Source organism: Spermophilus citellus (genome assembly GCF_964194105.1).
Source record: "Spermophilus citellus genome assembly, chromosome: 8".
Taxonomy (NCBI): Eukaryota; Metazoa; Chordata; class Mammalia; order Rodentia; family Sciuridae; genus Spermophilus; species Spermophilus citellus.
Window position 1 is genome coordinate 63,308,562 of NC_138189.1, and position 72,089 is coordinate 63,380,650.

The 72,089-nt window shown below is 35.5% G+C and overlaps 1 protein-coding gene across 1 annotated transcript; it reads right to left on the bottom strand.

The window, feature by feature from the left end:
• Nucleotides 1-16,248: 16,248 nt before the first annotated feature.
• On the bottom strand, nt 16,249-17,910 carry GK2 (glycerol kinase 2; the record flags this gene model as incomplete). The annotated part of the gene is made up of 1 exon (XM_081304782.1): nt 16,249-17,910. One exon carries the CDS (start codon nt 17,908-17,910, stop codon nt 16,249-16,251), a length of 1,662 nt encoding a protein of 553 aa, XP_081160908.1.
• Nucleotides 17,911-72,089: the final 54,179 nt, after the last annotated feature.

Below are 72,089 nucleotides of genomic sequence, written 5' to 3' on the forward strand. Positions count from 1 at the left end.
GTAATGGTTGTTGTAAGGATTAAGAGAGATAGCATATATTAAATCCTTAATACTTTTGTAGTTCATAGTAGATGCTTAACCTTCCTCTAATTCCCCTTGTCCATACAATCAAGTTTCTATCCGCAGGATCATAGGATAGATTGACCAGATTAAATTACAACTCTCAGTACATAATCACTCAGCATCCTATTCAGAAAACAGCCTGAACCACATACTTATTTTTAAATGATATCCTTTCAAAAAATTTTATTGAAGTTATTTTTATTTTCCAATATATCAGTGCATTTCTGTGGAAATGTGAATTTTTCTGTGTTTATTCTTTTATTATTTGGCATCTTTGTGAAGATGTTTTCTATGGATTACAACTTCAGCTATGTATTATTATACATGGCAAACCAGAAACTCCAGTTCAAAATATCCATTCAGTATGACAATATCCTGCAACATCACAAGCCATTCATTCACGCATGCAATCATTCATCCAATACATTCCCCCAAATATTTATTGCCTACTATATTGTGTGTACATTGACTCAAGCATATGCCTAAATACTCCAGGTAAATGTCATTTTCCAGAAATTGAAGGAAGTTCCTGTGTCTAGAGCATAGAGATTGAGGAGACTCTAGGTGGCAGGGCCACACCACATTGAAACACTAAGGTCATGTTAGAGGTTTTGGAATTTATCTCAAGAATAGGGAAATAGGTGAAATATGATTAAATTTATATGTTAATTGCAAGTCACCAGGTTCTAAAGTATACAGTGGCCTGGAGAGGATTATATTTAGAATGGTATTAAAGTAAATATCTGGGAGAAACACTAGTAGCTCAGGCTAAGATTTCAGCAGCAGCAGAGCTGGAGAAATGTGAATGGATTGCACAATACTTATGATCTAAAAGTAGCTGTGACTCATGATAACATGGATATAGTGTAAAGGGTGAAGAATTTTATGGTACCGGAGATATGTCAGAGGGGATTTTAAGGTTTCTGGATTCCAGAACTAGCTAGAGATACCATGCACTGTGATAGAATAAAAAACAAAGGAAACGCAAAGCACTGCAAGGGTTTCACTATTCTATTCACTCATTACGTTAGTCAATAGAGCTATTGATTTGTTTTTATCTCTTTCTTTGTATTCCTCCAGTACCCCAAATTTGTAATACTTTACTGTTTTCATCAGTTTTTGGCCAGATTTTTGCCTTTTATAAAAGTAGTGTGTTATAGTTTGGATATGAGGTACCCCCAAAAAGCTCATGTGTGAAACAATGTCAGAAGGTTTAGAGGAGATATGATTGGATTATGAGACCTTAACCAATCAGGGAATTAATCCCCTGCTGGGATTAACTGGGTGGTAACTGACGTTGGGTGTGGCTAGAGGAGGTGGGTGATTAGGGGCATTCCTTTGGGGTATGTATTTTGTATCTGGAAGTACAGATCCATCCCTCTCTCTCTCTCCCCTCTACCTGCACTTTATTTATTTATTTATTTATTTTTTTTTTGAGAGAGAGAGAGAGAGAGAGAAAGAGAGAGAATGAGAATGAATCTTTTTTGTAGATGGACACAACACAATGCCTTCATTTTTAGGTGGTGCTGAGGATCGAACCTTGGTCTCGCCTGTGCTAGAAGATCACTCTATAGCTGAGCCACAATCCCAGCCCCTCTCCCTGCACTTTCTAATCATCATGTGAACTGCTTGCCTCCACCACACTTTTTCACTGTATGTTCAGCCTCACCTTTAGTGCCAAAGAATGGAGTTGGCTGTCCATGGACTGAGACCTCTGAAACAGTGAGCCCCCAAATAAATTTTCCTCCTCTAAAATTGTTTTTGTCAGGTCTTTTAGTCACAGCAATAAAACAGCTGATTAAAATAGTGCATGTCATGGCTTTCCCAAAAAGGAAAAGAAAGAGAACTTAAAAAAAATTAAAAATCTCCCATTGTTCTATCAATTTTAATAAAATGATCATAACAAATTATTGTTTAGGTGGACAGACAAATATTTTAAATCACTTGATATTTTAGTCTCCATGATCATATATTTTTTCAGTCTTTTTGAAAAGAATTTAAAGTACAAATTCAATATAAACAGAAGATGCAATTATAAAAGTTAGAAAAAATTTTCCAATTAAGCCTATGTCTTATTGGATTCAGGCTATTATAACAAAGTAACATAGACTAGGTGACTTATAAACAACAGAAATTTATTTCTCACAGTTCTTGTGACAACATGGTCAAATTATAAGGGCTGCTTTCCAGGTTTCAGATTACAATCTTTCTCTTGTATCCTCACATGACAGAAAGAGAGCGGGAAAGCTCTTGGGGATCCCTTTTATAGGATGCTGACTCCATCATGACAGCCCCACCCTCTTTACCTGATTACCTCCCAAAGCTCCCACCTCTTAATACCACCACATTAGGGTTAGTGGTCCAACATATAAGTGGGGCCACTAACACTCAGTCTATTGCAACTACTCTTGTCTATCAAGGTAAAAATGAACTATACTGTTTTTTTTCAGAGCTTATTTATTACTCAATTTCATTGTTCACAGCATATATTAATACCCCTTACATTCTGAGACCTTTCCATGAATTGCCATAAGATCCATGAAGATGTTTTGTAGTTTAGGTAATAATTTTATAAGTTTATAATTTATACTTTTGAGTTTTAAATTACAGACAAGACCCCTGCTGATATTTCATTGTTCAGTAGCTCAAACTTTATTAGGTAATATTGACTTTTCCAAATAGGATATTTTCATCTTCATTGTTCTTTACTGTAATCATAAAGTATGATATTAAGTAAGTGTGCTACATCATGATTAAAGGAAATTCATACAAAACTAAGTACAGATGGAACATACTAATCATATAATGAACTTTCTTTTGTGTTATGGCTGGCTATTGTTTGAGTAATTCCATTGCCTTGTTGACATTAAATCAAGAAAGACTGTTTACTAACATAAAATTTGGCACATTCAGAACTCTGGGTTTAGAGTTTTTACTCTAACACAGGACTTGAAATATTGAACACTTGCCCACAGGTATCAGTTCTAAAACATGATGAAGAGCACAGTATAATGAAAAAGCTAAGTGATATTTAAGACCCACTGTTGATATGCTGAGCAGTATTAATATTATTTTTTTAAATTTTCAAATTAAAACAGTATTTGGAGCCTTTTTCAAATTGTAGATATTATTTCTGTTGAAAAAAATAATATAAAAACTTTCACAATGAGGAAAATATGTTTACTCATGCATCATGTTTCACTTTGGTTTTAATTGAACACCTAGTTTTTGCCAAACTATACTAGAAATGAAATGGAAAATAAAATAAAAATGGAATATAAAAAAGGAAAGAAAGAGCTCTTATCTTAAAGAAACTTGTGGTTTAGTAGACAAAAAAAAGACAAACATATAATTAAGGTGTTATTTTAAGAAGTGTAAGACATTTTATGGGAAACTTGAATAGGTCCAGCCTGGGAAGGAGGTTCCATTAGCAGGAGTCTTTTCAGTTGCATGTAATAGAATTCCACCTCTAACCAGAAGTTAACTCTGAATTAATTTGGCCACATAACTGAGCAATTGCTCTACATTTACTTGTAATGGACTGCTGCCATCTAGAACTAGACATTGTTGAGCAATAGAAATAATGTCCTCTCTTTTAGTAGACTAGATGCTTGATGTCAAACTTCTTACCTCGGTCTTCTTGCACTTAATGGGTGACAGGGAGGCCAGGGAACAGAAATCCTTCCAATGATCCTGAGCCAAAGGGGGTTCTGCTTGATGGAACATTGGCTTGGTTGGTTGGAATGTATCATCACAGGAAGTATCACAAGGAAGCAGGTTTCAAATTTGGCTATAGGTTAGAATTATTTCCATAATTTTTAAAAGATGCCAATAGATTGAGACAGATTTTCTCGTCACAGGGATGGCCTGGATGTGTAAAAATACTATCTAGATCTGCAAAGGAAAAGAAACCTTGTGGTCATTCTAGTCCCAGTTTCCATAGAGGAAACCTTGCCCATAAAAGAAAGGATGTAGGTGAAACTGTGTCAAAAGAACCATGAGCAAAGCGAACAGCACTCTCGCTGTGAACAGCACTCTCTTTGTTTTTGCTCTAAGCCAGTGACTTCCATGTGAAGGCTGGAATTTCTCCACAGTGATCACAGATGAGAGAAAGGGAGATGGCCTCAAGGGGTAATATATATTGTTTTCTTACCTTTTGTTTTATCCCCAATAAAAGGTTATTTTCTTACCATCAATTTTATCCCCAGTAGCCTGGGGAAATAGCCATAACATTTTTATATTTGCTTGCTTATGCCATGAATTGTACATTTTTAAAAGGTAAAATATTTTTATGTCAAGCAGACACAAAATGTGGTACACACTGGACACTCAGCGAATGACAATCAGATTAATGAATCTAGTGACATACACCACTATTTCAAGTTTGCTGTCTTATAAGCATTTGAGTTTAGTGAAAAACCTGTAGAGTTTTCTACTTTAGAAACTAGAAGTACTTATGGAAAATATACTTCTATAAGTATTTCTGCTTTAAGAAGTCTCAACTCAGAAGCAAGCTATAATTCAAGATTGATCCAGAAGATCTTGTGGAATTAAACCAATAAAGTTCATGTCTATGCTTATCATTAAGAAAGAACCTTCAGTTTGACAGATATTTTATTACATTTTTTAAAATTGATCCTCTGATCACACACTAGGGAAGAATAAATATAACTACAATTTTTCATATAGTTCATATGTTATATTTTTTTTTTCAATTATATCAAGTAAAATATAGGAGATATAAAAATATAGGAGATATAAATTACTGAAAACATTAACAAAAATAATATTTTCTAAAATACCAGCATATCAGGAAAGTTTAAAATGCCACATGAGTTGGATATTTGGTTGAGTTTTGTTTTCTGCTACCTTGTATTCATCTTTAAAATAACCATGTTGGGGACGGGGGTTGTGGCTCAGCAGAGCACTTGCCTAGCATGTGTGAGGCACTGGGTTTGATCCTTAGCACCACATAAAAATAATAAATAAAATAAAAGTATTATGTCTATCTACAACTAAAAAAAATAGTACCATTTTGGTAGCAGATCTAATAGCAAATGTACTTTTTCCTGCTCACTCTTCCACATTCTCTCTAGCAATAAAGGTTCTGGATCCAGGCAAGAGCAATTCTTTTGAGTACACATAAAGCAATTGCTTGTAATGCAGTTTACTTGTCCAAAGAGTTCTTGGCTCTGTGGTATTGACAATAACATAAATGTGTTTGGATGTCCCAAACCCAGTCAGATATGACTGGAAAGACAATGAAAGGAACAGATGGATATCTTTACAGAGCAACAATTCCAGAGCCACTCTTGGGGTCATGCCCGTTTTTTTTTTTTTTTTTTTTTTTTTTTCCTAGGAGATATAACAAAGGGAACAAACCAGGAACAGGGAGAAGGGCCTAAAGCTCTCTCTGTGGTGAAAAAAAATTTCTTTAAGTTCCTAAAAATTTTGGAAACCAAAATGCATATGATTTTAGGCTTATTATGCAAAGAATACTGAAATTTGGAACTATTGCTTTATATATAATATATCACATTTAAAGACAAACAAATTATTTTTGAGAGTATATTTCAGCACACAAAATGCAAGTTCTTCATTATTAGGATAAGTTTTCCTAGAGAGGAGGGCAAGAATAACTGAATTAGCAAGATAACCTCTATGTGTTAAGACTTCTTTGGGGGTATTCTAATAAGAATCTTGCCATGGATCAATTTATTTCTTTGTTCTCTGATTGTTCATAATTGGATATCCTTTCATTTCAATGTAATTAAATGAGTATGCTGATACAACATGGGAGTGGGGAAACAATTTGACTTAAGACTAGATTACTGGGTTTGCAAGATTTTAGGGTTGCAGATTTTTATTAGGAAACATTTTACTTATTTATATACTTATTTTATTTGTCCTTTTTAGCCATACATGAAATGCTCTGATCCCTATTATTTGGGGTTTTAGGACACTTTTATAAGAACAACAATAACTAGAAGGAATATATAGATTTGGAGGTCACTTCTAAATTCTATGTGACATGACAGTTGCAATCTATGGTGTGGTATTGGATATTACTTATACCAGCTCTCAGTAGTTAATAACTAAAGAAAACCAAAAACTTTTTTTTTACTGTGGTTAAACATGTATAACATAAAATATACCATTTTAACCATTTTAAAGTGGACAATTAAGAGGCATTTAGTACATTCACGTTATTGTGCAACCATCATTATTACCCTTCTCTGGAACTTTTCATCATCCTAAACTGAAACTCCATACCCATTAAATAATAACTCCCCGTTGCTTCCTTTCCCTATCCCTGATAGTACTGTCTTACTTTCTGTTATTAGTGCAACTGTTCTAAGCACCTCCTGTAAGTAGCATCACAGAATATCCATCCTTTTGTGTATGACTGATTCCACTTAGCAATTGTTTTCAAGGCTCACCTAGGATGTAGCATGTGTTGGTCAGCTTTTTACCTTGATGTGACCAAAATACCTAACAAAATCAATGTAGAGGAGAAAAAGTTTATTTTAGGCTCATGGTTTCAGTCCATAGTTGGCCAACTCTATTGATCTTGGGCCCAAAGTGGGGCAGAACATTATAGAGGGAAGGGTGTGACAAAGGAGTGCTATTCCACTCATGGCACCTGAGAAACAGAGGAAGGGGGAAGGGGTTGCAAGAAGAAGAACCCTTCTAAGACCCACCCCCAGTGACACACCCCCTTCAGCCATGCCCAAGGTGACTACAGTCACCACTCAGTCCATTCAAACTCAGATGGACTAAGTAGGTTAAGGCTCTCATATTCTTATCATTTACCTCTGAATAGTCCTACATTAAGCTTTTGGGGGATACCTCATAACCAAATCATAGCATATACCAGAATTCCATCCCTTTTTGAGACTGAAGAATATTCCATTGCATGTAAATACCACACTTTGTGTATCCAAATTGGGTTTGCTATCGCCTTTGGTTATTGTGAATAATGCTTCGATCAACATTGGTATATATGTACCTAAGCCCATGATTACAATTTTTTGGGGGGTGTAGCTAGAAGTAGGATTTATGGCTCATGTATTAATTCTGTGTTTAATTTTTGAGAAATTACTATACTCTTCTATAGCATTGACACCATTTTATTTTCCCACAAGAATACAAGGCTTTCAATTTTTCCACAGTCTCACCAACACTTATTTTCTGTTTTCCTTGTGTATTTGTTCTGTGTTTTAAAATAGTAATTTTAATGATATCTTTTCATTTGCCTAATGTATTGTGTTGTTGAGCATCTTTTCATGTGCTTATTGGCCATTTGAATATCTTCTTCAGAGAAATGTCTACCAAAGTCCTTAGCTCATTTTATAATTTGTTTTTTGTTGTTGTTTTGTTTTGTTTTGCTTTTGTTACTGAGTGGTAAGATTTTTTAAAAATTCTGGATATTCATCCATTATCAGATACATTACTTGTAAACATTTTAATCCCATTTTGTGCATGGCTTTTTCACCCTCTTGACAGTGACTTTAATGCACCAAAAGTTTTTAATTTTTATAAAGTACAGTTGATCTGTTTATTTCTTTTGTTGCCTGTGGCTTTGTGTTGTTTCTAAGATATTTGGCCATAATGTTGCAATATTGGAATAATACTGTATGGTTAATAAATAAATATGTAAATGTGGTTTGGTGATAGCCAAATCATGTGTTTTTACAGCCTAGAAGTAAGTTAATTATATGAGTTCCTCCTTCCACTTTTTTTTCAGTTATTAATTTTCTTAATCACACAAAGGACGAAATAAGACTATCATCCAGGTTGACAAAAATGCCCTAGCCTATAGGGCTATGCTTATAATACACATGATTAAATCCATAGTGGTCTATGGCAGTTTCTTATCTTTCTTTAAATTCTCTTCTGAGATTCAGTTTTAAAAGGACAGAAACCAGAGATTCATCCAGTTTTTCTTCTATCTATTCAGGAGTTTTATTAGAGGTCCAGGATTGCTGGGATGTGTGGAGGAGATTGGATGGTTGATGATGATGGTTCATAAAGTGAATATAGAAGAGGTGGAAGGCTGACTATATAACTGATCTAAATGCCACACTAATTAGCCTATTTTGGGAAATGGTGAGATCAGCACAAGCTTTAAAGCAGTAAATTTAAATGATTAGATTTCTGTTTAGAGAGTAGAACCATGAGGACCTTGTTGGTAGCAGGGGTGCACTGTGAGCCCCTTAGCAGGCCACAATGTCGCAAGCCTGCTTCGTGTCCCTCCTCTAAGGCAGCACAATGAGTTCAGTGGATTTTGCTTTAGCAATAGTCCGATCTCCCAGACACCAAGCCAGGAGGATGACATTTCTTTTCCTTCCTCCCCAAGAACACCAGAGCATCTCTGGAACACAGAGAGCTGAAATTTCAGGAATAAACTTCCTTGGAGAAGACAAAAGGAAAACAGCCGAAAATCATTCATGAGCAGCTGATGAATAAGGGCTTGGCAGACCCTGAGGACGCTAGCTCCCTGGACGCTCAGGTTGTTGCCTTTGCCACCCAGATCTACAGTTATTAAGAAAGTGCCTGGCAACATAAGAAGGATAGACTCCTCAGACACTGCAGATGAGGAACATTTAGAGGAAGAAGACATCCATAAGAATAATTGGAAGGGCTTTGAGAGAACCAGTAGCTTTTTTTGTTTGTTTTGTTTTTTAATATTTATTTTCTAGTTGTAGTTGGACACAATACCTTTATTTCACTCATTTATTTTTTATGTGGTGCAGAGGATCAAACCCAGGGTCCCACGCCTACAAGACGAGTGCTCTACCGCTGAGCCATAACCCCAGCCTGAGAACCAGTCGCTTTTGATAACGCCCTACTCTTTCTGAACAGCTCTGGTTACTGAAATACCTCTAAGGCCTGAGAACTTATACCCTTCTCTGTGGCCCAGATTCTAAATCTTTAAGGTAAGGAACCTGGTATATGATTTCTAATGTCTAGCTAAAATTCTTATCCGCCCAAATCTTAAGTTATCTTAATATAACAGTTGGAAAATAAAAAGTCAATTCCTCCAGTCCTCCAATGACAGTTATTAATTGCATTGTAAAAACAAGATGCCGTCAAATGCTATAGGAAATATTTTGTAAAAGTTTTTGCACACTTTATTCATGTTTATTTTATTTGTAGGCACTACATGATTTCCATAATGCACTCGACTGATATTAGAAGGGAAACTGTAAGGAAGTCACAGAAACAAACAAGACAAGACCATACATACAAGAAGAAAAGTCTTGGACAGATTAGAGTTGAAGGGTAGAGGCTGTGAAGGGATGAATGAAAGAGAGATAAAAGACAGTCCAAATACTCATCGAGGCAAACATTTGGTACATAATTTTTTTTATACAACTGTAATGAATGTCATTCTTCTCTATGGAACAACATGCCAGTTCTTTAACACATCGCTGCTTGGTGCCCAGTGGGCAGCAAGCGCCCAATTGCCAGTGCCACTTTTTAGTGCATGTTCATCTGCAGGATATTAAACAGATTGCCATCCTTTTGATGTTTGTGAATACGAGTAGTAAATACCATATGATGTGACTCAATGGATTTGGTTCAGGAAAAAGAAAAAGAGGAATAATAAGACAGTAAAAGGAGGAGGAGGGTAATGAAGAAGAGAAAGGAAATTAGCATCTCTTCTTGAGTGGAGGTGAGTAGTAAACTCTGTATCTAGAAAAAATGGTGCATCTAGCAATTCACCCCTAAATTTCTGACATATCTTCTAAGGAAATGACTCCCTAAAGAATTTGCAAACATTATTTTTTTAGAAAATAGAAAATCATTAGAGAATAGAGAATGATTTCATTGTAGTTCAGAATCTTTCAGAATGTGCTCAGATTAATTGGCCATAAAAATTGTGTATGTGAGAGTGCCCCAAATTATTCATAGGCCAAGATATTATTCTTAGTTTCACAAGAAATCTGATAAACTTTTTACTTTCACTTTCTTCATGTAACATAAAAGGATAACAGTATTGTTTGAGATAAACTCTAAGAAAGGTACCATTACCTGGGTAAAGACAAAGGAAAATTAATATCTCAAATATATTTTAAAAATCTTTCTCCAGCATGTATTTCTGACATATATTGACAAATTTAAAGTTTTTACTCACCTTTTTTTTTTTTTTGAACTAAATGTCTTCTCCAGCTCTACCAAATTCTAAAGCCTCTTCTGATACTATGAAAGTAGTCTTAGAGTTTTAAGGACTTTCTTTTTTTTTTTTTTTTTTGAGAATACTAAATTCTATGAAAGTAATAATATACCCCAGTTGAATCAGCTACCTGATTCTAAAGCTATACCTTTTTTTTTGCACTAGAAACGTGATTTGCTTGTTCATTTTTCTCAATGTTCTTAGTTATGAAACTGAGCTAATCATAGATATCTATGGCCTATTTGAAACAGAGTTGGGAACAAGTGATCAGTTGATTAAGTGAAATACACTGGACACCAGACAAACCTTATCTTATAACCTGAGAGAGAGACATACTGACCAATCAAAGCTTCCCTCCTGGTTTCTGCTCATCCCCTGCCTTGACACTTTGCTGAGGCCATAGTGAGGTGAAAACGGGGAAGTATATTTAAGCAGATTGCCCACTTCAATCCAGAAAAAGCTAGACAAAGTACAGTTATCCTTATTTGCAGTCATTAGAACACTTTTGTCCTGGTTTTTACTCAACATTCTTTTGAAGTAACTAATTTTGGCTTTGTAAATGTTTTTTAAGCTTGGATTTTCTATGACATTTGAAAAAATGCATTCTGATATCTGAGTATATGATGTGTGTATTGTTTGCAATGAACTGAACTTCAAATCATTTAATATAAGATGATTAATAGATTTACTGGTCCCTACTTTTTCCCTGAAAGGGTTGAAGCCTTCTTTTCTAAAATAAATCACTTTGTTGAGGGTTGCTATGATAATGAACTGTAATGTATGCTAAACACATAGAGGGCAAGGATCACATGCATTTCTTCAAGGCTTAAATAAATTGGGCTATCAAAGTTGTTGGTGGAAACTATGGGGAATATTTAAATATTATTTATTAAGTTTATTCATTTTGCTTTGATTGAAACAATCAGAGTAGACTATAGAGCCATCATTTTAGTGGGAAGTTAAAGTAGGTGACTGACTGAGATGATATTGTATTTACTCTAGACTTTGCTGAAAGATTACACTAAGGGGAACTTATTAGTTCATATGATATTTTAAAAAGGCACAAAAGCAAATTTTCCATATCTAATAGTCATAGAGTTGGTGCATAATGTTTCCCATAAAATGGGAGTTGTTTAAAGTAACATTTAGACTCATACATTGAGCCTGTTAGTGAAACAACAGCTTCCCTGGGAGACTATGGCATTTATATTAATATGATAATATAAGCACCAGAAATCAAGCACAAACAGATAATAATTCAGGAATCTGAGCAGGGCAGGATGGGAAGATGCTTATCTCTGCAGGTCTAGCGTATATGACTGCCACTCCTAGAACTAAGCTGGGAATTATGTAGTTGTTTAATATCAATCACTTCAGCATGATACCTTTAATTAGATTCAATAGTACATCTAGTCTCTCTTTGAATGCCTCTAACATTCCTTTCTCTTCTTGCCATTCTAAGATTCTCAGTCTCTCTTTCTCTTTCTTTCTCTCTCTCTCCCCTCCTCTTTCTTACCCACCTCTCTTCCCCACACAGCCACAACTTACTTGCTTGAATTCACAAATTTTATTTCATCCTTGGAAAAGAGAATCAGAATTAGATGCTTTTAATTCTCTTGGTTAGTGTTCCAACTCATTTTCTCTCGCTCACACATATGCCTGACATTAAATGATGAATTGTTGTTTCATAACATGCATGCAATGAGACCCCATCATCATAATTTAACCATGTAGTTCTGCTTAGTGGCAATAGAGAAATTATTAATTAGCTAATTTTATAATAGAATATACAGAAGTTACTTTATTGCCTTGGGGCAAAGTACTGTAATTTACCAATATCATCTGAGTTAAATTATGAAGATGAGACTTACAAAGGCAAAGATTTGAAAAAAAGGAAAGCTGATAATCACAGAAGTGTATCTGTTGGAGAACAGGATTCTTAGTTTGAGGACAATAGCCTGATTTTCTTATATTTGTTTGTGACTCTTCATAAGGTCATTTGTAATAAGTCCCAGACTGAGAATTATGACCAGATAAATGAAATGGGAAATTAATTTGTTTTAAATGATACTAGACATTATCATGAACTTCTCCAGCCTAATCACACAAATGAGTTCAAATACAGCCCGGAGACCTGCTAGAGATAGGAACTGGCACACCCCATGCTAAATGATTGTAGAATCAGTGAGGAATCAAATGCACAATAGAGAACAACAGTAATTAACCTACTCCAGCAAACTTTGCTTGTATTCATTCAAAGTTTGAAGATAATTTTTGAAAAACATTTTTGATTACTTTTGAGATATGTGTTCATCCATGTCTTCATCATAATATATTCATCACCCCCTGATTTTCTTTGTGCCCCTTTATAATCATGTCTTCTGTCCCTTCCTGCCCATTCCTCAATGCCTCTCCCTCAGTTTCCAAGCAATCACTAATCTATTTTCTGTCATTGTTAAATAGTTTACATTTTCTAGATTTTACATGAACAGGATCACATATTATGTATATATTCTTTTTTGTCTGGCTTATTTTATTCAGATTAATTATTTTGAAATTCATCTATGTTATAGTGAATATCAGTAGTTCATTTCTTTTTGTTGCTGAATAGTGTTCCATTGACTAGATATATCGTAGTTTGTTGAGCTGTTGATGGAATTCTGACTTGGGTCCAGTTTTTGGCTGTTAGAGCTATGAACATGTCTTTGTACTGATATACTTCACATTCCTCTTGGGTAAATACCCAAGATAATATGAAAAGATACACATTAATTTTTGTAAGAAACTGTCAAACAGTTTAACTATTTTCCAAAATGTAACATTTTACATTTCCACATAAAGAGATACAGTTCTATATCCTTACCAACATTAGATGTGGTCAGTCTTTAATTTTAGACATTCTGGTTAGTAGTTATCTCTCCTACAGTTTTTCTTTTCTAATTTGTTGATATTGTGAAGTAAATGGGTTGGCTTTTCTAATTATATTGATTTACTGTTCTCTCTTTTTTATATTGTCATTGATCATAATATTCCTTTGAATATAGTTAATTCTGCTAAATTTTTGTTTTGAAAATTTGTATCTATTTACAAAGACAATGGCCTGAAGTTATTTTTTTTCTTGTAAAGTCATTTTTTAAAAAATTTATTCCTGGTGCTAGAATCAGAATAATACTGGAAACCTGGCCTCACAGAATGAGTTTGAAAATATTCTGTCCTTTCAGCTTTCTGGAAGAGTTTATATAGAATGTGTTTTATTTCTGCCTTACTTGTTTGGAAGAAGCTACTGTTAAAGCTACTTGGGTTTGGGTTTTTCTTTGTGGAGAGGACTTCAACTAGAAATTCAAACTCTTTAAAAGAGGGCCATTCAAGACCCCCACCCCCTTGAGTTTTGGCAGTTTGTGTTTTTCAGGGAATTTGTTTATTTTATCTAAGTTGTCAATGTTATAGTCATAAAGTTTTCCTAATATCCCTATAATTCTAATTTTAACATTCTTTGGACATGCTGTGATGTCTGTCATTCCTATTTCTGACATTGTTAATTTTGTCTTTGTTTTCTGATCAGTTTAGCTAAAAGTTTCATCAGATGCTTTGATATCTAGAAGAATGAGCTTTTTGAGTTTTACTACTATTTCTATTGGATATCTCAGTGATTACTGCTCTCATCTTTCCTACTTACTTCTACTTATTTGGAGTTTAGTCTATTATTATATTTCTAGTTTCTCAAGATAGAAGTGGAGGTCATTGATTTAGGAGCTTTCCTTTTTTCTAATATAGGCCTTTGGGTCTATAAAATTTTTCTTAACTACTGTTTTAACAATACCTCACAAATCTTGGTATGTTTCCATTTTCATTCAGTTTCAAATAATTTGTTTTCCCTTTTTTTTCCTCTTTAACTCATTATTTTTGTTTTTTGGTTTCCAAATATTTGGGAATTTTCCAGAATTTTTTTTTTATTTATAATTCCAGTGTGCTCAGAGAACATACTTTATAGAAAAACCTTTTTAAATTTTTTGAGAGTTGGTTTATCTCTTGAATATAGTTTATGGTGGTCATTTTTTTAATATGGACCTGAAAAGAGGATGTATTATATTGTTAAGTGACATCTTCTATGAATGTCAATTAAGTGAAGTTGTATGATATATTGTTCAAATCTTCTATAATAAATTCTTCTCTACTTGTTCTATCAAATGTTGAGAAAGAGATGTTGAGATCTCTTGTGGTAATTATAATTCTACCTTTTCTTTCAGTTCTACCAGATTTTGCTTTATGTGCCTTGAAGCACCACCATTAAGTGCATATGTATCTATCTATTGCTTTTGATAAAATTATTGCAAAATGGCTTATTAATATTCTTTGCTTAAAATTAGTTTTTTCTATTACTATAGACACTCCAGATTTCTTTAGATTAATTTTAGTATGGCGTATCATTTTTTCTATTTTACTTTTAACCAGTTTTTATTTTTTTCCCTGTACCTATTTCAGTGTGTTTCTAGGTGACAGCATATTTGGGTCTTTTTTTTTTTTAATTTGATAATCTTGCTTTTTAACTGGGGTAATTAGATCATTTAAATTTAATGTGCTTCCTGGTATTATTAAATACATTTTTCTGCTATTATTTTCTATTTTCCTATTGATTCTTGTTCCTTTTCATCTGTTTTATACCTACTTTAGGATTAATTGAAAACTTTTATATTTTTAATGTTTATGTATCTAACTGGCTTGTTAATTATAACTTTCTATTTTATTTTAGGATTTATAGTATGCATCTTTAGTTTCCAGTGTAATTTCAAGTGATATTATTACCAATTTCCATATAGTACATGAATCTCAAAAATTACACTTCCATTTTTCCTCTTCCAACTTTCTTGCTATTATTGTTTCCTTTTACAAATGCATAAGTCCCATATAATATTATTTGAAGTCATTTTTTCCTGCTTGAAAATAATGTTTATTGCAGTGATCCACAGTCATTTCATTTTCTAGCATATAGCTAAGACAATTTAAATAAAAAGTAAGGTATAAGAAATATTGTTGAAATATTATACATTTTGTATCAACATAACTATATACTTTTGTAATTTAAAAATTTAATTTTGTGCTGGAATTGAAACATATTTAATATTTTATTACTACCTTTTTAAGAAAATGCTCTTTCCTGTTAACTAATATGTTTTGTATTTTTTGCTGAAAAATGCACATAGCTATTGAACCTAAAATATTTATGTCTGTACTACTCTAGTTAGGATATTCCTGATATAAAATACTGGCTAAAATGTACTCTTAATTTATAATTGGGCTACCCTATAATGTTTAGACATGAGTATTACGCAATCAAGTAAAATACATGAAAAGGAAAGATGAAAAGAAAAAAATTATCTTTCTTCCTAGAGGATCTGTACAGTAATTCCATGTAATTAGTGAGACCATGTAAAATGTCTGACAAATTTCAATTTGGTAAATATTTTTCAGGAAAATATTTAAACTATGAGAATAACAAATTCACTGTAAAAATGTAGCAAAATTTTCTATTAAACATTCAGTGAAGATGTTGTAGTCTCCCTAACAGGTAGAAAAGAGAATTTGGGGGGTGGGTATTAAGAACAATAATATTTAAGCTTCTCCATTTTAGCAGATTAGTTATAGTTCTCAATCAGGTGTGGTTAGCACAGATAACTAAATCCTGGTCCATAAATGATAGAGTATATTTGATGATAGATTCTATGGATAGAATACAAATATGCTATATTTTACAGAGTGGGGCAGGATGTTAAATCAAATTTAAATACTGATGTTAAAAAAAAATACACACCAGATGTTTCTACAGTGTTTTTCTACTGTGATTTCTTTATTTGAAGCCACAGGTCTACACAGGGTTCTCATAGGTCATGTAGCAAGTGATTTATAAATAAAATCAGAGAAATAAAGTCATCACTTTAAGAGACAGAACTGCTGGATTCTTTCATTATGTAAAAAGCTCACATCTTGAGAATCCACGGTTGGAATTATTATGGAATACCTGAGATGTATCTTGCCCCAATTAACATTATCATGCTACTCACTACAAAAAATCCCAAAGGCAGACTAGAGAAGATAGCAGTATCACCATTTTCAGAAGACTGAGCTGTAACCCAACCCATTGACTTCATCACAGCTTTCTTCCATGTAGCATAACGAATATCGCTTTCTGTAGCCTGTATCTGTGGTTCAAACCTTTCCATCGTAATTGCGGACAAATTCTCAGGTTCAAGACTCCAAACGCCTATTCCTTCTGCAGCTCCTGCTGCCATGGCAGCTCCCAAAGCAGTTGTTTCAGGCATGGAAGATTTTACTACTGGAATATGCAGAATATCTGCTTGTAGTTGCATAAGAATATTGTTGGTGGTCATTGCTCCATCAACCTGCAAATGAGTGAGTGGAATTCCACAATCACGATTCATGGCATCCAAAATCTCTCGGGTTTGGAAACAAACAGCTTCTAATGCTGCGAAAGCGATATGATATTTGTTGGTAAAATGAGTGAGACCACAGATTATCCCTCTTGCACTGGGCTCCCAATAAGGTGCATATAACCCTGAAAAGGCTGGGACGAAGTAGCAGCCATAAGAAGTACCTGCTTCTTTAGCAAGTTTTTCAACTTCTTCTGAGGTTTCTATAATTCCAAGATTGTCTCTTAGCCAACGAATAACAGCACCAGCTATAGCCACAGAACCTTCCAATGCATAACATACTGGCTTGTCCCTGCCTAGTTTGTAAGCCACAGTTGTCAGAAGGCCATGTTCAGAAAATACACATTTACGACCTGTATTACATAATAAGAAACAGCCTGTTCCATATGTGTTTTTGGCTTGTCCTTCCTGGAAGCACATCTGTCCTACCAATGCAGCAGACTGGTCCCCCAAACACCCAGATATTGGCACACCTTCCAAGGCTCCACTTTTCATTAGGCCATAGATCTCAGAAGAACTCCAGACATTTGGAAGAATGCTCATTGGAATTTCAAAAAAGTCACAGAGCTCTTTATCCCATTCTAAAGAATGGATGTTGAAAAGCATTGTCCTACTTGCATTTGTCACATCTGTACAATGGACACCTCCATTAACTCCTCCTGTCATGCTCCAGATAAGCCATGAATCAATGGTACCAAAAAGAGCTCTACCTTCTTCAACAGCTTTTTGAACGTTTCTCACATTGTCAAGCATCCAGCGCAGTTTCACTGCACTGAAGTAAGTGCTAAGTGGAAGGCCAGTCTTAGACTTGACAAAGTTATTATTTCCCGGAATTTTTTTACTGAGATTCTCAACGGTAGACTGGGTTCTGAGATCAAGCCACACCACAGCATTGTAGAGAGGCTCTCCAGTTAACTTGTCCCAGATTACAGTGGTTTCCCTCTGATTGCTGACTCCGATCGCTTTTATGTTGGCGATATCAACGTTCACTTCATCAAGTTTCTCACACGTTCTCTCTATACACTCATAGACGGACTGAAGAATTTCCTTAGGGTCTTGTTCCACCCATCCTTCTCTGGGGAACTCTTGGGTCAATTCCACTTGATGATGACTAAGTAGTTCTGCTGTTTTTGAATTAAAAACCAGAAAGCGAGTGGAGTTGGTACCCTGGACCACTGCCCCCACCAACGGCCCCACAGCTCCTTTCTTTGGGGCTGCCATGACACCAGTCAGTCGCCTCTGGCAGCTCGGGTACCGTTTCCCAGGAGAGGGCGGCACTGGGGGAGGGGCGCGCAGCCAGCCAGGCACACGCTGCGCAGGCGTGGCTGCCCCTGGGGACCTTTGCCCCCTAACTGGCGCTGCCCCCTCTTGCCCCGCCCCTGCGTCCCAAGCCTCGCCTCCAGCATCTTCTGCGTCATTGGAGCGTTTGAAGTTTAAACAAGTTACACGTCTATGCGTGTAATTAAGGATACCGGTGCTTTCCCTCTTTCGTGTGCCTCTGTATTTCTCTTGTTTCTTTTCTTCCTGTGAGATAACCTTCAACATTTCTTTCAGTGCAGGTGTGCTGGAGATGCATTCTTCCAACTTTTGAACCTCTAGAAAGCATTAGTCTTAATATTGAAAGCTGTTACTAACGTGTATTTTTCTCTGCCTTTCCGTTTTTCTTCAGTCATTTTAATCAATTTTATCATGATGTACCTTTGTGTAGTTTTGTTTTGTTGTTTTCCTGCTCTTGGTGTTCATTGAGCCACTTGAATCTGTAGGTTTACAGGTTTCATCCAATCTGGGAAATTTTGACCATTATTTCTTCAAATATGTTTTATTCTCTCTTCACTCGCCTAAGAACGCAGATGACACATATTGGAGTTATCCTACAAGCTCACGGAAGCTCTACCCATTATAATTATCTTTTCTATGTGCTTGATTTTAGAGAGTTTCTAATTATTAGATCTTCAAGTTCACTAATCTTTTCTTTTCCAACGTCCAATCTGCTGTTAATTCATCTGGTGTATTTTTCACTTCACACCATCATAGTTTTCATTACTAGAAGGTCAATTTGTGTTTTGTAAATATGTACTTAAATTTTGAACACATGAAATATAGTTAGAGTAACTTTTTAATTTCATTTTCTGCTAATTCTAAAATCTGTGTCAGTTCCAGTTCAATTATCTCTTCATTATGACTTCTTTGCATGCCTGCCATTGTAAATGTCAAACACTGTAATTTCACCTGGCTGGATGCTGGATACTTTTATATTCCTATAAATCTTCTTTGAGAACTTTGTTCTCAGATGTAGATAAGTTATAGGGAAACAGTTTGATTCTTTGGGTCTTTTAAGATTTGTTAGGTAGAACAAAGACCATACTCAGTGTAGATCTAAATAAGATTTTCCTTCTTACTCTATCCAGTGCTGATAAAAAATAAGGCTCTGGTGACTGGTAGGAATAGTCACTCTGCTCAATCCTGGGTCAAAACTGGATGCTGTTTTCTCTGATCTTTTTATGTGCAGTTCAGCCTCAAGAAGTTCTTCACTGGGTTGGGGATATAGCTCAATTGGTAGAGTGCTTGCCTAGCATGCACAAGGTCCTGGATTCAATCCCCAACACCCCCCCACACACACACACACACAAAATGCATTGATCAAAACTTAAATGAAAACTTAAGATCCTCTGAAGAGCTCCAGAATCTGTTTCTGTGTAACACTTCTCTTTCTAGTATATATACTGCATAGCCTAACTTCCTTAGTTTCTTTGGATGCTTAGCTCCGTCTCCTTACCATAGAATTTCCACTGGGCTCCACCTGGGTCCTAGGGCCCTGTGATATGGCCTCAAAACTTCAAGGCAGTAATCTACTAGAACTCCTACCATTTGTTTCTTACCTCTTAGAAATCATTATGAGCCATTGTTATATATTTTGTGAATTATGTGAACTGTTAATATATTTTGTCCATTTTTTTCTAATTGTTTCAGATCAAAATTTAAATCCAATCTCTTTTAGTCTGTCTTTGCCAAAGTGAAAGGCCCCTAAATGTAAACTTGAAGTTTTAGATTAATCGTAAAGGGTGAATCATTAAAATTTATTGAATATCTACTCAATGAATAGTTTTTTGTTGTTGTTGTTGTTTTTTTTGGTACTGGGATTGAACCCAGGGGCACCTAACCATTGAGCCACATCTCCAGCCCTTTTTATGTTTTTTTTTTTTGAAACAGGGTCTTGCTAAGTTGTTTAGAGCCTTGCTAGATTGCTAAAACTGGCTTTGTACTTGTGATTCTTCTGCCTCAGCCTCCAGAGCCTCTGGATTACAGACATGTGCCACCATGCCCAGCTTAAATAGTAGTTTTCTACATTAGGGCATACACTACATTTCTGAATTAGCTCAAGGATGAGGCTCTTTTATTCCTAGTGAAATCAAACAGAAAATAACAACATTAAATGTACTATTGTTATTTCACTATTTTAGCTGGATCATAATTCTCATTAAATAGAATAAAGCCAGAGAAAGAGAACAGATCTAATTTATATAGTGGAAGGTAGAAATCGTCAGAAGCAGGTACATATTTTCCTGGTCATGTTTTTTTCAGTTTTAAAATTCTGAGATTTTCTCAGTAAAAGTTTAGAGGCAACATTTACCACTCTGTGGGACCATACTACACCTGAATTTGCATGGAAAAGATTATATTTAAATTGTTTTAAACATTTTTCTCCCCCAAGTATTTGGCAGTAGTAAATATTTATGTGTGTAGATTAACTTACAGAATGAAATTATTGGACCAAATGTTTCTTGTCTATATCCCTTTTTCCTGTCATACCAGTATACACAAACACATTTTCCCAATGCCCTTAATTTTTGAGTCTGGGAATAATTTATCTGAGCAATTTTTCTTTAATGCAAGTACTTTATAAAGTCATCAGTTTTGTTTATAAAGAGCTGATTTACATACTAGTTATACTGATAACAAATTGTAGTAATCAAATAATCAGGTAAGTGTTTCAATTCAGTTAGAAAGTTACCTAATTGATTTAGTCTCTTAGAGCAGTTGTTAACTATTTGATGAATTAACCAAAGCTGACAAACCCAAAGCAGACAGAAAATGCTTTAAACAAACAAATGAACAAAAAGCTAAGGAGCTTAAACATAAGTACTTTTTCTTTACATTAAAAAAAAACAGCTTTTGATAGTCTATATTAGCTTCTCTCTATTCTAATTTAAGCACCTCTGAAATATTTGTTGGCATTGCCTTATTTGTGATGGCATTCAGCTTTATAAAGAAGTAATTTCATTCATTATATTTCATCCAAATGCAAATGTGTTAAAGGTGAACATACTGTTTAGAATAGCATCATTCAAAAATTAGGATGTTTTCTTTAAACAATCTTTTAATATGAAATTAAAAAAAGAATTGTTAACATAATTGACTTTGTATATTTTTTGTTAACCTCTAAGGCTACTCTTCTAGAGAATAGTAGGTTTCATTGTAGCATATTCATACATTCAAATGACATAATATCTGGCTAATTGCAACTACTACCTAATGTAAAAATTTTTAAGGAAGTCTATGGTGCAAAGTTTAAAATTTATTCATTCAGTCAGTAATTTGACAAATATGTTTTGAGAGGTTGCTATAGACAATAATATAGTGGTGCATAAACCACTCTTCTTGATCTTATTACAATGTTTCGGAACAGTACCTGTTAAATTTACTTGTCTCTATTGACATATCTTCCCATGTATGTCATGTTTTAGAAAGCCATTTATTTATTTTTATCTGTTATTTCCACTGACTTTTAAGTTCAAGGAGGGCAGATATTTGGGCTATTTTATTCATTCTACATTCAGTCTGATCTAAATCAAGGAACTTAGAAAATGTTTGTTGGATGAATTAATGAACTTCACTATTTCTGATCCTTACTTTATTAAATAATTATAATAAAATTAAGATAATTTTAATTTTGCTTGCTGAATGGACTATTGGTTATTGACTTTATAATTTAATGTATTAAGATGGATTGATGAATAAATAAGGGGTGGGTAGATGGAAATCTGCAATAAGGTTAATATATTTAAATGCTAATTGTGTGATCTGTATGGTAGATACAGTGGTATTGAAGGATAAATTTATTTTAAATTTCCCCTAAGTTTTCAAATTTTCTTAATAAAATCTGGGTGTGTCAGTCAGCTTTCCATCACTATAATGAATAACTGAAATAATTACCTCATAAAGAGAAAATATGCATTTTGGCTCTGTTTTGGTGACTCCAGTCCATGAATAGGTGGACCATTTGGGCTCTGGTAGGTATACTGGATGGCAATGGTAGAGAGTGCATGGCAGAACAAACTGCTCCTTTTATGGCCAGAAAGCAGAAGAGGTCAGGATCCCACAGTTGCCTTGAAGTTCATTCTCCCAGTGATGTAAGGACCTCCTGCTAGACCCTGTTTCCTCAAGGTTACACCACCTCCTTGGGGACCAGGTCTTTTAACACATGGACATTTGGGGGGAATTTAACATCAATACTATAGCAGTTTCAAGCTGCAAAACACAGTTAATAGAAATCTATTTTATATAGGTTCCTTTGTTTGGATAGACAATTGAAAGACATAAAAACATTACTGCCAAGTTTACATTGATTTGAGAGTTTCTTTAGTAGAAATATCTAGTTATTATTGTTTTACTAAAAAAATCATTAATCACAAATCATTTTTATGAAGATATTTACACTTTTATTGTAGGCATTTTCTTCTGCTTTTTATAAACTTTGCAAATCCTAGGAAACCAGCTGCATGTTTAACTTCTTGGCTTTTAACCAGAAATCTCAGATATCCAAGAATGCCCTATGGTTTTTTTAATCTCAAGAATGGGAGTAAGTGGGAAAGTTTAGCTTTCACTAAGTTTCACCTATCTTAGTCTTGAATTTATGTAACCTGATCATAAAGGCATTCATTTATATAGTTTGTGGCTAGGAAATGTGACTTTTTTAGATTGTGTCATAACCAATGCATCATCACAGTTGGTAATCTTCAAAACACTGATGCATTTTTCTACATGCTGTTCCCAAATGTGCTGGACCAGCTGTTGAGAGCCATGCCATCCAATCGCCTGGAAGACCTCTTCTTGGACCACAAATCACCTAACGTACTATCCCTCTTTGTTCTAATGATGAATGGAAAAATTAAAGTAAGCTACCGTGGTTTATTACTCATGTTTTCTCTGTTAAGCATGGGCTGTGGGAGTCACTGCGTCCACATTAGGAGGCCTTGGCATTCTAGGTAAGCACTCATGACATGCAAGCCAACACGTTTAATATTCACACGTTTGAAAGTGATTTTATGAATGTTTGAATCTTGAAATTTGTGTGTGTGTGTGTGTGTGTGTGTGTGTGCATGTTCTTTGTCATTTTCCCAATGAGATCAGCCCTGACACTGATCTCAATGTTAATGTATTCCTGCTTACATTTGACTTTGGAATATGTTACAGCTAATTATCATTACACAGGATGAAAGATCAGAGCCCTGAGTGAGGTGCTTGGGTTTAGGAACAAAGGGAGGGCAATTCAGCATCTTGGCTCTGGGCCCAACAATTGTAATCCAACATCTTGAAACTGGTGGGATCTTTGCATTGTATTTATTTATTTATTTATTTATTGTCTTCCCTCACTTTTTGAAAGGGGGTGAGAAGAGGGGTTAAGGGTTAGAAGGGGCTGAAATTTCCCCTTGAACATGATGTCAATATGTTGGCATGTCTCCTTTTATTAAGATGCCATCCAACTGATAACAAGTCCTGCTGTGTTTTACCAACATAAAAAATTAGACTGGAGACCGAGGAGCGGCAGGTGGCTTTTGGCACCAAGAAATAATCACACTTGATGTGGAAAGTAAAGTAAAAGGAGCCATCTGTTCACTGCAGGAGGACGTGAAAAATCACATTAACATATTGTCACTAACATCATGAAATACACAGTTAATAATAAATTTAGTTATCATGGCAAGTCGCATTGGATACTTACTCTGAAAATGCAGAATGTGAAAGATGCTCATACTTGCCTACCCCCATCTTTTTTTTGAGAGAGAGAACAACAGAAACAACAACAACAAACCCAGTGTTAAGCCTTTGTGTGTGTGTGTGTGTGTGTGTGTGTGTGTGTGTTTGTGAGAGTGAGAGATGGGATTGGAGATAGGAAGTGTTTCATTTTAAAGCCTGGCTGTAGTTCATTGTTGCTGACTAAATCAGCAAAATAGCTGCTCAGATGGAGTGAGTCACTTCTTTGATTTTGTCTACCATGCAACTCTATAATTTTTTACTTGGAGGAGAAGATGAGATTGAGATATAGGGGAATAAAAGGTTTTGATGATGTTTTTAGCAAAAACCCAGAGCACACAATCCCCTGTGAAAGAAGTGGGGATGGCATGGTGCGGACACAGGGAAGAATCAGTATCTAGGTACTTTCCTTGATGGGCATCTGAATTTTCCTTTAGTCAGTGAAATGCTCCTACAGAATATTTCCTAATGGATTTCTTGTGAAATGTCTGTGCATACTTTATGGGAGAACAAATGTGTGAAAGCAATGGGATAGGAAGGTTTCCTTACACATTTCTTTGTGTGTGCATGTGTTGCATATGTCGACTAAAAGATAAACTTCAGAGCTTGGAGGTCAAAAGGTACTTGGAAAAACTGGGGTTCTTGTCACTATTTGAGCCATTCTTAAATACATTTGCTCTAACAGTGTGTTGTATATTTTCTTATAGTTTTTGTTACTATCTCTGCAAAATTTTGGACTCAAGCCCACATTATTTTTATTATTGTTTTAATATCAAGTTCTCAATCCCATTGTGTTAGAAAGTTATAATTGTCACATATTAGAATTCTAATGAAGAGCATGTCCAATGGTAATTCCTTGTTTATGACTATTTCTTCAGTCATTATATTTGCTTGATCATAGCAATATATAGATAACTTTAAAAATAGCTTAACTGTGGAACCGACCTAGATGCCCTTCAGTAGATGAATAGATAAAGAAAGTGTGGTGTATATACACAATGGAATATTATTCAGCATTAAAAGAGAATAAGATCATGGCATTTGCAGGTAAATGGATGGAGCTGGAGAATATAATGCTAAGTGAACTTGGCCAATCCCAAAAAAACAAATGCTGAATTATTTCTCTGATTTAAGGATGCTGATCCATAATATGGCTGTGAAGGTGGGGGAGGGGAGGGGAGGATTAAATGAACTCTAGATAGGGCAAAGGGGAAAAAGGGAGGGAGGTGAAGGGAGAGGGCATATGGGTAGGAAAGATGGTGGAATGTGATGGTCATCATTACCCTAAGTACATGTATGAAGACATGAAGGATGTGATTCTGCTTTGTGTACAACCACAGACATGAAAAATTGTGCTCTATATGTGCAATATGAATTGTAATGCCTTCTGTTGTATATATAACAAATTTAAATTTTAAAAAATGAGGGATAAAAAAGGGGTAAAAAATTTATATGGGTACTGAAAAGTACATTAGAATGTGAATCAGGATTTTAGTGACAGCTATGATTCTAACTAGCTCTATGATTGTTAGCAAGTCAAATTACATCTCTGCTACTTTGTTCTGGAGGAAAGGTAATCTCTAAAGAAACTTCCCTTCTATGAAATAAAGATTTTAAAAAATGTTGTCTATGGCATTTGATTTTTTATGCTAAATTAATACAAATAAAACGATGTCAAAGAAGCAATCATTTTGGTAGTGTTCTCAAAAAAAAACTAAATTATTATGGAAGGTAATTTGTGAATTAGGGTTGCCAGCTTTCATTCAGACAGTGACCAGACAGGTTGTGATGGCATTTGGGAGAGATCTATTGTTTTGGGAGTGGGGTGGGTGGGCTCTTCTTTGGTTGCTTGGGTGACATTCTATCTCTAAGGGTGAACATTACTATGTGGTCCTGACTTATGTGCAAACTCTGCCACTTCACTCCACTCATCACTACATCTCATTCCAAGTGATTTGAAAAAATAGTGGTGATAGGTGGGATAGAGACTTCCATTTTTTTTTCCTTTTGAAATGCTTCTAATGAGATAAGTTTGTTCTCTCAGAATACTAAATACTCTGTCTGCTGATGAACAAAGACAAATTTCTTCAGTAGTCTTGAATTGTGTACAGGTTTACTCTCCTGGGATACCCCTTCTCCACTATATAATTTCTTTTCCAAAATAACTTTAACTTGTTTTCCTTCCTCAAGAAATCCTATCTCCTTGACCTGAGCCTTCAACGGTAGTTAAATCTCCTTGCCAAAGTCTTCCTTTGTACCTTTTAGTTCCCTTTTCCAGCCTTCATTACATTTGAATTCGTTGTTCAGAGTATAACATCTCTGCTGGACTATGAGCCCCGTGAAGGCAGCATCTTGTCTGTCTTTCCCATTCATATCTAACATCATGCCAGTCATACAGAGCCATTTAATTTAATAAGTATCATTTTTTGATTGATATTTGGCTAGCACAGCCAACTGTAAGGTTTTATTAAGTTCAGGGAAAACAAATGTGTCTTTGGCATTTACATCATCAATCATCATAAAACTCTCTGGTGAATATTAGGGACTGTTCTAGAGATCATTATTCTTACTGAAGACACAGATAGAACTAGTCACTATTTTAGGGTTGCTGAAAGCCATTAGAATATTTAAGGAGCATCCTTGGATGGACATCAAAACAATCTATATCTTTTCCAAGGCTCTTAAGTTCAACTTAATGTGAACTTAATACATTTTTACTTGGAGCATCTCCTCAATGTTGAGTACTTTGAAACAGGTGCTAATATATTTCATTCAGATAATCAGCCTGCACATAAAGACAAAGATTTTTTAAAAAATTCTTGGTGACTCTAGAAATTTTCTAAAATATTAAAACAATAAATTCAAACCTGGACAACCTATTCTTAAGAGACTAGAGTCCAACATTTCACTGATTTTCATTCAGCTTGGGGAAATTTAAGTTTAATTTTAAATTTAAATTTAAGTTTAATTCTGAAGAGATGACAGACTATCAGAAAAAACATGTTTTATGATATCATGTAACCTACTTATTTATTTAAATGTTATCTTGCTATAATTTTTAGAATGAAAGTGATTAGGAATGATTTGAAATGATGAAATAAGTTGTTGTCCCCAAAACCTACTGTCAAAACTGCTTATATTGATAGTCACATATATTACATAGGTGTTAACTTACATAATATTTTAATATATATTTGATGAAAATATTTATTAATAATTAGTAATCTTAATAGTAAGATTCATATGTATTGTCCCATAGTTTTACAAATAGAAAATCTGGCAAAAAGCAACCACCAGGAATGAAAAGTCTGTAATAATCATCTAAAAATGTGGATAAAATTAGGAAGCCATCAAACTTAATGATACTGAATTATACTCTGTAGGAAGTTGCCAAATGTTTGGACTTAGGTTGGAAATATTTTGCCCTGATGCATAAAAATTACCTCAGACCCTTAGAGGCAATTGTGCTAACTGACAAGCATTTTAAGAATTGACAGTCCCCTTTTACTCAGTAGATATTTCATTCTCTGCATGCTGGGCTTCTTTGCAGTTGTTGAAAACCAAGGCAGATGGGCACTCCAGTCAGCCTGAGGGGACAGGAGTAACATACTTCAGAGCACTAGGTGCCCTGAGATTCCTCCTTTTCATCAGATGGGCTAATAGACCCACAGAGGCCAGGAATTCAGTGATAGCCTAGAGAGTCTTGCAGGTAATCATCATTGAAGTGCCTGGTAGACTTCCTGCCGACCCTAGGTTTCACAGAGAGCATTGAAAATGGAACACTGTCATTGTGACAGCCAAGTTTTGACATGAAATTGCATATTAAGAGAAACCAATGGTTTGCAGTATGGAAAACATTCAGAAGTTGATGCTGATGAAAAAAATCCTAGTAACTCTTTTTTTATTTTTTTGCTGGTTATTTCTACGTCTGCAATAATTTCATCTATCAATACTATTCACTTTCTTCCTCTGAACTTCTGAGGCATGCAGTATCTCTCTATTCAGTACTATCAATTCTTTTTTCCATGAGGTACTCATTTCTCTCTATTAGAGTATAAGATACCTGAAGGGAAGAAATGATCGATTGATGCATTATATTTTCAGTAGTGTCCTACATATAAGAATACTGATCTGTACTTTGTTCTTCTTTACTTCTTCTTTTATTTATTAAAGAATTGTTTACTGAGTGCCAGTTACTTAATATTTCTGGGCTGGCCTCTGGAATACAGCTGTGAACTAGGCAGATGCAATCATTGCTCTTGTGAGGTTATAGTAGGTAAGTCAGCAAAAGGTGAATAAATAAAGGGTAAGTAATAGAAAACTGTAATATATTTAGAAGGAAACAAATGGCTAAGACTGAGTCTAACTACTATTGGGAGGGTTGACTGTTTCTCCTCCTAAATTTATTCTCTTTTGTCTTAGCTATCCTCTCTCCCACGTCAAATATTCCAAATCTCTTCTTTCAGTTTATAAATGGAAAATCTGACAAAAAGCAACCACTAGGAATGAAAATTCTGTGAAAATCATCTAAAATATGGATAAAATTAGGAAATATAAAATAACAGAACTAACCCCTAGTATTTTTTTTCTCTTTCACTACACCTATCCCAAGTATGTGTAAACAGATTGCCCCAGGGGTAAGGAGAAGCCATGGCTTTTTGGTGGCCAGATGCAGTGGCATGACTTTCTGAGTACCACACATTCTGCAGACTACATAGAGAATAATTCTGATTACATTAGTCTACAGAAGGTACACTTTGTTAACACTGAAAAGTTTTCTCTGAGGCCTAACTCACTGGCTTACAGATAGTCATCTTCTCCTTTTTGCCTTCACATAATCTCCTCTCTGTGGCGTCTGTGTCTATGTCCTAATCTCTCCTTATAAGAACAGCAGTTCTATTGGATTGGGTTCATCCACAGGACTTCTTTCACCTTAATATGCTCTTTAAAGACCTCATCTCCAAATACTGTCCCATTTTGAGGTAGCAGGGATTAGATCATTTGATTTTGGGGGGTACAAAGTTTAGGTACTGATGTAACAGTTACTGAATCAGGTTCAAGGTGTAACCAAGACAATGGAAGTGACCACTTCAGTTATTTGCAGCAGAGGAAATTAGAGCATGGAGTTGAGTTCACAAGTATTAGAAGAGTTGCAAATCCAAAGGATTAAAAATTAGGAACTCCCTTATGAGCTGAGAGTAGACAGGGAGAAGGTGGTACTACCAGAGACAAGGATGCATAACCTGGTGGAAGCTGGAAGCACCTAGACCTGTCCAGAGGGCCTGGAAACACTGAAGCCACAGGGCAGCAAGTGGCTGCCATAGGAAATGTCAAGAAAGAGGGAGGAGAGAAAGCATTCTGGATTCTCCCTTCCTCCTGATCATTTCTCTGATACTGCCTCATAATGGCTAAACCCAGATGTAGGTCGGCTGACTCAGGAGCCTAAGAATCACTCATGTCTGACGTTACAGACAGAGCAGAAGGGCAGGGAGTAGCTTTAAAACAAACTAAGTCCAAGACTGGCACAATAGACAATAATATAAAATGATTCAAGATGGCTCTTCAAATAGATGAAGGCAGATTTACATATTTATATTTATGGTTGGTGACTGTTATATAAATCTGCCCGCCCACAACTGGCCAAACAAGACTTACTTTATCTTTGTAATTACTTTAAAAATATTTCTCCTCTCTTTTCCTTGGAAGATCCATTCTCCCTCCTACCCCACAATCTGTGCATTTCTAAATTCTAAACCCTGTTTAAAGCCTTTCTTGAATTCTCCTTGAAGTTTCCCAAGTTGTTCTTCTTTCCTCTTTCTTCTTAATCCATTTATTCTGTTTGTATTTGTTTCAAGGCACTAACAACCTCTCCATCTAAATGAGCAACTATTCATATACACAGTTATGGATTTCCAGGGATGGTGGCTGGAATCTTCACATTTCACAGTTTTTAATATTGCAGCTTGCACATTTTTGAAGAACAATAAGTATATCCAGTATAATTATATATGAGAGAACTCTGAACAATATTGGCATTATTCCTATTAGTAGGAATAATAATATAATTCTAATTTTATTCCCTCTGTTATAATTTTTCAGTCATCTTTTACCAGTCTGGATAACAGAGAACACAGGAATTTTTTTTCTTTTTAGTTTCTGTTTAAGGAAGTTGTGTTTCATTTCATGCTTATATAGGTGAGAACCGTAAGCCTGGAATTCAAGGAAATTCCCTGCTTTCACATCTAAATATCAAAAGGCTTGTGAAAAATTTAAATGAGTTTTCTAAGAAAATAGACTTTTGTTATGATCTAAATATGTGGTGTACCCCCAAAAGTACATGAGATGATATATGAAAGTTCAGAGGTGAAAGATTGGGTTATGACAGTTGTAACCCAATCTGTGGATTAATCCCCTCATGGATTAAGTGGGCAGTAACTATAGGCAGGTGGGGTGTGGCTGGGGGCATGCCTTTGGGATTATATTTTGTTCCTGGTGAAAAGAACTCTCTCTCTGCTTCTTGATTGCCATGTCTTGAGCTGCTTTCCTCTACCATGCCCTTTTGCCATGATAAGTCTGCCTCACCTCTGGCCCAGAGAAATCAAGTTGGCCCTCTATGGACTGAGACCTCTTAAACCTTGAATACCAAATAATATTTTTCTTTTCTAAAATTGTTATTGTCAGGTCTTTAGGTCACAGTGGAGAAATAGCTGACTAAAACAGATCTTTTCTGGTTATCTCTCTCTGTCTCTCTCTTTTGCATAACCACATAAATATATTCCTTCCACTGATATTTATTGAGTAGTGATTGTGTGCCAGCCATGGTATTTGAAATGTATCAGAAAACAAAGCAGAAAAATTCTTCCTTGCATTCTGAAAAGATCAACAATAAGCATAAAAATAAATTGTATGTTTCCTTGAGTGATGTGTTATATGGGTGCGGGGATTTGAGGAGGTAAGTAGGATCAGAAATGCTGGGATAGAGGTAGGGAGGTGTCCAGTAGCCATTATAAACAAGGTGGTCCACCAGCTTTATTGTGAAAATGATACTGGAGTGACTGGAGACCTAAGGCTGGTGAAGTCATCTATGTAGATGTGTGAAAGAGCTTTCCAGAAAGAGAGAACAGGGTGTAAAGACCATCAAACTGGAGAATGTCCAGAGTAAGCATCCCAGATTTTTTAGGTTTACACAGCTCACAAGATCTCTGCATTTTTCCACCCACAGTGTTTCTAAGAATAGAGACCAAGAGAAATACTTAAGACCTCTGTTCATTAAATAGTTTGCTCCAAATATCTTAAGTATATTTTTCCAATAATTTGGCATTCATTTATAGAACTTACATATATATACATATATATGTGTTTGTGTATATATATGTATGTATATATATACATATATGTATATATATATATATATATTTTAATCTCATTATTAAAACAGTAACTACTTAGGAATTGAACATATACACATATAGGGAAATCAATAGTTTCCTGATCCTCGGAATTAAGTGGACACTGACATCATAGTTCCTTCTTCTACATGGGTTTTTGTGAAGTATGAGCTTTTTATTATGAAAACCACCCCAAACCAAGACTCATAAAGCTATGACCTCATCAAAAAGAAAAGAGCAAGAGGACCTTTGAGAGAGAAAGAGAGGAGGCAGAATATGTGCCACTCTCAGGTGATGATAAGGACTGCAGCATTCACTCTTAGTGAATGGCAAGTGTCTTAGTCCATATGAGTGGCTGTAGCAATGTATCATAAACCATGTAGTTTAAGGGCAACATATATCTATTTCTTACAGTTCTGGAGGGTGAGAAGTCCAGATCAAGGTACAGAAGATCTGTCTGGTGAGAGCCTACTTTCTAGTTTATAAGTGGAGTTTATTTATTTTTATTTTTATTTTGTGTGTGTGTGTGTGTGTGTGTGTGTGTCTCCACATAGCAGAGGGAACTAGCTAGCTGTCTGGAGTTTCTTTTGTAAGGGCACTGGTTTGATTCATGAGGGCTCTACTTTCATGACTTAATCACCTTCTAAGGGCCCCTTATCCTGAGATTATCACATCAACATTTGAATTGTGGGGGGGGGGGACAGACCATAATAGAATTCTGTTGGAGAGTTTGTCCCAAAAAGTGACGTCATCTGCTTTTAAAATCATCATTTTGGCAGTTGTTTCGAGAAAAAGCTATGGGAAATGAGAAGATGATTAGAAATATGAAGTAATGAAGTAAATAAAGTAATCTGAATAAGAAATGAGACCAGGATGGTAATGGCTGAGGTGATGGGATGAGTTCAAATTTTATATACACTTAAAAAATAGAGCTAGTAGGATATGTTGATTGTATTTGACATAAAATATGAGGGAACGAGAGGAGTCAAGAATGACTTGGAAGTTTTTGGCTGAGAAGATGGAAAGAGATTATTGCTGCTGTCAGAAGAGGTTGAGCAGATTCAGGTGAAACTGTATTCTAGACCTGTTCCAGAGGAATTATGTTCCAGGCTTGTTTTGTTTTGAATGTCAGGTATGTGTGTAGAAATGTCAGCCAGGTGGGTAGGTATTCAAGTGTGATGCTCAGAGGGGAAGTATAAGCTGGAGATGTTGTTTGGGATCATGAGAGTCATGTGAGTAGCATTTAAATCCAGGGAGCTGAGTGAGATCCTCTAGAGTATAGATAGATAGATAGAATATGGATAGAAAAGACAAAAGCCTAGAGTAAACCTAGGGACACATCAATAGGAATAAGTTTGGGAAAAGAGAAAGAGCTAGAAATATGAGAAAGGTAGAAGAGGAGACAAATGACTGTGGTTCTCAGAAAGCTTAGTGAAGGCAGGCCATCTATTCCATCTAATGATGCACAGAGATCAATAAAGATAAATACAATGATATGCAGTCAATAAACTTAGAAATAGAAATCTTTTATTTAACAACATAACTGCTGTTACCTGCCAATCAATGCAAAATTACTACAAGCCTCTCCTATAACAAAATGAGAAAAATCAGGACTAAATTTTCTGATTTTATAGTTGGTAGAATTTAGTGGTATCTTACAATGAATTTTAAAACAAAATGGTTAATTGCTTAAAAAGTTAATAATGTTGTTAGGCAAAATTTGCTTCAATTTCTAAAAAATTGGCAGAAGAAATGCTTTTGAGGTCCAGTGCCACTTTTCTATAGTGATTTGATACGTATCAAGTGATGCTGGATATTTGCAGAACATCTGGTAAGAGCGGGTAGCATTTTTCTTTTCAATATGTTTTAATTGGTAAAGCTGGAAAATAACAATTTTAATGTTCATTTAAAACTGTCTTTGCAAAGAAGCAATTTCATACCTATTTGCTCTAGATGCTTGAGTTAGTTTCTTCACTTGAAAATAAAATTTCCTTAAATAAATTTGGTGGGAATCTGTTAAATTCTATTTCATTATTGTAAAGCACAATCTGAAATATCTCATTTTCTTGTTGAAACATCCTATTACCAACAGCAAGCTAGCTTTCTTTCTTTTTTTTTTCTTTCATTGCACATTCTAGTTGTATCTAATAGTTGGGTTCATTTTGACGTAATAGAACATCCCACTCTCCCTCACTGCCTCCCCTTCTTTCTCCCCCTATTCCTCTTCTTCTACTCTACTGGTCTACCTTATACTCATATATTTTTTTGCTTGGTGATTTATGGATATACATAAAGGTAGAATTCAGTGTGTAATATTTATACATGTACCTAGTATAATTTTGTCTAATTCACTCTGCATTTCCTCTCCTTTCCCATGCTTCCCACCTCCTCTTCAGTCTCCTTCTCCTCTGATGATCTTCCCACTGTCTGTAGGATATCGCCCTGTTGTTTTAGTCAGCTTCTTCACTGCTGGATTGAAAGACCCAATCAGAACAACTGTAGTGGAGGATAGGTTTATTTAGGGGCTCATAGTTTTAGAGGTCTCAATCCATAGATAGCAGGCTCCATTCCTCAGGGTTTGAGGTGAGGCAGGACATTATGACAGAAGAATGTGACAGAGGGAAGCAGTTCACATGAATGGCAATCTGAAAGCAGAGAGAGAAACCCCACTCACCAGATATAAATATATACCCCAAAGTCATGCCACCAATTCCCACCTCGTTCAGCCTCATCCTACCACCTATGTTACCACTAATTTAAACCCTCTCAGGGGATTAATCACTGATTGGGTTAAGACTCTCACAACCCAAACATTTCTCCTCTGAACCTTCTTGCATTTTCTCACATGTGACTTTTTGGGGGACACCTCACATCCAAACCATAGCACCCCCACACACACACACATTTTTTTGTTACTTTACTGTAGCTTCTACAAATGAGAGAGAACATTTGATCCTTGATTTTTTTGAGTCTGGCTTATTTCACTGACCATAATGTCCTCTAATTCCTTCTATTTAACAGCAAAGGCCATAATTTCAGTCTTTTTTATGACTGAGTAAAACACCATTGTGAATATATATCACATTTTCTTAATCAATTCATCTATTGATGGGCACCTGGTTTAGTTCTATATCTTGGCTGTTATAAACTTTAATGTGGCTATATAGTATGCTGATTTTAGTTCTTTTGGATAAATACCAAGGAGTGGGATAACTGACTCATATGGTGGTTCCATTCCTTTTTTTCTTAAGGAATCTCCATACTGCTTTCCAGAGTGGTTGTACTAATTTGCAGTCCCACTAACAATCTTTAAGTGTACATTTTCTCCCATATCCTCACCAGCATTTATTATTATTCAGAGTCTTAATAATTGCCATTCTGACTGGAACAAGTTGCCATTCTGACTGGAGCACAGTTTAGTTTTGATTTGCATTTCCCTGATTGCTAGGGTTGTTGACATCAGCAAATAGAGATAGTTTGATTTCTTCCTGTCCCATTTATATTATTTTTTATTTACTTTTCTTACCTGATTGCTCTCTTCAGAGTTTCAGGGATTATATTGAACAGGAATAGTGAGAGTGAACATCTCTGTCTTGATCCTTATTTTAGAGGAAATACTTTCAGTTTTTCTCTGTTCTGTATGAGGTTGGCTTTGGGTTTGTCATATATACTCTTCATAATGTTGAGGTAGATTCATTCTGTCCCTAGTTTCTTGAGCATTTTTAACATAAATGGGGGCTGGATTTTACCAAAAACCTTTTCTACATCTATTGAAATAATTTGATTATTTGTACTTTAAGGATTTTTGTACTTTATTTATGTGGTGAATTACATTTATTGATTTGCATATGTTGAACCAAACTTAAATCCCTGGGATGAAACCCACTTGACCACTTCATGAGTTTTTGAATGTGATTTGCTAATGTTTCATTAAGGATATGCTCTTATTTTTTTCCTTGATGTGTCTTTGTCTGGTTTTGGTATCAGGGTTATATTGACTTCATAGAATATGTTTGGGAGTGTTCCCCCCTTTTAATTTCATGGAATAATTTGAGAAAGAGTGGTGTTAGTGCCTCTTTACAGGTCTGGTAGAATTGAGTTGAGAATTCATCTACTTCTGGGCTTTTCTTTGTTACATGTCTTTTAATTGTTTCAACTTCATTGTTAAATATTGGCCTGTTTAAGTTTTCTATCTTTTCCTGGTTTAGTTTGATCATATGTGTCTAAAAATTTTGTCAGTGTCTTCTTGACTTCTTTCCAGTTAATTGAAGTATAAACTGTCAAAATAATTTCTCATGATTCTCTGGATTTCTGAAGTATCTGTGGTGATATTTCCTGTTTCATCTCTTATGTTATTAATTTTGACATCTTTTCTTTCTTTTGGATACTTTGATTAGGGGTTTATTAATTTTATTTATCTTTTTGAAGAACCAACTCTTTGTTGCATGATCCTGTGTATTTTTGTTATTCTCAATTTCATTAATTTCAGTTCTGATCACTCAATGCAATAAATTTTCCTCTTAGAAACACCTTCATGCTGTCCCAAGATTTTATTGTGTTACCAACAGATTTATTCATCTCTATTCCCAAAATACCATTCATCTCTATTCCCAATAATACCATATTATTCAACCCCATAAATGTCATCATTATAGTGATTTGTGAATGTTGTCATAATCTAACAAATCTTTTGTCACTCTTTCCTACCCAACCTGAATTTCATGACTGCTATCTAAACATATCTTCATTAGCTGTATTTGTTAAGAAAATAGGAGCCATGCTAGATATTTAAAACATGTGGAATTTCATATAAAGAATTAATGACATGTGATGGATGAGCTGAAAAGCTAAAGGGAGATTGCAGCAACTCAGACATTAACAAAATTAGGAAGTCACTACCACACCCAGAAATGGAGGCAAAGCCCTAATGAGTACCATTTCCTTAGTCTAGAAATCAGACCCTACCAGATGCAACTAGAAATAAGGTGAGGGTTGCTTGGCAAAGCTGGTATAATTTAGGGAAGGTGTGTTCAGAAAACATTGGAGGAGGTACAGCTGCTTTCAGAAAGACCACTCAAAGCAGAGCAAGAGGGGGAAATAGTCATGGTATATTGATTACTGAGTCAAGGAAGGAAGGAAGGAAGGAAGGAAGGAAGGAAGGAAGGAAGGGAGGGAGGGAGGGAGGGAGGAAGGAAACCATACCAGTTATTTTTAACAGAGGGAATTTAATATAGGTCATACAAGTATTCGAGGGCTGAAATCCAAAAAGGAGAGTACTGAGTTAATTACTGAAGAAAGGTTACTAGGTTACTACTACAGTTACCAATGAAGAAAGCAGCCATTAACTCAGGACTGAAAGAACAAAAGTAAACGATGGAGAGCATTGGAAGCTAGATACTTTAAGAGGGGCCATGCAGAGCTGGGATCCAGTTCTCTGAAGAGGGGGTGATGAATGGCTGCTACTGTAACCTCTGGAGCTTAGAAGAAAGTCTCTCTGGATCTGGATGCAGATATCTAGGAAAGAGGTCCTAGCTGGTACTGGCTCTTTGTGTATTGTGATGAGTCTGTTTCTGAAAGTATAGAAAAAACTGGGACTTAGAATCAACTGCTACCAGAAAAGACTGCTTCTTCAGGAATGATAAAAACATTGCTGTGGTGATGTTGACACTTTTTCAGTCTTCCAGGATTCTCCTATTTCTCACTTATAAAGTCTAAGAGAGGGCACTTGGCAAAGGAGAAATATAGTTTTTAGAGACACAACTGTAGCATTATAGAGCAGAATATAAACGGGTGAATTTGAAGCAAAGAAATAACTATTTAATTGCACAACATTTTGTTACCCACCTCCATTTTCTACAAGTGCATCCTACTGACTAAATGTACCTAGATCCAGTGAGCTAGGGAACCTAGAGAAATCCCAGCAGAGCAAGGGAAGGACAGGAAGTAGTCTAGAAAATGCCCAACACACCAATACTCCTCATTCTTTTTTACTATTTTCCACCGATGAATAAGCAAAGTTCCAACCCTAGATCAAAGATGCAGCTCAACTTCTGTACATGTATAGCCAAACATCTGTACCTTCTGTATACCTAGAAATCAATAAACTATGGCCAAATCAAACCTATCACCCTCTTTTTTAATAGCTTGCAAGGTTGAATGCTCTTTACATATTTTAATGGTTGACAAAATTCAAGGGAGAATATTTCATGACAAAAATTATATGAAATTGAATTTTCAGTGTCCATAAGTAAAGTTTTAGTGGAAAATACTTCTGTTCATTAATTTACATATTATCTGTGGCTGCTTTCACACTATAAAGGTAGAGTTGACTAGTGGCCATATTATCTGGCTCATGAAGAAAAGATTTGCCCACTCATTCTTAAAACCCATGAAGCTCAGTCCTGGTGATAAAAATACAGGCATGCTAATTAATGTTCCTTCTCAAGGCCACCAGCTATTCTTTAACTAGAAATTGGCCAGTTCGCTTCTTCAATTTCCTTCAACTTCTGCTACAGATCTTCATCACTTTCCTCTTTTCCCAACACCCACACTTTTTTCCTAAGCTACAGACATGTCCCACCACTTCACTGGCAAACTTGGGATTCAAAGAAATTGTTCTCTTCTAATCCAAGTGCCAGAGCTATAAGCACATCTACTTCCAAATCTCGCCTTTTCTTTTGCTCTCTATGCTTGTAGAATGCTGTATCTGTCCTTAATTTTAAGGGTAGCCATCTCACCTGTGCTCTGAGCCTCACCTACTTCATCATTCCCTCTCATCTCTTCAATTTGCATTTCTCTTCTAGGGACATTATGATGTAGTTTGTAACTTCTAAGTTTGACTGACTAAACTCACATTCTACCTCCACTACTCACTCGTGTAAACAGTGTGGTACCTGACATATATGTTTTGTATGATTTAACTATTTTCAAAAATATTAGCAACTTTTTATTATCACCACTCAAGCCTCTAAAAAGGATTGTTTCTTTCAACCAAGAAGAAGGAAAAATGTAGCCTGCATAATCCTGTGCCATATTTTTGTTAGCACTCTCTTTAAACTCTTTTATTCAAACTCTCTCTCTCTTCCACATCAGTCTACTCTTGTTGTCTCATAATTCCAATCTTTTTTTAAAAATTTACTCCTTACTAAATTGCGATTTGCTTTTCCCTTTTAACTATTTTTCTGAAAATACTCTTGCAAAGGTCATCAGTGATATCCCAATTCCTAAAATCACTCATATTTTGCAGTTAATATATTATCTAATCCATCATTGTATTCAATCTTGTTAATCATTCCTCTTTGAAACATTCCAGCCCTGGCTTCCAGAACATGACCATCTTTTGATTTCTTATCTGTTTCTTGTCTTTCCTGGGCATTTCCCCATCGGTCCTAGCTTTAGGTCCTGTCCTGTCCTCATTGCTCATTTCGTGTCATGTGTTTCCTTCCATCCCAAGATTTTAAATTGATAATCTGAATGCTTAAAAAAGTTAAGTATAAACTTATCTGTTACAAGCTCAAGCACAGTATAACCAATTGCCTACTGTTCATTCATATCAGTGTGACCTGCTTTTAAGTTCAGTATGTCCAAAAACCTCATTATCTTCTCTGTAAACCTTCTTCCTCTTAATTTTTTGATAAAATCATTGGCTTATAATCAATCAACTAGAGAGCTGAGTCATTCTTTACTCTTTTCCATATACTTCAAGTTCAGTTAATATCTAAGTCAGGTTCATATTCACTCTTAAATAGCTCACACTATTTTCTAGTACGTAATATGAGGTCTTTTTCACTAAGACCTTCTCCTGCCTTTTACCTTCTACAAACTATATTACAATGTTAGCTTATAACATGTGGCCTAGCTACCTGTAGACTCCTCCTCAAATCTAAATCATACATAATAGCACTATCTGTATACTTTGGTTTTCCTGCTTTTCTGCTTAAATCCTAAAAGACCCCTCACTGACTAACTATGCATGAAACTCTAAGCTTCTTCACAGGCCATATAACATCCTCTGCACTGAGGGATGTTTCCCTCTTCTGAGCCTTGCTACTCCAAAGTCATACATTATATCTTTGCAACACGGAATTCTTAGTTCAGCAATGAGTCATTTTGTCTCCTTCTTGAGCTTTATGCATGCTGTCTCCTTAGCCCCTGGTGTCCTCCCTCTATCTCCTCCCCAGACTCTACCTAATCAAATGCTTTATCATTTAGCATTGGCTTAAGTTCCACCTCCTCCAGTACATCTCCCCAGTCTAGATTAGGTTTCCATTTTCCCCCTTTCCCTTCTATTTTAACCACTGAAGTTTTCACTGTATTGTAATTATATAGAATACCATCTGGAAAAAGACTTAGCCTCTATTTATCTATTAAATTATTTTAGCCATGCTAACGAAAAGAAGAAGAGAGAGAACTCAAATTACTAACATACGGGGTGAAAAAGGCAATATCACAACAGACACTACAGAAATACAGAAGATAATTAGAAAGTATTTTGAAACCCTATATTCCAATAAAATAGAAGATAGTGAAGATATCAATAAATTTCTTAAGGCATATGATTTGCCCAGATTGAGACAGGAAGACACACACAATTTAAACAGACCAATAACAAAGGAAGAAATAGAAGAAGCCATCAAAAGACTACCAACCAAGAAAAGCCCAGGACCGGATGGGTATACAGCAGAGTTCTACAAAACCTTCAAAGACGAATTAATACCAATATTTTTCAAGCTATTTCAAGAAATAGAAAAAGAAGGAGCTCTTCCAAATTCATTCTATGAGGCCAACATCACTTTGATCCCAAAACCAGACAAAGATACTTCAAAGAAAGAAAACTACAGACCAATATCTCTAATGAACTTGGATGCAAAAATTCTCAATAAATTTCTAGCGAATCGAATACAAAAACATATCAGAAAACTTGTGCACCATGATCAAGTAGGATTCATTCCTGGGATGCAAGGCAGGTTCAATATACGGAAATCAATAAATGCTATTCACCACATCAATAGACTTAAAGACAAGAACCATATCATCATCCCGATAGATGCAGAAGAAGCATTTGACAAAGTACAGCATCCCTTTATGTTCAAAACACTAGAAAAACTAGGGATAACAGGAACTTACCTCAACATTGTAAAAGCTATATATGCTAAACCTCAGGCTAGCATCATCCTAAACGGAGAAAAACTGAAGGCATTCCCTCTAAAATCTGGAACAAGACAGGGATGCCCTCTATCACCACTTCTATTCAATTTAGTTCTCGAAGTACTAGCCAGAGCAATTAGACAGACAAAAGAAATTAAAGGCATAAAAGTAGGAAAAGAAGAAATTAAATTATCGCTATTTGCGGATGACATGATAATATACTTAACAGACCCAAAAGGGTCTACAAAGAAGCTGCTAGAGTTAATAAATGATTTCAGCAAAGTGGCAGGTTATAAAATCAACTCGCATAAATCAAAGGCATTCCTGTATATCAGCAACAAAACCTCTGAAATGGTAATAAGGAAAACCACTCCATTCACAATATCCTCAAAGAAAATAAGATACTTGGGAATCAACCTAACAAAAGAGGTGAAAGATTTATACAATGAAAACTACAGAACCCTAAAGAGAGAGATAGAAGAAGATCTCAGAAGATGGAAAAATGTACCCTGTTCATGGATAGGCAGAACTAACATCATCAAAATGGCGATATTACCCAAAGTTCTCTACAGGTTTAATGCAATGCCAATCAAAATCCCAACGGCATTTCTTGTAGAAATAGACAAAGCAATCATGAAATTCATATGGAAAAACAAAAGACCCAGAATAGCAAAAGCAATTCTAAGCAGGAAGTGTGAATCTGGAGGTATAGCGATACCAGAGGTCAAACTGTACTACAAAGCAATAATAACAAAAACAGCATGGTACTGGTACCAAAACAGGAAGGTGGACCAATGGTACAGAATAGAGGACACAGAGACTAATCCACAAAGTTACAACTATCTTATATTTGATAAAGGGGCTAAAAACATGCAATGGAGGAAGGATAGCATCTTCAACAAATGGTGCTGGGAAAATTGGAAATCCATATGCAACAAAATGAAATTGAATCCCTTTCTCTCACCATCCACAAAAATTAACTCAAAATGGATCAAGGAGCTAGATATCAAATCAGAGACACTGCGTCTGATAGAAGAAAAAGTTAGCTACGATCTACATATTGTGGGGTCGGGCTCCAAATTCCTTAATAGGACACCCATAGCCCAAGAGTTAATAACAAGAATAAACAAATGGGACTTACTTAAACTAAAAAGTTTTTTCTCATCAAGAGAAACAATAAAAGAGGTAAATAGAGAGCCTACATCCTGGGAACAAATCTTTACCCCCCACACCTCAGATAGAGCCCTAATATCCAGAATGTACAAAGAACTCAAAAAATTAAACAATAAGATAACAAATAACCCAATCAACAAATGGGCCACGGACCTGAACAGACACTTCTCAGAGGAGGACATACAATCAATCAACAAGTACATGAAAAAATGCTCACCATCTCTAGCAATCAGAGAAATGCAAATCAAAACCACCCTAAGATACCATCTCACTCCAGTAAGATTGGCAGCCATTATGAAGTCAAACAACAATAAGTGTTGGCGAGGATGTGGGGAAAAGGGTACACTTGTACACTGCTGGTGGGACTGCAATGCCGCAGTCTTGGCTGGGCACAGAATCACGAGCCACCACACAGCTTTGTAGATTCAAACAGCAAATCTTTATTCCCGAACTCACACCGGCCTCCACACACGTTCTGGGGAAATCCCAGTTCTGCTGCCACCCAATCCACCTACTCCACGAGGCTTCTTTTTTAAAATGCTCTCTGAATCTCACGAGAGCTCAATGGGAGCTCAGGCAGCAGGAACACCCTAATTCCAGCAGCAATAATCCTCAACATCAAACTTCCCTAAAACCCAAGGTCTAAAACTGGGAACACCCTTAACCCAAGGACCGGGATACTTCCTCAAACCTGATCAGCTCTAAACCCGGATCCGCCTTGGTCTTTGAGCAAGGTCACCTTTCTCAAACACACATGCAAGGTCAACAGCGAAATTAACATGGGGTACGCTAGCAAGGAAATTTTGATGCGTCATTTCTACTTGGTAATGGCCCTCAGCATCTCCCCCCTTCTGATTAATTAAACAACAAGCAATGTGGCTTAAGGACCGTGCCTGGTAGGTTGTCCAATTCAACATATGGTTCTTACCCGTCATGGGAAAACTGACCTTTAGGCGTCAGCCTCCTGTCTTAGGTTGAATCCACTGCAATCAGATCAACCCGTCACTGACTACCGGTCCAGCATTCAGCCATGCTTGTGGATAGGCCTATGCACCAGTGGGGGGGTGAGGTTCTTGCCTCACCTCTGTTGGCCCCCAAATTTAGCCTTGGTGCCAGTGGGGGGTGAGGTTCTTTGCCTCACCTCTGTTGGCCCCCAAATTTTAGACCATCACTAGTAGAAGGGAGGAAGATACAGAAATGCCACGACACCAAGGCAATTGACGGCTCTTTTGGAAAAATTGCGTCACTGGTGACACCATCAGCAAAGATATGCCAGCATTACCACAATTAACATGGGGTGCGCTGGCAAGGAGATTGCATCACTGGTGATACCATCAGCAAAGATATGCCAGCAGTACCATAATTCGCTGCATCAGATGATATTTCACAATGCATGCAACTGATATATAGTCCAGGCAAGTTCTGCAGGCAGTTCAAATCGGAGGAGTCTATCAATATGTCCATTTCCTCCCAAAGTAAATCGAGTCCTTGATTGAGCATAACTTGTTGAGTTATATTCATTGATGCATCGGTTTATACAGTTACTGTGATGGCTATCATAGAAGCTGTAGTTTGGTTTTATCTTAGTCTTCACCGGCACTGGGATGGAGATGGGAATTCTGGCAATGACGCTAAAGAGACATTATCCTGAACAGAATTATTAAATATAATGAAAAGGAAAGGTGAAAGTAAACAAACAGATCTGTTAACCTCCTTAAAAAACAATCCTTAACAGCTGTTTACCTATTTTAAATTAGTAAGCAAACAGATATGTTAACCACCTTTAAAAACAATCATTAACAGCTATTTACCTAAATTAAATTAAACCATTTAAATCACGTGAATAAAAAAAAAATTCGGATCCATTTTTTCATGAGCGCTCCTCATATATGAAATATGGACATACACACATACAGACATACAACACAAAACAGTGCACACATAACATACAACACATAAGACAATAAAGGCCTTGTAGTTTTACCTAGGTGAAATCTCCATTGCAATGTTTAAAAACTCTAGTCAAAAAATAAAACCCAGTCAAAAAATAAAACTGATCAGAAAAACATTAACCTAGGTTTGTATGAGCTCAAAAAATAAAATAGAACTTTACGATGTGGAAAAAATGCAATAATAAAATAGATATTGAAAAAAGCACCGTGGTTAATCACTGTTGCAGATGTAAGAATAGCCAAGCTGGAGCTCTGGATATCAGCTGTTATGGATTTGAGTCAAATCATCTTCTTTTTCTGTAGAAATTGCTTTCGTTAATCTCTCTGGAATCCAAATCGGCTGCTGTTCTCCCTGTGGAAACACACAAAGGGAACCCCGATTCCAGGCAATAACTGGATCAGGGCCTTTCCATTGTCCTGTTAGAATATCTTTCCAAAGTACCTTAGGCTTATGTACATTTTTCGGGTACATATGTCTTTCCGCAGCACTAAGTCCTGATGAATCCAAATTTAAAAAGTTTAGAGTAAAAAGGGTTATTTTAAGTTTATCTTTGGGGGATATATACCCCTTTCCAATTCCCTCTTTTTGCTTTAATAGGTACGTTTTAATAGTTTGATGAGCTCTTTCAACTATGCCTTGTCCCTGTGGATTGTATGGGATTCCTATTATATGAGTAATACCAAATGATGAGCAAAATTGTTTAAAAGAGGCAGAAGTATAACCAGGACCGTTATCAGTTTTTAACTGTTTAGGAACACCCACAGTGGCAAAATTTTGTAAGCAATGAGCTATAACATCTTTAGTTTTTTCTCCGGCATGAAGGGAGCCCATCAAAAATCCAGAAGAAGTATCAACTGTAACATGTAAATATTTTAATTTTCCAAATTCTGGCAAGTATGTGACGTCCATCTGCCAAATATGGTTAGGTATCAGTCCTCTAGGATTGACTCCAAGATTAACTTGTGGTAGAAAGGTCACACAATTTTGACATTGTTTTATTATATGCCTGGCTTGTTCCTTAGTTATTTTAAAACGCTTTTGTAAAGTATTAGCATTGACATGAAACCTTTTATGAAAATTTGTAGCTTCTTCTAATGTAGAGAAAATATGTACGTTATGTGTAGTTTTATCTGCTAAATCATTGCCCAAACTAAGGGCTCCAGGCAATCCTGTATGTGCCCTAATATGTCCTATAAAGAATGGATCTTTTCTGTCCCATATTAGACTTTGTATAGTGGAAAACAAAGAAAAAACAGTAGAGGAAGGGGAAATCCTACCAGCATCTTCAAGGGACATAATAGCATTAACTATATATTGACTATCAGAAAATAAATTAAATACAGAATCTTTGAACATCACAAAAGCTTGTAAAACTGCATTAAGCTCTACCTTTTGAGCTGATTGTTTGGGTACTAAAAATGTAAAAGTTTGATCAGGGGTAACTACAGCTGCTGTACCATTATTAGACCCATCAGTGAATATATTTGGAGCATTCATGATAGGTGTTTTCCTTCTCATTTTAGGAAAAACTACAGGATGCTTAGACCAAAAAGACAACAAAGGATTCGATGGCAAATGATTATCAAATGAAACATTAGATTTACACCTGATTATTGCCCAAGTATTTAACTCATTAGCTAACTCATCAATTTGATCCATAGTATATGGAGTAATAATTTTATTGGGAGAAATTCCAAACACTCCCTTTGCTGCTCTTATTCCTTTGAGTATTAATTGTCCTACAGCCTCAGGATACCTAGTAAGAATAGTGTTAGGAGAATAAGATAAATGTATCCACAATAATGGACCTTCTTGCCAAAATACTCCTGTAGGAATATTTTTTGTTGGTAGTACAATAAATAATAAAGGCAAACTTATATCAATTCTATCTAGATGCATATTTTCCATATATGCTTCAATAATTTTTAATGCCTTTCTAGCTTTAGGAGTTAACATTCAGGGTGAATTTGGATCTGATGGACCTTTTAGAATATCAAATAAAGGTCCCAACTCTCCTGTTGGTATGCCTAGATAAGGCCTTATCCAATTTATGTCTCCCAATAACTTTTGAAAATCGTTGAGTGATTTGAGTTGATCTACTCGTATTTGAATTTTCAGCGGACGGACCATGGTTGAGGATAATAGAACCCCTAAATAATTAATTGGAAAATTTAATTGTACTTTATCTATTCCTATCTCTAGATTATAATTGTTTAATAAGTTCATAAGTGTGGCATAACATTCCAGCAATATGTTTTTATCTTTATGTGCTAATAATACATCATCCATATAGTGAAATATTTGTAGTTCAGGATTTTGATTTCTAAGTGGCTGGATTGCTTTATTTACATAGATTTGACACATAGTTGGACTGTTAGCCATACCTTGAGGGAGTACTTTCCACTCATATCTCTCATCAGGACCTTCATGATTTAATGCAGGGACAGTAAATGCAAAACGTGGACTATCCTCGGGATGAATTGGAATAGAAAAAAAACAATCTTTAATATCTATAGATAAGACATGCCACATTTTTGGTAAAGCAGACAATTGAGGAATCCCTGATTGAGCAGGTCCCATAATAACCATCTCATTATTAATGGCTCTTAAATCTTGCAATAATCTACATTTACCCGATTTCTTTTTGATGACAAAAATGGGAGTATTATGGGGGGATACGGAAGGTTGTAAATGTCCTTCCGCTAATTGTTGTTTGACCAGATCATGGGCTACTTGTATCTTTTCTTTAGTCAAGGGCCACTGAGGAACCCACACTGGTCTTTCTGATTTCCAAGTAATTTTGATTGTCTCAGTGGCCCTTTCTGAAAATCCGACCCATGTCTGTCTGTTCCTTGATCTAATTGGACTGGTGCTGCTAAACCTTGTTCTTGTTTTCCTAATCTTTTTTCTTTCTTAACACCTTGTCTAGCCCTAGTAGTGGGCGCATTAGAATTGATGTTATTTGTTAACATCAAACCTAGTTGATCCAGGACATCTCGTCCCCATAGATTAATAGGAAGGTGATCCAAAACATATGGTTGTATAGTTCCTTCACATCCTTCAGGATCCTTCCAATCTAATACCATAGAACTTCTATGGGGATTAGTCGCCACTCCTAAGCCTCGAAGCGTTTGAGTGGCTTGTTGTAATGGCCAATGTTTTGGCCATTCTCGACGAGATATGATGCTAAGGTCAGCACCTGTGTCCAGTAGCCCATTAAACTCGTGACCTTGAATATTTAGTTTTAGCATTGGGCGAGAATCTAAATTTAAAGACAACATAGCCCAATCTACACCTGTGGAGCCTAATCCCTTAGAACCTCTTTCTACATTATGACTAGAGAACTTATTATGTAGGCTGGGTATTATTAACAATTGTGCTATTCTATCTCCAGGTGAAATTACTGATATACCTCCTGGAGAACTAGCTATAATTTTTATTTCACCTACATAATCGGGATCAATTACCCCAGGACTTATCATAAGTCCTTTTAATGTAGATGAACTACATCCCAATAATAAGCCTACTGTTCCTTGGGGAAGAGGTCCTTTTACTCCTGTAGGAATGATTTGAACTCCCATCTCTGGAGTTAATACTGCTCTGGCAGAGGCGCAGATGTCCAACCCTGCGCTCCCTCGGGTTTGTCTGATGAGGGATTTAATGGACAATGTGTCCTGGGCACCACCCTGATGGTGTTGCTGGGTTCCTCCACTGCCCCGTATATTTGTGGTTTTGGGCCCCGGAGCATTGGGCCCCTCACTCCGTTTTTTGGCAATGAAGCCTGATGTCTTTCTCCATGATATTGTGGGTAAATACCTGATCCTTGTCCGTTTTTTGATAACGGAGTACCTTCTATGGTGGTTTGAGACCGGCATTCATTAGCCCAATGTCTCCCTCTACGGCATTGTGGGCAAATACCCGGTATTCTATTCCTTTGATTTCTAGTTTTGTTAAAACCTCCTCTTATAGGGCAACTCCTTTTAAAATGTCCTGTTTGTTCGCAATTATAGCATGTTTCTGGCCTGGCATCTAAAGCCTGTTGTACTGCAGCTGCCAAGACTTGCCCTTGTTCATTAATATCTCTACATAGTTTAATATATGTATTTAAGTCTTCATGTCTCCATGGTCTAATAACCTCTCTGCAGCAACGATTCGCTTGGTCATAAGCAAGTTGTTTTATTAATGGCATTGCTTGATCTGTATCCCCCAAAATTTTGGCAGCTGTTTGAATAAGCCTATCTACAAAGTCAGCGTAAGGTTCATTAGGTCTCTGTATTACCTTAGATAGCTGACCTTGTGAATCTCCATGTCCTTGTAAAGTCTTCCATGCCCTAAGTGCGTCTGCAGCAATTTGTGCATATATAGCAGGATCATATTCAATTTGGTGCCATTGACCCTCATAAGGTCCTTTTCCTAAAAGCATATCTAGATTTCTTTGAGGGTAACCGGCTGCTGCATTTCGCCTAGCTGTCTCCGTGCAAAATTCCTCATTGGCAACTTTCCATAACAAATATTGTCCTCCATTTAGCACAGATTTACACATGCTAGCCCAATCTGCTGGCGTCATGTCCAAGTTAGTAATGGATTCGACCATGCTTACCGTGAAGGGAGCTTGGGGACCGTAGGTTGTTACAGCCTCCTTTAACTGCTTCACTGTTTTAAAATCTAAAGCATGGTGAATTCGCTGCCCTCCTACCTGTTCAAGTACAGGGCATGCTAATCTTTGAGGTCCTGTCTCAGGATCCCACTTATCAACTACGGGGTTTGAGGGCCACTCAGCTGTTTCCATCGGTGGGGCTGTTGGTTGAATTACACCCTCTGGTAATAAAACGGAGTTAGTAACAGCCTCTTGTTGTGGCCTTTTTCCTAATAACCCCTTTTCCTTTAAATTTTCTTCCTCTCTCTGACTAGCTCGAGAGATCTTCTCTTTTGCTTGATCAAAAATGCCTTTCTCCATGGTCTGAATCTCTAACAATTTACTTAACACCTTTTCAGTTTCTTTTTTACTAATTTCTAATCTTCTATAAAGATAACGCAACCCAATAAGATAACACAAAACAAAACCGCAACTGAATGAAACAAAAACTGAATAAAAATTCACTGTATCAATTTTCTCTTTCTCTGGGCTGACAAACTTCAAACCTTGAGCCATCCATTTTTCCCAGTTTGCCTGAGAAATTTCTAGGGACAGGCAGCTTGAAACAAAAACTAAATAAATCAAAACAAGAACACATTGTTTTTTAAAATAGTCACCCATTCTCTCGCCTTCCCTCAGGGGCGAGGAATTTCACTTACCTCCAAGTTTCAGACGCTCCGCGTACGGGCCACCAAATGCCGCAGTCTTGGCTGGGCACAGAATCACGAGCCACCACACAGCTTTGTAGATTCAAACAGCAAATCTTTATTCCCGAACTCACACCGGCCTCCACACACGTTCTGGGGAAATCCCAGTTCTGCTGCCACCCAATCCACCTACTCCACGAGGCTTCTTTTTTAAAATGCTCTCTGAATCTCACGAGAGCTCAATGGGAGCTCAGGCAGCAGGAACGCCCTAATTCCAGCAGCAATAATCCTCAACATCAAACTTCCCTAAAACCCAAGGTCTAAAACTGGGAACGCCCTTAACCCAAGGACCGAGATACTTCCTCAAACCTGATCAGCTCTAAACCCGGATCCGCCTTGGTCTTTGAGCAAGGTCACCTTTCTCAAACACACATGCAAGGTCAACAGCGAAATTAACATGGGGTACGCTAGCAAGGAAGTTTTGATGCGTCATTTCTACTTGGTAATGGCCCTCAGCACTGCAAAATGGTGAGGCCAATTTGGAAAGCAGTATGGAGATTCCTGGGAAAGCTGGGAATGGATCCACCATTTGACCCAGCTATCGCCCTTCTCGGACTATTCCCTGAGGACCTTAAAAGAGCGCACTATAGGGATACGGCTGCATCAATGATTATAGCGGCACAATTCACAATAGCTAGACTGTGGAACCAACCTAGATGCCCCTCAATAGATGAATGGATAAAAAAAATGAGGCATCTATACACAATGGAGTATTATGCAGCACTAAGAAATGACAAAATCATAGAATTTGCAGGGAAATGGATGGCATTAGAGCAGATTATGCTAAGTGAAGCTAGCCAAGCCCTAAAAAACAAATGCCAAATGTCTGCTTTGATATAAAGAGAGCAACTAAGAACAGAACAGGAAGGAAGAGCATGAGGAAAAGACTACAGTAAACAAAGACGAATGGGGGAAGAGAAAGGGAGAGAGAAGGGAAAGCATATGGAAATGGTAGGAGACCTTCAATGATACATAAAATTATAAGAGGTTATGAGGGGCAAGGGGAAGGAAAAAAAGGGAGAGAACTGAACAACAGCAGAGGAGGTAGAGAGGGAAGATGGGAGGGGAGGGGAGGGGAGGGGGGATAGTAGGGGATAGGAAAGGTAGCAGAATACAACAGTCACTAATATGCAATTATGTAAAAATGTGAGTGTGTAACAGATGTGATTCTGCAATCTGTATTGGGGGTGAAAATGGGAGTTCAAAACCCAATTTGAGTCAAATGTATGAAAGATGATATATCATGAGCTATGTAATGTTTTAAATAATCAATAAAAAAGTAAATAAAATAAAAAATTATTTTAGAAATAATTATCCAAAGTTTTTATTTTTTTATTTTTGGTACTGGAGGTTGAACTCAAGGGCGTTTAACCACTGAGCAATATTCCCACCCCTTTTTAAAATTTTTAAATTTTGAGGCAGGATCTCACTAAGTTGCTTAGGGCCTTGCTATGTTGCTGAGTCTTCCTTTGAATTTAAGGTCCTTCTGTCTCAGCCTCCCGAGTTGTTAGGATTATAGGCATGAGCTACTGTGCTGGTCTGAGAGTTTAAGTAATATATAATTGTTATTTAAGTATCATTTAAAAGGTAAAAATACTAAGTTCTGCTGTTTGCAAAGATAAGTGGGTAAAAAATCTACATTTTAAGGGAATGTGGTCAAGTAGGAGCAACATGACAAAAAGTTAGCAAGTTTATAAGCTGGTGCAAGGGTAGAAACCAAGTGCATGAAGATAAAGTATTAAAGAGTTCACATGAGATAAAAATTGCTCCCATAATGATTACTGTGCTGGATATTCAAAGCATTGACCTAAGTACTTTAACACTCTATCAATTTAATCTAAGAGTTATAATTGATAATCATATTACAAGTAACTTCAGTACAAATATGGCTCATCTTGGACAATTTCAGACCCAGTGTTTGACCAGTTGTATCTCTGACTGAATTTCTTTGTTTCTAACTACACAATGCCTTGCCTAGCATCTGTTTATAAATCTTTAAGAAAACATGATTTTTCATTGTAATATTTTTCTCAAGGGTTGAGAACAATAATAAAATGATACCATATACATGCCATTTTCAATAAGAAGGTAGGGAAGTGACAGAATGAGAAAGCAAGGATGACTGGCAGTAGAAATGGTGCCCAAATGAATAAAAATATAGCAATTATGATACAGCTCCATGAAATATGATATGCAGGCACGATTATCTCCATCTTGCAAAAGAGAAAATAGAGAGATTTGAGAAATAGCTTCCTAAGTTTACACATTTAGTAGTATCAGAGCTGTGAACCTAGGCTTCACATTTCACAAAGCAGAAAAAGAAAAAAGTCTATTTAGAAATGTTTATCATTGCTCTATTCTTGGGAAATCTCTCTTATGCAAAGTTTTAAGGAATTTTGGAGTGTTGTTTAAAAGAATTAAATTTATGGGTTTTGTGTGTGTGTGCGTGTGTGTGTGTGTGTGTAAAATCAGAAACTGAAAACATGGACAGTTCTGATTTTGTTATATCTTATAATATTTCAATCACTTTCCACCCATACACACAACCCTCTACACTCCTCCACCCAACCTTTGTTCAGTCTACCTTTCCAACTATACCTAAGTCACACTATCCTGAGCAAAGGCTCCCCACCTCAAGAAGTTTGGACCACTCCCTATTTGTAGAACACATAGTTATTTCCCACATTCATGCTTTCTTTTCTGCCATTTCTTTGGCCTACATTTCTTTTCTGCCATTTCTTTAACTGTACTATGCTGTCTTTATTTTGGACTTCCAATATATATTCCACTTTTGGAATCTAATTCTATTAAAAAAATTGTAGAAGGACTTTACTGATCTCCAACTGAAAATATTTCATTTTTCCTTTAGGCCTGCCATTATAATAGCTTTGATCATCTGAGTAGTACTTTACAGTTTAGAAGGTACTTCCAAAACACCTCCCTATTTCAGGTCCAAAAACCGTACTATGAAGAGACAGTATTTGTAGCACTTCTTGATGAAGAACATGAGGATTAAATTGTACACCTCAGACATAGATGAGAGTTACACTTATTCCAGGTCTCACACTAAGGCTCTTGTCTGGCCCCCATTTGTCGGTGATCCTTCCTAAGGATGAGGAATCCAGCAGGACAAGAGAACCCCTTTCTTTCTCGTCACATGGAATCTGGAATTCCTTGATTGTATGACCTGAGCCCACTCTTGAGGTCTGCACATCTTAGAGTGCACCCCTAAGCCAAGGGTGACTGAAGGACAGCTGTTTTCAAGGAGAGTGGACTGAACATGAGCAAGGGCAGGAGCCCACACCAGTGATAGGAGGACCCCCACATTTTGAATGGGAAAAAGAAATAAGAAGAGAAAGGGCTGTGGACTCTAATTGAGAAATCAATTTCCCCCCATTCTTTCATGCTCTAAAGGAAAATCTGAGGTACCTGAGAATTCTAGATTTGAGCCTGAACTTCTAGTTTGGACTTTTGCTGGATTTATCAAGGTGGAATGGGGCAGATCATATTTTGTTTAACAGTTTGTTACTTTAATTAATAAATTTAAATATTCATATATATGGCATGCACCAAGATGTCTCTTTAATTAAGGACTTGTTTCTTCATCTACTGAGTAGTAGTTGTTGGGGCATAGAGGCTTAGCATTTCAGCTTATGATGAGAGCTCCCTATGGGATTGACTAAGGCTTTGTTTAGCCCACTCCTATTTCCTTCTCATTCTCTCTGGCTACACTGAGACTTGGTAAATATGTTATGCACCAATCTCAGCATTTATTTTTAGAAAATCTTGTCTATCACAGCTATCCCAAAGAACACTTAATAAGTATTTCTTGAACATGTGGTAGACAACTAATAACAATAATGATAAAATGTAAAATGCATGCTATCTGCCTCTTCTATTCTAAGTACCATATCTATATTATTTCTAACATTATTTAGGCAGGTACTTTTATCCCCATTTTACAGACTGGAAAACTGAGGCTCAGAGAAGTTACATTAACTTGTTCAGGGTCATCTGGTTCATAAGCAGTGGATCTTATATTGGTATCCAATCCAACTCCTGAATTTATGTTCTTAAATCACCATACTAAAGTCCTTCTCTGAAAATACTGAATAACTTTCACTGGATGAATGAATAATAATACATTTATGTGGTACAAATATCAGTTAATATGCTATTGACTAATTGACACTTTGGAGAATCTGAAAAGATAGGTGTTATTACTAGCTTCTAATACACTTATTCTTTAGAAAAAAGTTGAGACAAATGAGAAAAATTTTTAAATGTATCCATTAGCGTATATTTATTCTTAAATTTTCCTCTCACTTTTGGAAAAACTCTTATTCTTTTCCATAGACTCGGCTGACTCTCCTCTGCAGTTCTTGCTTCTCGTAGGTACAAAGGTTGACACTTGCTGGCACTGACTGATATATTAAGAAGGTCTTGACAATTGCACAGCGTCCAGCTGTCAGTGAGTTCCGTGGAGAATTTTGTTCCCATTTTCCCAGCTAGAGTTGTTCTGTGGGGCCTCATTTAATGGATTACTTGTTGTATATCCTTCCTGTCTTGTCCTCAGTTCTTAGAGGAATTGTGTTTCCTGGCTAGAATATCTGACATCTATGTTCCATTTTTATCCAGCTGCTGCTGTGAGCTCACATGATCATATCTAGGAGAACCTGTAACTAAATCACAACTTTTTGCCTACCCTGTTTGGTGGGTGCTTTTCCTAGTTTTTAAGGGATTTTTGCTAAATCCATGAAGTCAAATGCCTTTCAAAACACCTCTATTTATGAACCTGTTTCCTGTCCGTCTCTTCCTTTGGATTTTCATTTTTTTTTTTTTGTCTGGTACTAGAGTGATTGATCTGAGTCTTGCTTCTTTGTTCATATCCTTACATGTTACCAGATTCTAGTCCTTTTGGAGAGATTAATTCTGGCCTTATTATTTTTCTGGAACAATTTCTCATTGTTTGGGTGGTTTTTAGTTATAGTGATCTTATAGTCACTGAAAAAGTAAAGAGAATGACTTGTATTTATTTAAATTAAATTAATGCAAAAATATGATCAAAGGACAGAAGATTTCATTTTTGGACAATAATTTACATTTATATCTGCATTATTTAAATAGTTGTCCCACTGTTTCATTGACTTTGTGAAAATATCATTAGACACCAGAACATAAAGTAATTTCACTCCATTTTTTTCATATCTTAGTAGTCTCTCATTTACTGAAGTGATAATCCTTTACTTCACAAATATTTATTGAGTGGACAATCTGTACCCGACACTGATATGGGTGTGGGGCCTGCTTCCAGTTACTGGAAATGCCTTGTTTTCCACATCTGAATTTATTACTTTTCCCATATTACACATTTTAGTTGAAACTCATGATTACTATAGGAAGCTATTTGCAGCGGTGGGGGGGCATTATTCTCATTGCAATAATTAATAGAGGCCTAGAGAAGTTCTAGAAACTTAACAAAGTTCATGTTGCAGAATGGCACTGAGGATAAGACTTCAGATACCTATTCTGGTCTCTTTTCCATTAAGAACAATTAAAAACTTGATATTAAAAGATTAATACCCATAAGAAAAGTCATATTAAATTCATGCCTCATTTGGAGTTACTTCATTAAACAAATCTGATAGAAAGGATTCCAATACTTCTGTGGAACAAGTTTATGTTTGAAACTCTTCTTTTTCTTTTCTTTTCCTTTTTTTTTTTTTTTACAAATAAATACAGATATTCTATGTACTTTTTCTTTTCTCCTGGAAATGTGATTAGTCCTTTTTAAAAACTTCTCAGTTTCATCAAATTAATAGGTGTTCTGTCATTTAAACCTTTTGGATAATAAACTTTTCTATAATGCTTTCCTTGAAGTACCTTGATGGGAAAGAAATATAAGCTGTGCTCACATAGAGAGATGTACAGCTGGGAAAATCTAGCCCACTGGTATTTCTGGGATACTTACTTGCATGATACAGTAAATACAGTCAATGCATGGAGAGTCACAATGTAAACTGTTACTTTGAAATGCTCGCTTTTGGCACAACTTCATCACAGTCGTTTTACAATTTACAAAGCAGTATGGAGTAATGTTGACAACTTCTGTGTTTACAAATTCACTGGTTCCTCTTTAGTCAAGGCAGGGTTTTGGTTTTGGCACCTTTTCAGATATTCGTCATTTCTTCCCAATGTTTTTGCATATGATATTATTCTTTACTATATCAGAATAGCTGCTATTTTATCCCAAGTTGAATGGAACTCAATTAGGCTATATGACTTGCAAGAGGACATATTTATTATCTGACTGAAGCTGAACCTAGGACCCTAGAAAAATAACTGGCTTCTCTGCATTTAATATATATAAAGAAGGGTTTTATTTTAGCAATGATTAAAGAACATGAGAGCATGAACTGTGATATCATCTTCATCTTTTTAAATGTGAGGTACTAAAAGAGAGCCTTTGAAAGCCGTTAGTCACCTTAAGAAACAGACTTCATGAAAAAGATCTCAAGCTGTTATCACTGCAAGGTTAAGGCATACCTTCTTTGGCAATTTTTAAGATTCCTGAGATAAGTATCTGAAGGAGGATTAAGATGTTGCCACAGCTATAAACAGAGAGAAAGGCTAAGTAAATTAGCTAAAGATAAATAAAAATGTGAGAAAGACTAACATCTAACATTTACTATGGGGTTTCTCTGTGAGTCAGTATTCTAAGAGATTCATGTGGATTAGCTAATTTAATCCTCAAAACAATTTTATGAGGGTTTGTTATCACCACTTTACAAATTTAAAAACTGGAACACAGGCATATCAAGTAATTTGTCAAATGATACACAGTTAATAAGTGGTAGAGTTTGGAATTTTACCCAGGATTGAATGGTATTTAAGTGTCAATTAGGAACTACTTATCGCCCTCAAAGGTTTGTATATTCCCTTGAAGAAAAGACAGAGGCAATGTGTAGAAGTGTACATTGTACAGCAATCACCACTGGTCTCTAAATAAGTGGAAAAATCCGTGGAATTTCTGGATTGGATGGTTTAATGCTATTTAATTTAGGCTGATGTACAAACTCCTACAGCCTATTTTAAAGAAATAGACAAGGTAATTCTAAAATTTGTATGAAGATGCAAAGTATGTAGAAGAGTCAAATAGTTTTAAAAATTAACAAAGAAAATATACAGTACCATATTTTAAGGTTTTATTTGATGTTAAAAGAAAGAAAACCGTGTGGTTTTGGAATACTGTCCGACAAATAAATGGAACAGAATAGAGATTCTCAAAATAAATGCACATATACAGTATCAAACAATTAATAGGAAAATTCAATGGAATTTCAATTGGTAAGAAAAGTCTTTTTTATAAATGCTCCTGAAACAATTGGATATCTGTATGGAAAACTCTATTCTTTCTTATACACCCAAAAGTTTGAAATGGATCATAGACTTAAATGGAAAACACAGACTCACAAAGCTTCTATAAGAAGACATAAGGTAATATTTTCCCAACCTCAAATTAGACAAAAATTTCCTTGAATAAGACCAAAAAAATCACAAACCTTGAAAGAAAAATACTTTTGATTTGAACTTCAGCACAATCAAACTTTTCTGTTTCTCAAAATATACCAGTAAGAAAATGAACAGGAAATTTCTTACATTCAAAATCTACAAAAATCTCCTCCAAGATGACAATAAAATTTGAATGATGGAGTTAAAAGTTGAGCATACTTAAACATACTTCACAAATAAGGTATATCAATAGCCAATTAGTGCATAAAAAAGTGCTTAATGTCAATTAGGAACTACTTACTGCCCTCAAAGGTTTGTATGTTCCCTTGGAGAAAAGACATAGGCAAAGTCATCAAAGTAATACAAAGTCACACAAGTTACCACTTCATGTCTACTAGAATCTTAATTCTAAATGTTGAGGCTATGGGTCCGCTTTCAAACACTGATGGTGAGGTGGTATAAATACATATGCCCTATGCATTACTACTTTACCCTTAGGTATTTGTTGAAGGGATATAACACATCTAAAGAAATTTGTACAAAAATATTTTTATTCACAAGGTCCAAAGTTTTTATGTATATTCATTGTATATAACACATTGTTTGGATGTGTGTGTGTGTGTGTGTGTGTGTGTGTGTGTGTGTGTGTCTTGGAATGACTAAATCAAACCAAGCAGCATATGCATTACCTTAGATACTTACCATTATTTTCATGGTGAGAACAGCTAAAATACACTCCTTTAGCAATTTTCAACTATACAATTGATTGCAATTACAACATGACCTCTTGAACTTATTCCTCCTGTCTAGCTTAAATTTTATATTCCTTAACTAACATCCTCACAGTCCCCAAGCCCTCTTTGGTAACTACCATTTTACTCTCTGATTCTATGAGTTCAATTTTTTAAGATTCTACATATAAGTGTGGTCATGTGGTATTTGTCTTTGTGTGCCTGGCTTATTTCATTGAACATAATGCTATTTAAGTTGATCAAATCTTTTCTAAACTCCAGGATTTCCTTATTAAGATGACTAATGTTCTATTGTATATGTGTACCACATTTTCTTTATCAATTCGGTAGACACTAAGGTTGACTCCTTATCTTGGCTATTAATGATTCTCAATAACCATGAAAGTACAGATCTCTTCATACTTGATTACATAGCTTTTGGATATATATCCAGTAGTGGGACTGATGGACCATTTACATTTTTGAAGAACCTCCATATTATTTTCCATAATGGCTATTCTAATTTGCATTCCCTGTAACACTTACAGGGTTCCCCTTTGGCTAAAACCTTATCAATACTTGTTATCTTTTAAAAAAATTTTTTTTTGTCTTTTTGAGAATAACCATTCAAGCAAGTGTCAGGTGATATCTCATTGTGGCTATAATTTGCTTTTTCTGGGTAATTAATGACAATGAAAATTTTTCTATATTTCCTTTGACCATTTGTAAGTCTTTTTTTTTTTTTTTTGAAATGGATATTCAGGCCCTTTGCCCATTTTTAAAATCAGCTTTTTTTTTTTTTTTTTTTGCTATTGTCTTATACCTTTTGTCTGACCTCAACTACTGGTGATCTCATGCCATAATGCATCTTCAAGCTGTGGTGTGTGGTGTCTGTCACAAAATGATTGGTAGGACCTTAAGTGGACTTTTGATGCAGCTGTGACAAATACTTTACCCACTAAAAATGAGATGGAGTTAACTGTCCCTAGGTATTAGACGTTTAACTTAAACTCTGGTCTGTGAGTGCTCAGTATGTTGTCCTTGAAAGAAAGCTGTTTGATATGTTGCATGTAAAAAGTCTTAAAAGGAGAGACACTGGTTATTTTTGATTTCTTTAGAGATTTAACCATGTACAAACTTCTTGCAAACTAGGAAGTGAAATAATGACAAGAACTGGAAGAATAGGGTAGTAGTAAAAGTCATACTGCCTTATTTTATGCACCTATTAGTGATGATACTTAAATATATATTTAACTATATATATATATTTTTTTCCAGGAAATAAGTGCTAACCTTGATGGATGCCTGGGCAATAGATATAATTCTTGTTCTCGGAGAGTTCAGACATGGTCACCTAAGGGATAAAACATAATCATGCTTCAAAAAAATTCAATATGGGGAAGAATAAATAAAAGCATAAGGAATTTATAACTGGAATAAAAATTCTAGAAATTCAAGCAGCGTGAAAGAGGTGAAATACATTTAAAATCACTGCATTTGGGGGAGAAATCTGCTACTAAATTATCATCTGTTCACTTAAAACAATGTGAAAAATTAAATTCATGTGAAATTCACAGTTGAAAATAGTTTATTTCTTATAAAACAACAGTTTCTGTTAAAAGTGCAGTCAAGTCTATTTCATCTGTGATTAAAGGCAAAATTTGGAGTTTCTGGAAATCAGAGCAAAATAGAGAGGACAAGAATTACTTCTACTTATAAATTCATAGTTTATTCCTGAAAACTGTTCAATTCTAAATTAAATATTTTGAATAATAAAAAAGGAAATGTTGTAAGACATAAGTTCTTAATGAGATCAGTGTATCCTCAGCTTATTCGGTAATATGTAATAAAACAAGCAATTGACCCTGCAATAAAATAAATGCTGTCACATAAAAATGTCAGTTAAATTGATATTTTCTGGCTTTATTGAATTTTTAATCACATATATCAGTCCGACTTACATAGTTATAAAATGTACCTTAAGCAAATATATCTGTATAAATTCATTTGCCTGTTGAAGGATCTGGCTTATAATGGTACTACCAAATCAGTAGAAAACTTAATGGAATTAAAAAATTATAAAGAAAAGTGAATGTTATATATATCCTTGGTCATTTACAGTTTTTAAAATTTAGTAGTGTTTAAGTTTTGTAAGGAAGCAAAATATATCTGAAATACTATTAAGATTGTAATGCAAGTCACTAGTCATATCTTTCTGGGAAAAAATGGCTATTTATGAAATGTGCATGTAGAACAAAGCATTAAATGCAGGAAACTTCACTTGTCCCAAATACATTATACACATTGTGAATTACTGGGGGAGATGATGGGCATCCCAGAAATTAAGAGAACATGAGAAACTGTGTTGAAGGCTTCTCACTCAAATGGCCAAGAAATTAAGGGGTGTGTGGACTTAAATTTCCAAATCCAAATTTATTATTGTTTACAATTTCTTTATGTTAAAGGACATATAGAAACTGTTTTCAATGACATTTAAAATAAAGCAATATGCTTTGTGTTCAAAGGTCTCTTTTTGGCATCTTAATGAAGGAATGATAAATTTGGAACTTAGTTTTCCTCCTGAGAGAAAGGAAATCTCTGAAAATAGATATTAACAGGTTAAAGAGTAAATTTAAATCCACTTTACTAAAATGATGAAACTATTGTCATAGTTAAAATTTGTTCTACTAATTTATGATACAGAAAATGATAACAGCAAAATAGACTGTCTTTTGGAACTACCATTTATCTGGTGGTGATAGAACTGAACAGGTAGACTATGAATGACTTTTGGGTATGTATATGGAAGAATTTTCAGACTTAATATGACCAAGCTCCTATAAACTTAATTTATCAGGCTTACATCTATCTTAAATTCATCAAAGCCACTATAATCATCTTAGAACTTCATTAACACTACAAATCTTACTCCTTTCATCACCAAATTATTACTTTGCTTTGGCCAATCATTTAACTTACCTTAGTTCTGTCCCTGCTTTATTGTAAAATATGTATAAAGTACATGTTATAAAGTGCTGTGCCCCTCCCCTGACTCAGGCAATGGCAAGGCCCTACTGAGGTGGATGGCGCAAGGCGTCCATCCTCTGGAGGAGCGCAGTATGTTTCTGGGAATGGGCTGATTTGTTTTTGTATTCCTTTAATAAGTATAGTTGCGATTTCTCATATGACCATTAAGTATGAAGGAAAAAACATGACTTTCCCAATTAATGCAACTAATTCTAAAGCATAGATCTGTTTGCTCTAAATGCAATGATTCAGCTGTGGAGTGTAAATTGTTAATGTCTAATGAAAAACTCCCTGTACTCCTGTCAAGGAAGTTTTTGAGAAATTAAATTAAAATCTAGAGAAGAAAAATTAATGTTAAGAAGATAGATTAGTGCTTAGTACTGGCCAACTTGTTCTTGTTCCTGTGCACAATGGTTTGTGCTCTTAGTTTTGTTTGATTAAAAGTAATAACAAGTCAACCACTTGCCGTAACCATGGCACCGGTTCCAGTCAGTAAGTCAAGAAAGAATAGTCAAGGTATAGGCCAATAGTTTGGGACATTTGTAACTAATATTAAAAGTTAACTAAGCAGAAACAGCTCAAAGCAAAACGCGAACTGAAAGTACAAATGCTTGCTTATGCATAAGCCAAAATACATTCTTGTATTCTAATTGTAGCTACGTAATATTTTGTTTTGTTTGAATAATGATTCCTGTTTTGTAACCACAAAGTACTGTAAGCCTGCCAAAATGAAAAGTATATATGATCAACTTCACAAGTAAAGATTGGGATCAACACCTTCACTTTGGTGTCTGTGTTGTTTCTCCACCCCCTTTCGCCGACTCCTCACCATCTGTTCATCTCCTGAGACCCCCGTTGGAGCTGGTCTCCAACAATAAAGTATGACAATAAAGTGGTTTTCTAATCCTAGACTCTTTAAAATATAATATTTTTATTTTTTTTGAAACTTGGGACTGACAGTATTTTTGTTTCATTTCACAATCTACTCTTCCCAAGATTTATATTTTAAATCATCTTTGTCTATTAATTGAATCAACAAATGAAATTATCTCACATCATTGAAAAAGACAACTACAGGTCTTTTGTACTTTCTGTGAAATTAAAAGTTCATTATATTTTTACATAAATGCTTTTTTTAATAAAATCTCTAAAGCTAGCATCTCTTATCCCTGTTCTTTCATTAGTAGATAGATGAATAGATAATTCAAGTAGATTGTCAAACTTGTATCTTGCTTTTCTGATTTCTTTACAAACCTCTCATTCTTTTGCACCAAATCTTCATATGTTTTATAGTACAGATAGTGGTCTACTCTCCTAAAATATTTAATGAAAGAAGAAATTGGCTTCTTTCTATAAAAAATGGTCATGAGACCTCCTGGATTAACAACTCTCTACTGTTGTATTACATGAGATGTTTTAGATCCCAGCACCTATAGAATGCCTGCAATGTTTGTGAACAAAAGATTGCTATTCTAATACAAGATAATGACCAGACAATCTTAATCTTCTTAATATAGCTTTCATAAGTTTATTCTAAAGTTCATTTCATTTTCAGTCTTATGGATGAATTATTTTGTCATTAGTGTTTTCTTGGGTAACATCAGGTGGTGTGTTTAGCCAAAGAAGGAAATCGCATGCATATCTTGTCCTATTCAAGTGCTCAGAGACCTGTTTCTGATTTTTCAGGTAATTCTATGAAGGTAGAGTCTAGATAGGCATCTATATTACATTCTTGTTTAAAGGAAAGTTATTCTTTATGTCCTGAGTGATAAGACTGATAAAAAATTGTCAAGATTAATTTGATAATCGTAGTGCATAAATGGGTTGCCAGGTTGGTAACTTAGAAAAATTGGCTCTTTGTAATTTAGCTCAAGAAAGCATGCTTTCAGTGCATGCTTTCATGCTCTCAAAACATCCTGTCAAAAGATCTCGCTGAAATTAATGGCTCAGAACCGATGCTCAGCTTTCAAGGATGCTGCCGTGATTTATTGAGTGGTGCCAGTCTCCGGCTTCATTGGGTGGAGAGCACTTGTCTTCATGTAACAGGGCTAATATTACTTCAAGCTGTTGTCAGTTGACTTGGTAAAATTGCATAGATACACTCCCCATGCAGTTAGCTGGTGATGATTACCTTAAGTATTCACAGAGCAGAAGCCCTGGGGAAACACTAATTAGCCACCCACAAGGAAGATGTTCCTGCCATGTAAACAGTCTCCTGAAGTCTCTGGGCTGTAATGAGGACCAAGCCCCAGTGACAAGTCCTGCTCTGTGCTGTGCCGCTGCATCAAGGTTCAGCAATTTTCAAGGAGAAAGTGATTGGAGTCAGGCTCAGGGCTGCACGGAATCTACTAATCACCATGCAGAGACTTCCGGTGCTCAGAATCCACAGGGGGGGAATTGGCTCTCATGAGCTAAAGGAGACACTGGCATATGTTGCAGAGAAGTGAGACGGGGCAATCTGCTTAAGTATTTAACAATTTAGGACATACTGAGGTCCCTTTGATCTTTATAGTTGGTACCTTGTTCTCTTTCTTTTAACTAACTTGAAAAAAATATCTTCCATGTTCATCCAATCTTGCTAGTGACTTTCTTAAGGTGTGTTAATAGCTTCCCTCTTTTTTTTTTCTCCATTAACAGAGCAATAATCAGATTGATAATACAGAAAGAAAAGATGGCATGAGTTTTGAGTGTGTAGGTACATTCGCTGTGGCTTCATAGCATGAATGTGACTGAACCTAAATCAGGGACAAGTACAATTTATTAGGTTTTCTTGGTGGAGTACTTTGGGGAAACACAAGTTAATGGGAACAGAACAGGTAACTCTCTCCTATTGCCTAATAATTAGGGAAGCTAGGAGAAAGGAGAAGTATGAACTCTGATTGCTGGAGGTAAATTGGAATTTGATTGGTCTCTGAATTCTTGGCAGTGGAGGAGATCAGTAAGTACTTCCTATAGCTCGAAATTATAATGGTGAAGTCAAAAAGTATAAAGAAAGATCATTAATGGCCACTAAGGTCTACAATAATTGTGGATACTTGATTTACGGTAGGCAAAGGGAAATATTTGCTTCCATATGGGAAACAATGATTTTCAGTTACTTAGAAAACAGTGATATTTGTCCATTGGTATTAGTTAGCTTGGGCTTTTATTGGCTCCATAGCAAATATGGTTCAATTGATCATTTCATCCAAAATTCCCACAGAAGGCCAGGAAATTTGGCACATGAAAACATCATATAGGGAATTTTTGGTTGTTTTTCTACAGACTTTGGAGATTATACATAATCTCCATTATAATCTCCATCAAACATTAAGAATGAACATGTATGTATTCTGTGAGGAATGTATTAGAAGTGGCTAATACATTGCAGGAGGTATTGGAATGTATTGATAGATTTAAAGGATTTTAGTTACAATTGCTCTAATTTAAGAAGTGATAACAGAGAACAGGAATAGCAGCTATTTTGATATTTGAAATTTCATATAATCAAAATATTAATCATGAGTGAATGTTTTATTCTAATTTGTTGAAATCTGTTTTAAAATAATGAACTCTAGTTGATTTTACTATATGAGACCTATGATGGCTAATTTTATGCATCCTTTGACTGGGCCATGGAGTGCCTAGACACTTGGTCAAATATTATCCTGGGTGTGACTTTTAAAGTGTTTCTGGATAAGATTAATGTTTGAATCAATAGAGTGAGTACAGAAAATTTCCCTTGCTAATGTGATTGGGCCTCACATAGTCAGTTGAAGGGCTGAACAGAACAAAACACTGACCCTCCCTTGACAGAGAGCTGGGATATTTGTTTTTTCTGCCTTCTGATATGAATATTAGCTCTTCCTAGGTTTTGAGCCACCAGTTTTTGGATTGGGAGTATATAATTTTTAAATTGGAATTGTACCATCAGCTTTCCTGATTTGCTAGCTGGTAAACTCTGAGGATCTTGGGACCTTTCTTTCATAATCGTACAAATCAATCACAACTAATTTCTTTCTGTAATGTATACATTCTATTGGTTCTCTTTTCTGGAGAACCTGATTAATCCAAGAGACTTGAATTAAAAATCAACTTCCTCACACTACCAAAGAAAATATAATTTCAAAGAATCTCTTCAGAGTACTACCACAGAAAAACTTCATTGGGAGGAATTAAATAGGTAAAGAAGATTGTATTCAAAACTATTACAATTAGGGTCAAAACTATTAAAATAGGGGAGACAGATTGATCTTTAACCCTGTTGAAACCATGCTCTCTGAAGGTTCTAAAAAGGGTACATCTCTTGTTATTTAGGTGGATTTTTACGTAGGCTAAAGAGAGGAGGATTCTGTATTTCCTTTCAAATCAACATTCAATAGTTCTCTGACATGAGTTTTCACTTTTCTTGGTAAGTGGAAGTAGATAGTAACTTAGATCTTATTCAGAGTTTCTTTTATTTTTACCAAGATGTTGCCTACTTTTTCTATGAAGTATTGCTTCTAGCAGATGGAGACTTGCATGTATTCTCAGAAAATACTACATAATGGCTTAGCTTATAATGTCAAAATATTCCCAGTAACCTCTTTTAAGGGAAACTAGAGTTAATAAAAGAAAGTTTTTAAAGCAGAAATTTGTGACTTAGTTTGCTTGCACCTATATATCAGGACTGCATTATATCAAGAAATAATTTGCTTGAAACTCATTGAGTATCAGATTTTTAAAAAAGTAAAACTGAGAATTATTTTTTAAAATAGTATCATTTTTGTCTGGCTGTGAAGTGTCCTCCAAAGACTCATGTGTCAAAGGTTTGGTCCTTGGAGCTGCAATGTTCAGAAGTGGGATTTTGGGAAGTGAGTGGATCTGACCACATTAGTGGATTAATCCACTTGATGAATTAACATGAATGAGTTATTGGGAGGTGGTAGAAACTGTAGGAGGTAGTACTAGTTGGAGGAAGTGATTCATTGAGGGCACAACCTGGAAGGATTTTCTTGTCCCATACCCCCCACCTCCTGGCTTCCTGTGTACCATAAGCTGAGCAACTTTCCTCTACATTTCCCTTCTACGATGATGTTCTGCCTTGCCTCAGGTCCAAAGCAATGGAGCTGGCTGACCATGGACTTAAACCTCTGAAACTGTGAGCCAAAATAAATCTTTCTCCTGTAAGTTTTTGGTCTCAGGTATTTGTCACAGCAATAAAAAGTTGGCTCTCACAACAATAAGGATTAACACCTTTTCAACTGGATTTTTGTGCAAAGGTAATTATCAAGAAAAGCCTAGTTGTTCTTACCTTTTATATTTGATCCTGATTATCCAAACAACATAATATCAATATAATAAATAATAATACTCTACATTCTTATATATTATATATCTAATCTATAAAAAAACCATATCCACACAAGATCTTGAAAATTGCTAATGGAATCTCAGCTGTTTTCTGAATAGATAAGAAACTGAAGTTATTTTATTATCTTAAGACTTTATTATTTGGAGCACCCATGAAGCCCTTATTCATTAGTAGTACATTTAGTCTTTTGTGTTCTTGTAGAAGAGGAAGAGCTCTAAAGTTTAACATTAAAACTTGGGACTAAGATCAGTTTCTCCCTAAATCCTGTTTTTCAATTGCAATAATGCCGTCAACTATTAGAGTGTAATTGGTTTGACACTATTAATTCATCATTTTAATATCTTATATGTTTCACCCCATGTCGTAGCATTGCATTTAGAACTAAATAAAAACAGAAAAACTTATGTAGTTTTCTCAGTTTCTTTTTTTCTGAAGACCTTCAAGATGGCTATTGTTATGGTGCCTACTTTTCCGTCAAAACTCACAAAAAGAGCACAGCTCTATGACAGAACTAATAATCATATTCCATAATACTCAAAGTGGCTTCTTGTCTGACTTGTGCTACATTTAATAACCTCAACAGCAGCTTAGGTTGTACATCAAAGTCCTGTATTCTAGACATTGTCACCGTTCATCAGACACCAAAAAATCTTGTATGGATCATTATAAGGACTTACTTATTATCAGTGAGGCTTTCTTCATATAATTTGTGAACTTGACCAGAACCTTTAACAAGGTGCTACACACTTATATTACTGTGGTGTGTGTGTGTGTGTGTGTGTGTGTGTGTGTGTGTTTAACAATACAGTTCAGACTATTATTTTTACTTTTATTTTATTTATGTTTTGCTTTTAGGTACAAATAAGAGGCTCTCAGGAATGAAACTTTTGACTAGCATCCTCAACTAAGCAGCCCCAAATTTATTTTTAGTTTCAATAATACCTTATTAGTCTACTGATTTATGCTGCATGATTATCTATAGAACTAAGTAAAATTATTCCTTAAAGGACTTGGAATGCAAAGAGAAAAAAGCTTTGTAAGGAAGCACTCTGCTGAATATCAAATACCAAGACAGTACAAATAGTGTTTTAAAATGAAAGCAAAAGTAGTAAGGATTTAGTTGGTGTGTGCTTTTAGATTTTATTTTTTCATACTAGTAAAATAGAAAATGGTGTCAGACTATCTTTCTGAGTAGGTCAGGTTAGAATCTGAATTTTTGCAAAACCGAATATTCTTTCAAAGGTACAGACAGTTGCCCTCCTGGAGAGCTTCTCCCCATTGAGTATAGGATACTGGATGGTTGCTGTTAATTTCCGAGCTCCTGTCTGCTAGTGGGAGAGTTAAGTGAGTGAGTCAGGGCTGATGCTCAAAGCCTTTCCAGCCTAAGAAGTTCTTAGGCTATTTAACATGTTCCATGTAATCCACTTAATTGCACGCATAAGCTTGTCAGGAGAACTTCCAGCTAAAACGAATCAATAATGTATTCAGAGCACAGTAGGAAGGCACTGATAATGGAGTTTTCAGCTTTCCAGAGTGTGCTGCCTGATTTGCTTGTAAGTTTTGGTGGCCTGGTCAATAATTAGGCCAATAACTTCTGGAGCTTGATGGTCAGGATTTGAGATGTAGGTTCTTGATTAAATGACAATGTGAAGCTTACACACATTCAAGCCTAAATTATAATGAGGAGACCTGTTAATTATGAAGCCTATCATCTTAATTCCAGAAATATCTGTTAGTGTCTAAATAAATGACTTATAAAACATAAAGTGACTTTTTAACATTTTGTTAAAATGTATATGACATTGAGCAGAATTCCAAATGCAACCAAGGCCAGACTTTGCTTTACTGCATTTATTTAGACTGCTTTATATAAAAGGCAAAAAAGTAATGGAAAAGTAAGTTTTTTCATTTTGACATTTAAAATTCAGAGTCGTCAATGGAGCTGAATTGCTTTCTCTCTTTGTTGGCCTCTTGCTTTTTTTTCCTCTTTATTTGTCTGTTTTACCACGTCTAATTCCAGTTGTTTGAGTATAAAGAAAAATAACTTTACCCCAATGCTGGCTTATTTTAAAATTTCTTCCCTTTTTCTAGAAATATTTAGAAAAATATTGCAGAAAATATTTAAAAGAGCATAAAGAATATACAGGGTGAGGAGCTGGAGTTGTGGCTCAGAGTAGAGGACTTGACTGGCATGTGCGAGGCCCTGGGTTCCATCCTAAGCACTTCATATAAATAAATAAACAAAGGAATAAATAAAATCAAGCTCCATTAACAGCTAAAAATATATTAAAATAAGAATATACGGGGTGAGTTTAATATGAATTTTGTTGTTATGTTATTAATGTCAGTCCTTAAACTAAATTTCAAGCAGAAAGAGAGTTTAGATGATTTGATTATCTCTGTTGAGTTTAGAATACGATTCTTTTTGTAAGAAACAAAACTCAAAAAAGTTATATTATTGAAGTTCTACTTCTACATACATAAGTGTAAATTTCAGTTGATTTAGATTTTTAGGGCTGGGGATCTAGCTCAGCTGGTAGAGTGCTTGCCTCATATGCACAAGGCCCTAGGTTCAATCCCCAGCACCATAAAAACAAAACAAATAGATTTAGATTTTTATAAAACTAACATATCCACTTCACAAGTACTGATGGAGTGTCACAGCAAATAGGACATACATGGTGGCTATTCACAAGTGTCACACACTTGTGGGGTGGATTGAGAAAATAATGCATAGATGGATATAGATCTATAGATCTATAGAAAACTTAGAGAAATTGTCTCTAGGGAGCAGACATGACTTGAGACTTCAAAGATGAGAAGGAGCCAACTGTGTAAAGATTCAGAGGAAAAGGGAACTTTACTACAAAGGATCTGAGGAGAGAGTGGGTCAACCATAAAGATGAGGGGATAGAGTTGTGAGATTACAAGGTCAGAAACAGACCAACTTCCAATTTTAAATAAACTCATAGACTTATCTGATGTTTTCCTGGATGATCAACAGTGCCCTTTTATAGTAAAAATTTCAAAAGTAGGGGCTGGGATTGTGGCTCAGCAGTAGAGCGCTCGCCTAGCACGGGCAGGACCCGGGTTCCATTCTCAGCACCACATAAAAAAATAAAGGAATTGTGTTGTGTCCATCTATGAAAAAAAAAAAAAAAGAAGATTCTCTCTCTCTCTCTCTCTCTCTCTCTCTCTCTCTCTCTCTCTCCTTAAAAAAAATTCCAAAAGTACTCATTAAAGGAATAAATGGATCAGAAACAAATCTCAAAAATGAAAATGCCATTATAGTTCTGATGTTTCTGATAACTTATATTGTTATTACCTGGTCAAGACAAAAAATTATAGTGAAAATCTGATGTTCTAATACCATACTGGATTATCTGAGTTCAGTTGGATAAGACTTATAATTTAAAAAAATTGTCATCATTTGTGTGAAAGTAAAATTTTAATACTATGAAATAGTGTGTATAAAAAAGAATCGTACTCTAAACTCAACAGAGATAATCAGATCATCTAAACTCTCTTGCTGCTTGAAATTTGGTTTAACATTAACAACATAACTCCGGAACTTGATAGAAATGCAGAATCTCAACCCCCAACCTACACTACAAATAGGAATCTTTTTGAAAGGTCCCCCAGGAACTCTTACATTCATTAAATGTGAGAAATACAGCTTTATAATACTAGTTCCTGAACATGCAAGTTTTCAATCTTTATGGAAAAATCCTTTGGAGTCCAATAATCTTTTATTTTTTGATTACTGGACCTCAATGCCTAAAGTGTAAAATTCTAGAGTAGCACATGTAAATTAAACAGAAAAATAAAAAAATAGATCATTTAGTTGATTCTGGTGCATCTTAATTCCTTCATTTGTAGGGTTGACAGATTTAGTAAACAGCACTAGCAATATATTTACATTAAAAATTATTCATTGTTTATCTGAAATTCAAATTTTGCTGGGCATTCTGTAGCAGTTCTATTCACTTGACATAACAGAGACTCGATTTAAATGCCTTTAAAAAAATTCCACAGCTAAACATATTAGAATTAAGATTCAAATTGAGTGCTCCTGAGTATAAGAATTCTTTGTAAAATATAAATTTATAAAAATTAAGGCACTGATACTTGTGTCAATTAAATGATATTCTTCTTATTTTCTTAATATGTATATTTTTATATGCAGCTCAATCTTATAAATCAGTTATTACATGTAGCACATAAAAGAATATCATGTGTCTCTAAATATATTAAAACCAAATACAACTTATTGTAATACAGTATTTCCTCTTTAATAATCCAGTGTGTCCAGTTAAAGAGAAAAACCATGAATTGGATGGTTTTGGTTTTAATTCTTCCCGAATAACACCTTGCAACTGTAGGTTTTTGTTTTTACTCAATCATAGACAAATTTGAACACATGAAAAATTTAAAAGCTATATAGTAGATATTTAGATGAAGAGTATCTCTAACTAAAATAAAGTCTAAAGCAGATGTCTTCTCATAAAATAATATTTTGCCTGTTTTTAAAAAGAGGTCAGAAAATACATTAGCAATATATTATAAATGGAAAATATAGAATTCTAGAAAGAGAAAAATTACCCATCACCATATCAGCAGAAGGCAATCACTATAATGACTGAGCACATTAGTTTCCAAATGTTTATCTCTGCAAAGAGTTTTTCCTAGTTATAATATTTTACCATAATGTATAATAACTGTGCCTTTGGACTTCACATTATTATCATAAGCTCCTTATTATTACAAATAATGCACCATTTGCTATAGATATAATATCCAGTCAAGTACATACACTTGAGTTTTAGGTTTTTGCCTTGATTCTTTTGGATTCATGAAGTATTAGGTGAATTTAACCCTTTAATTACATTGTATAGGACTTCTCATAGTAGAACAGAAGAAAATATGCAGCCCCTGCTCCCCCTATCTTACCCCTTATAAACCTCTTCCATTTCAGGAGAACTGAAGGAAGTACTCCTTTGGGAAAGGGTGGACCTATTTCTGGTCAGTTACCCCAGCTTCCTGTTGTTTGAAAAAATATCACCATTTGAAGCTGGTTCCCCCACACAAGTCTTCTAAAAGCTCAGTGAATTTCAACCACAGCTGTCACTCCAATGTGAGTAAGACTAAATCTAATTTGTTGGGTGGAAAGAGTTAAATGAACTTTAACTGAAAAGCTCTCTTTCTCTTCCTCTCAGGGTAGAAAATAGCCAAGGGCAACAGCGGATGACTAATGTGTAGAATATTGCAATTAGTACAGCAAGGTACTTACAGGGATCAAATTAAAAAATTCATTAACGTACGCACTTAATTAAGAAACACTTTTCGGTTTACATGATAAATTATGACACCTATTAAATCTTCCTGTACAAGCTGTAATGGCTTCTTTGCTCCCGGGTAGAGAACTATTGCCTTTGAGGTCCTTTGAAACTCCCCAAGGACCAGCAGCATTAGTTACAAGTGTATTAAAAACAATGCTTTCCCCCTGCAAGGTGCAAGAGCCTCTTTATAGAAAACTAATTTAAACTTAAGAAAGCACCAGGGAACAGGAGGCCATCATGCTGCAAGCAAATGACAACATGAAATGACCTTGAAAAGGAAATAGAAGCCTTTGCTCCCCAACATTTTCAAAAGGGAGTGGCAAGGAAGATGCCTTGTTTGTTTGCTTTGTGTCCTATGTCATTTCTCTAGCCTCACCCTGCCTCCCCTAAGAATCAATGGTACTAGTGGAGAGAGAACATACTGAAAATAAATTATATATTAGTATATTGGTGTTAAAAATGCTTTTTTGTTTTTATTTAATAGGAAGAATTAGGAGGAAGGGAAGAAAGGAAGAGAGTGAAGGAAGGAGAGAAGGAAGAAGGAGTAAAATTAAAGTGCATATACAAATTTACCACAACGAACTCCACTATTCTGTAGAATTATAATGCACCGATTAAAAAAATAAGGAATAAGTACATAAGTAAATCAGATATATTCCTGAGGGTCTGGTAGTATCTGAGTCATTTCTTAATTGCAGAAATTGTGGACAATAATAAATTTATATTATTTTCGTCAGGATATCTGTAATATCTCCTTTAATATTCATTATAACGCCGAAGTTAGCAGACCTAGTAAGAAAAGCTAGACAATTGTTTGAGTTCCTTGAGTAAAAACATATTCATGGTGTGTAGCATAATTCTCTTTTTTCTAGACTAACAAAATTTTTACAATTATGGCCAGTGTGTTAATGAACCCAGGAAGCACTTGATAGTTGGAAATATTTACCTTTCTGATCTGTATAACCTCTCTGTGCAAGGGCCATGATTATTGTTCTAGCTGGGAATTCAGGACCTACTGTTATTGGTGTTGAGTGGAAAATTCCAACTCCTACTCACCTTTCTGGGTTCTCTGATGGAGCTAAATGGTTATCATGGGTGGAAAGGAAGGTTCTAGGCAGGAAGTTGTGGAGCAGGAGACATAAGAATTTGGGGGCAAGGGTGGCAGAATTGACAAATAAATGCATCTCCTAGGTCATTTCTCTATAAGCTTTACCCTATTTAAAGTTATGTTATGGAACCATTTCTTGTAATTCCACAATGCAACTCCAGCTTCTAGCTTATAACTTACAGACTATATTGACCTTATGCCTCTATTTGGAAAATGTGTATCACTTGTTCTTCCCACCCACCCCTCAACAACAACAACAACAACAACAACAACAACAAAAAACAAGAAAAGAACCTTAAAGAATATTTTGAT